The following is a 54,524-nucleotide window of genomic DNA, read 5'->3' as shown; positions in this document are numbered from 1 at the left end:
CGGTGCCTGGAGGCGGTTCAGTTACGGACATGTGAGCGTTGGTGCTGTGGAGAAGGCTCGCCGACCCCCGCAGCTTCTGCCCCCTCTCTTCCGTCGGGGGGCCTCGCACCTTCTCGCGGGTGACCCAGAGGCCTGGGCCTGGCACCCGCCCTCCCCCGGGCCACTGCACCCGGGTTAGCAGCCAGGGCCAGGCACGGCTAGGAGCGAGTCCGGCACTGGGGTGTCCGGGCAGGAGCAGGACCGGCTGCCCTGGGGGGTCTCCCGGCCTGAGGGACAGAGGTCCAGCCTCCTCGGCGGGGCCCGGACACAGAGCACTGAACGTGGAGCTGTCCTGCTCCCGCACTGCTGACCGGCAGGTGACCCCTGCCCCGCCTGTCGGAGCTCTGTCACGTGGCTTCCAACACTATAGCAGGTGCGGGAGGACCCTCGGGGGTCCTGCAGCCGGCACCCGAGCGGCCCATTTGTGCGCAGCCGCGTCTGCCTTCCGTTCCTGCTCGGCCTGGGTCTCCGGCCCACTGTCTCGGGGTCCTGGTTCCCACAACTACTTGCTCCCCCTCTTTCATGTGGTTTCTCCTCTTTACTGCCCACACTTCCACGACCTGACCCCCAACTCTTCCCTGGGTGTCGTCCAGGCCCTCACCTCCCTTCACTGTCGAATCCACCCCACGCAGGCTTTCGTCCCCAGCTCCCGCGGACGCCACGGCCCGTCATCTGTGATGGCCGCGCTCCCAGTCCGGTGGAGCCTCTTCCTCCCCTCCCACGGCCGAGTGCTCCTCATACCCTCCCTGCCCTCCTGCCACCATCCCAGCCTCCTTGGGAGTCCTCCGCTTCCAGACTTTCAATTCTGTTTCTCCCTTTGGAAGGCAGTGAGACAGAGGCAGACAGAGAGCCCCCTGCCGGCTCCCTCCCGAGAGCTTGCAGTGGCCTGGGCAGGGCCAGGCCGCCCACGTGGGTGCAGGAGCCAGGTCCTCGAGCCATTAGCAGGAAGCTGGCACCGGGAAGGGAGCTGGGTTCAAACCCAGGCGCTGCAGCAGGGAGCGGGGAGTCCCGCCCGGCACCCCAGCACCCCCAATCCCACCCTGCAGGATCCTCACGGGGACCCTGCCCGCAGCCGGGCCCTGGGAAGACACACGACCCCCTCCTCTCCTGGTGCCTCCTGTGGGCCACACGCAGGAGTCAGCGTCTGCCATCCGAGGACCTGCGCGAAGCCACCTGGGAAGGAGGGTGGCTGCTTTCTCTCCCGCCGGCACAGGGAAGTTCCCGCCAGAGACCCGGTGGTCCCGTCTGTGGACGTCCACCTAGGCCAGAGGACAGCACTGGGGAGCACGGCGAGGGAGGCTCACGGGACAGCCAGGAGAGAGCCAGGGAGCGCTCACACGAGCCCACAGGAGCCCTCCTCAAAAAGCCCCGCTGATCCCACCGCGAAGCCTCCGCCCAGCAGCCTAATCCAAGCAGATCGCCCAGGAAACCCCGCCTGCAGATACCAGGGCTGCATGCGGTCTGCACCCTCCACCCACGAACCATGAACACAAGACTGTGGGGACCAAGGCGTTGACCCACGGCCTGGGGGACCCCAAACCACCCAAGAAACCAGAAGGAAGAGAACAGGCTGGCACGGCCCACGGGGCCCAGGTATGGGGCAGAGAGAAACAAGCCCCCAGCCAGGGCCTCACTGCGGCACCTGGCCCCACCGCGCCACCCACCTCCGCGCCCAGGAGAAGGCCAGGTGGAGGGCTTGACCACGGCCTGTCCCCGACAGCAGGGGACAGAAGCCTGCCCAGCTCACGGCAGCCGACACCACCTCTGTCACGTTACTGGCTGACTACCAACCCACACGCAGGGACAGCCCTGGGAGGCGGACTTAAAATAAAAACAACAAATTTTAAAAACTGACCAGGAACATGACCACTGCATACCATAGAACGATTTTCTAAACAAAGAAAGGAACATAAACTCGACAAACGAACACAACAAGAGCCACCATCTCTGAGTGGGCGTCAGGTCCCAGAGTCACTCTGTCATTTCAGATCAGTTTGAACAAGAAATTATGAGGCATGCCAAGAGGCAAGGGTGTGGGGCCCCACCCCCCACCCCGACCCCGACCCCACACACAGGACAAAGGCCGGAACAGAAACCACCCCTCAGGCCCCAGATTTTCTAGTTATGGGACAAAAGAACAAAAGGAAACCAAACACCTAAAATTGTGACAACAATGAATCAGTAAGTAGAGTCAAAGTATGCAAAATTTGTTAAAAGAACCCCATGAAAGTTAAAAGTTCAATAACTGGACCAGCACTGTGGCCCAGGGGGTTAAGCCACCGCCTGCAATGCCGGCATCCCATATGGGCACCAGTTCGAGTCCCGGCTGCTCCACTTCCAGTCCAGCTCCCCGCTAATGCACCTGGGAAAGCAGCGGAACATGGCCCCTGCTCACCCACGTGGGAGGCCCTGATGCAGTTCCAGGTTCCTGGCTTTGGCCTGGCCCAGCGCCGGCCATTGTGGCCATTTGGGGAGTGAACCAAAGGATGGAAAATCCCTTACTTGCTTTTTCAAATAAATAAGTAAATATTTTTAAAAATAATTTAAAAGTTCAGTAGTCAAAATGAAAAATGCAGTAGAAGTCTCAGCAGGAGACTGGAGCTGGTGGAGGGACAGCGCACCTCAAGCCAGAACAACAGAAATTGTGCAGGACCACAGGCCGGAGAACAGTACCGGGTGCAAACGAGCAGACCCAGGACAGGCAGGCGACGTCGGCTGCGAGCACACCCGGCGTCGACCTCGGGACGGTGTGTGGTGCTGTTTTAACTAGGCATGGTTTTCAATTCTTTTGGACTAGAATAACCCTATCTTTTAAGTCCATTTTTCCGCAAACTCTTTTTAAAGATTTATTTATTTCTATATTCATTTGAAAGGCAGAGTTACAGAGAGAGAAGGAGAAACAGATTTTCCATCCACTGGTTCACTCCCCAAATGGCTGCAACGGCCAGGAGCCAGGAGTTTCATCCGGGTCTCCCACGTGGGGGCAGGGGCCCAGGCACTTGGGCCATCTTCCACTGCTTTCCCAGGCCACAGCAGAGAGCTGGATCGGAAGTGGAGCAGCCGGGATTCAAACCAGCACCCGCCCATATGGGATGCCGGCATTACAAGTGGCAGCTTAACCTGGCCACAACGCCAGCCCCTCATGAACCTTTGGGGTTCCTGCATACAATACGGTGTCAAAAGGAAAGAAGACGGGGGTGGGCAGAAAAAATGGTTGAAACACAGTGGCCGGGCCGGCACCGCGGCTCACTAGGCTAATCCTCTGCCTGTGGCACCAGCACCCCGGGTTCTAGTCCCAGTTGGGGCGCCGGATTCTGTCCTGGTTGCCCCCCTTCCAGGCCAGCTCTCTGCTGTGGCCAGGGAGTGCAGTGGAGGATGGCCCAGGTGCTTGGGCCCTGCACCCCATGGGAGACCAGGAGAAGCACCTGGCTCCTGGCTTTGGATCAGCGCAGTGTGCCAGCCGTGGCGGCCATTGGAGGGTGAACCAACGGCAAAGGAAGACCTTTCTCTCTGTCTCTGTCTCTCTCTGTCCACTTTGCCTGTCAAAAAATAAAAATAAATTAAAAAAAAACACACACAGTGGCCAAAAACCTCCCACACAGCGACCCACACCTCGGCACAGCCACATCCTGGGAGGTAAAGCCATCTTGGAAGCAGCGACATGACGGCCAGGCAGTGTGCACGGGACACGGGGGCGGGGGGGGGGGGGGGGGTGCTGGGAGAACACGGAACCGAACAGCCAGCAGCACTGACCTCCGGGCCGAAGGGCGCTTGGACACTGCTGGCAGATCCGGGTACGAGAAAGACTGCAGGAAGCCCTGCGAGCCGCGGCGGGGTGGAGCGCCCCGGAGGCCCCGTGTGCGAGCACTGGACAGCTGAGCAGAGCGGCCTCCTGAGTGAACTTCCTCTGAAGACGCCAGAATGCGGACCATAACATGACCCAGAAGGTGTGACGAGCTCTCACGATTCAAATAAGAAGACACCCGACGTGAAAGGCGCACACCTTCTCGGGGAGGAACCACGGGGATGGCTCTGAGCACAGGACCCAGGTCGCCCCACCAGTCGGGAACGAGACACCCGATGGGGGCGCTGCCGCTTCCTGCTAACGCACACTCCAGCTTCCTGCTAACGCACACCCCAGGAAGCAGCCGGCCATGGCTTGAGTGCGTGGGCCCCTGCCCTCCCCTCTGGCAGACACAGGTGGGGTTCCCAGCTCCTGGCTCCGGCCTGGCCCAGCCCCAGCTACTGTGGGCATTCAGGGGCTGAACGAGTGGAGGGAAGGGGTGTGTGTGTGTGTGTGTGCGTGCCCACACGCCTCAGCCGCTGCAGGAATGAGGCAGCAGGTAGGAGCTGTCACCTGTGTTCTCCCTGACCTGCAATGACTGACGGGGCACTGGAAGCAGCTGCAGGCATGAAGCTGGCACTCTGAGAAGCCAGGACTTGGACCGCCCTCCTCTCGACTCCTGCGCAACTGGCTTGGCTTGCGCACTATGTGGTGAGCCCTGTACTTAACAGAGTTAATCATATGTGTATAAAGGTAATTGAAAATAGTAAAAAATGCGAATGGGAATAGGAGAGGGAGGAGGAAGGGGGGGGTACGGTGGGAAGCACCACCACGTTCCTAAAGTTGTGATTATGAAATGTGTGAAGTTTATATTCCTCAAATAAAAGGTTTCTGGGGGGAAAAAGGTAGACCCCTGAGGCCTCAGCTCCCCACTCCTCACTTTGAAAAAAATAGTCCTTCTCAAGGGGCCCCTAAGACACCCGCGTCCTACAGCGGGGAGCTGGGGTTCAAGTCCTCCTTCTGGCCCCAGCGTCCTGCTAAAGTGGACTCTGGGTGGTGGCAGCTGGTGGCCCAAGTAGCTGGGTCCCTGACACCCATGTGGGAGATCTGGGCTCCCAGTTTTGTGTCCCCACTTCCTCACCATTGTGGACATCTGGGGGTTGAGTCAGAAGTTAGGGGTTCAATCTCTCTACCGCCCAAACTTTTTTTTTTAATTTTTAATCCTCTGTCTCTGCCTCTCTGTAACTCTGCATTTCAAATAAACAAATCTTTTTAAAAAATAAAAACTAAAAAACAAATGCTAATACTAATAAAGGAGCCTCGTCTGGTAGCTGCCATACACGGTGGGCCGCCCTAGCCCAGTGCTAGGTGTCAGAGAATTCACCACACGGCGTCCACCCGTGAGCAACGCGCAGGACGACAAATGTGCAGAGCGAGGGCAGCCCTCATGCTGGGGGTGGGGCTTGACGGCAGGTGGACCAGGCAGACGAGGGGTCGAGGCGGCAACCCTATAAATCTACCCAGTTACGATGGATGGGTTCCTCGTGGAAGCACAGACCGACGTGGGGTGGGCTGCCAGGAGCTGCGCGGACCTCATCTTGGCCTCACAGGACCCAGCCCTGCGTGGCCCACATGGGCTGTGCACCCTGCTGGCCCCACCGCGTGCCCACAGAGCCCGCTGCACAGCTGCCGGCACTTCCCTCTGCACACAGCCTCTGCTGCTTCTCCAGGTTTGGCCCTTAAAACCAGGGCTCACCGGCTGAGAGGCACGGCGGGAGAACGAGCCCAACGCCAGGCAGCGCGGACGCCCCCTCCAGGGAGCCTGCCGGGGATGCAGCCATCCCCTGATCTCGGTCTCCACTCCTCTTCCTCACTGCCCTGCACTGCTGGGGACCCGCCCCCTCTCACACAGCCAGAGGCCTGCAGAAGGCCCCACCTTCAGCTTACAGCTCCAAGAAGTTCAGGGCACACTCCTAATGTTCCCGGACAAGGCCGTTTCCAAAGCTGCCCTCTAACGCCCGCATCCCACGGCAGCACCTGGGATCACTCCTGGCTCTGCTTCCTCCTGCTACTGTGGATTCCTGGGTTATCAGATCTCCTCCCATAAATCTCCAATGGGCCCAAACCTACAAGTCAAGCATAAATACTCACTTAATGAACTTCAGCAACTATGCGGCCAGACCAGTTGGCTGAAGCCCTTCCTTCCCCAGGCCCTGCAGAGCTCAGACTGCTATGATTTACTACGGGAAACAGCCCTTCCTCAAAAATCACACTGACACCAGCCGCCGAAGCCGCTACAGGAAAGGTCAGCACCCAGCTGTCAAACCTTTAGATATGACCCTCGGTGCCTCTATTTGCCATAACCATATCTACCCTCAAGGCCCCCTTAGGAGTTATTTGGCAACACCACGGGCCACTTTTTTTGGGCGCACATAGCCTGGAGAAGTGTCGAAAAATAGTTAACAAAGTAGATGCCATCCTTATGATGGGACTTAAATTAAGATATTATGCCAGGGGTCGGCGCTGTGGCGCAGCGGGTTAACGCCCTGGCCTGAAGTGCTGGCATCCCATATGGGCGCCAGTTCAAGTCTCAGCTGCTCCTCGTCCGATCCGGCTCTCTGCTATGGCCTGGGATAGCAGTGGAAGATGGCCTAAGTCCTTGGGCCCCTGCACCCGCATGGGAAACCCAGAGGAAGCTCCTGTCTCCTGGCTTCGGATTGGCGCAGCTCCGGCCGTTACAGCCATCTGGGGAGTGAACCAGCGGATGGAAGACCTCTCTCTCTGTCTCTACCTCTCTCTGTAACTGTCTTTCAAATAAATAAAATAAATATTTAAAAAAATATATTATGCCAATAAGATATGTAACACAGAGCCAGACATAGTGGTCCTACCCCTATCACAATTAGAACTGTCCACACTGGGGCCGGCGCTGTGGTGCAGCGGGTAAAGCCCTGGCCTGAAGCGCCGGCATCCCATATGGGCGCTGTTCTAGTCCTGGCTGCTCCTCTTCCAGTCCAGCTCTCTGCTATGGCCTGGGAAGGCAGTAAAAGATGACCCAGGCCCTTGGGCCCCTGCACCCGCATGGGAGACCTGGAAGAAGCTCCTGGCTCCTGGTTTTGGATCAGTCCAGCTCGGAGCATTGCAGCCATAGCCATTCGGGGAGTGAACCAGTGGTTGAAGACCTCTCTGTCTCTCCCTCTACCTCTCAAATAATAAATATTTTTAAAAATTTCATAAACATTTAGTCATAAGCTTTTTCACCTTTAAGAATACAAACGAATTAAATTATTGGGTGTTCACATCAAGATTACAATTTGGGAAGAAGTTCCTCATGGAAGAAATACAGGAACTTGGATTAAAATGAATGTCAAGAGGGGCCACCACATGCAACGCCGTCAAGCCCTACTGAAGCCCTGGCTCGAGTCCTGCCCACCCATCTCCCCACTTAATGCACCTGGGAAAAGCAGCAGCAAGTGGCCCAAGTCCGTGGGCCCCTGCCACCCACATGGAAGACTGGGATGGCTTCAGCCTGGCTCAACCCCAGCCACTGAGGCCACCTGGGAAGTGGACCAGGGGACGGAAGATCTCATTCCATTGCCCTCTCTCCCTCACCTCTCCCTGTCACTCTTTCAGATAAATACTTTAAAAAAAAATTAACGTAAAGGGATCTGTCACCATGAATTAATTTTCTCCATGACTATCTTATTTTCCCTTTTCTAAAATTCTGGTGTTGGGGGCCGGCGCTGTGGCGTAGTGGACGAAGCCATGGTCTGCGGCACTGGCATCCCACTTGGGCTCCGGCTGGAGTCCTGGCTGCCCCACTTCTGACCCAGTTCAGTGCTGATGCACCTGGGAAAGCAGAGGACGGCCCAGGTGCTTGGGCCTCTGCATCTGCATAGAAGACCTGAAGAAGCTCCTGGCTCCTGGCTTCAGATTGGCCCAGCTCCGGCCACTTCAGCCACTTGGGGAGTCAATCAGTGGATAGAAGATCTGTCTGTCTCTCCTACCACGCTCCTAAAACTCTGCTTTTCAAATAAATAAACAGCTCTTTTAAAAAAATTTAAGGGGAAGCACTGTGGCACAGAGGGTAAAGCCACCACCTGCAGTGCTGGCATCCCATATGGTTCAAGTCCCGGCTGCTCCACTTCCAATCTAGCTCTCTGCTATTGCCTGGGAACTCAGTGGAGGACGGCCCAAGTCCTTGGGCCCCTGCGCCCACACAGGAGACCCAGCTGAAGCTCTGAGCTCTGGCTTCCGTCTGGTCCAGCCCTGGCCATTGAGGCCATCGGCAGAGTGAACCAGTGGCAAGAAGACTCTCTCTCTCTCTCTCTCTCTCTCTGCCTCTTAAACAACTCTGCCTTTCAAATAAATCTTTTTAAAAAAATTTTTAAATAAAAATTCTGGGTTTTAACATCACTTTCACTTCAGGGTTAAGGAAGTAAAGAAATCCCTCCAAAAGAGGGGTTAAGGAAGTAAAGAAATCCCTCCAAAAGAGGGGTGCAAGCAGAGAAGGCCAGCACTGCCCTGTCCAGGACGGCCAGGCCCTGGGCCCGACGCTCCTGCCTGTCGTCAGCAGCACGTTCCGGTGCCCCAGAGCACAGTGGGCGATGCGTCCACCATCACAGCCTGTCCGTGGTGAGGGCCCGCAGGAGGGCCGCCGAAGCTTCAAACAGGAACCGTGAGACGGACGTTAAAGACCCCAACCTGAGCAGAGCATGCCGTGTGCCTGTGTTCACATTCCGCCCCGAACCCCAGAGCTCATACAGCTGCAGTTAACCCAGAAATTTCTCACAGGGAAAACCCTAAGAGAGAACTCAGAAGTAGGGAGGATGAGGACACAGACCCTGGGGCCAGGGGCAGGGCAGACACCTCTAAGAACCTGACACCGGACAGTGAACTGAGCCAGGGTCGGAGACGCGGCCTCGTCGTTGGTGACGAGCAGCAAGAATTCGGCAGGTTTCCTTAATACACGGGGCTGACATCTGAACAGCAGTCAGAAAACAACGCTCAAAATCACCTGAATTAGTCTGCGTTAGTTTACGTAATAATAGACACAGGGAAGAGTAATTTTCTTAGAACAATTTATTAACGGATATGCAATAAAGTAAGTTCCCAAAATCTTTCCAGAAATGACAAAGTAGAAAGCAAGGATTTCTTTTTTGCTTCTCTGGGAAGTTTTTAAATGTAAACACGAAATATTTGAGGAAACAATAAAAAAGTAACAAATAAATCTGTAAATATATTGCTAAAAATCTGATTTCAAATTGGTACATGAGGCTTCAACATAGAAACATGTCAGCTACAAGTGACAGCAGTATCTACACATAAATCAAGAAGCATTTCTGTGACTTCAGCAGTGAAACACAGGTGCAGGACCACCTCAAGTCTACGAAGAAGCCCGTGAAGGGTGTGACGAGCCTGAACTTGAAGACACGGAGGGACGTGAATGGGACGACCCAACCAGCGCAGAAGCCGCTACCCGGGACATAATCGTGTGGACAGCAACACAAGCATGATCTGTAAACATCTGACACGTCTAGGCAGGCACAAGCAGTGAGCACTCCCCACCTGCCGGCCGGGTCAGAGCCGGGTTCCCCCCACGGTGAGCCCGGGGCCACGTGCCTGAGGCCACCGATGCCAGGCACACATACACTGGGACGTGTGAGGCAGGACGAGTGGGGACCACAGCTTCTGGCCTGTTCACTGAGCGCTCACTCTCTCTGGAATCAACCACACGGCGCTGAGCTCCAGCCGGAGGACGCTGCGGTACAGTGACCCACGGGAGCGAGAGGACTCGGCTACCTCCTGGGCGCCTCTCATGTGGTCACTGACAGCCTCACCAGTTCCTCTTTTCACAGATGCCCACCGTACAAGTCTGAGAACAAGCCCTGCGCTTACGCTGAAACATTAACAAGCAATCAAGGTCTGACTCTGGATTCCCGTAACTCTGGGATCACCTTCCTCCCTCCAGCCACATACGAGGCTCCCACCAAGGGCATCCGAGGGATGTGTACAGAGCGTAGGCCTGGGAGAACACTCCATGTCTACAACAACCTTCTGGAGCCGAGAGCGCACGCACTCTCATCGGCCGCGCTCCTGAGCGCAGCATCATTGACTCCCACAGGGCAGCACAGCCTGTCATCATGAACAAAGAAGAGGCCATGTCTTTCCAGAGCAGTAACTGGGTGTTTATTAGCGCGGGTGGTGGGACAGAGACACGGAGCTAAATACAAGCATCCGGAGCTTTCTGGGGCACCTGTGAGTCAGCACCAACAGAGGCACCTGCAGGAGCTCTGAGGCCGTGCAGCCAGTGCTCCTGCGACGACGGCAAGTTGTAAACGGGCACCGATGGTGCTAGTGTCACGAAGCCTCCTACTTCATTCAGAAGGCAACATTTAGCATAGAAAATAGGGTAATGAAGACGTTAATATATTAAACATTTATAAATGCTCAAAATTACAGATATATTACAAAACAATTCTGTGATAATAAAAATTATTTCTGCGAACAAGACCTAAACACAAATTAAACACAGTACAAAAAATATCATTAGCACATATTAGCTGGGAGAGGCGGAAAAGAAAGCCTTAGACCAGAAATCTAACAGCTTCATAACATAAAGTACTCCTAATCAAACTTCACTTACATTTTTAACACTGAAATGTTTTTAAAAATTGAAATTTTCAATAATTCCTTATTTCAAGGCCACTGAGACAGGTTTCACATTGGTAGGCGTCCGCGGTGCGTGGCTCGGAGTCCAGGACACTGGGGCTCCCTCCGAGCACCCGCCTGCCCTGGGGCTTTCCTAACACCACGCCCTGCTGTGCTCCGCTGACACAGGAGCCCGTGTCAACGTCGCGGCGGCCGCGATGCCTTCACCAAGTGACAAGAAGTGGATTTTGTTGCTGATGTGGTCTGGTCTCCAGGGATAGACAGCTCTTGGGAATGGTTGCTAGGACAACGTTGTTGCTAGGATAATTCCAAGGATCACAAGCAAAATAATTACACAAATAATAATGAACATCATTTTCTGCAAGATAAAGAAAAACATTAATTTGCAATGTATCAAAGACATCAGCAACGCCATTTCCCAACAAAACCCTTCTGAGATTGTGGTGGTTTAAAAGACACGCCTGTCATCAGGAAGGGAAGGGAAGTCCGGAGCAATGCCCGCCATCCCAGTTACAAGTTCATGAACTGGGTCATTAAAACCACAGGGAGAGGTACCAGGTGGTTGCCATGTGTTTGTTAACAAAGACCTTCCCTCAATCTTAACAAAATTCCAGAACTGCTGATAACGGGTGTACTGTGTATCTTTTTAAAACTTCCGATCTGTTTCTCATTGGCTGAGAAAATTCGATTGCTCCATTTTCTTTACCTTTTGATGGGACGCACCTTAACTCAGCCTGCCAGCCGCACCCATGGCCCAGAAGCAGGGCGCATGACAGCTTGGCTTTATTTCTAATGAACAAGGTCCCCACACTACAGATGGGAAGCGCCTCCTCAGGAAACCTTGCTGAGGGAGAAGGGAAGGGAGGCGAGGATGAAAGGCACAAGCGCTTTGTAAAAGCAGAGACGCCTCGTTCTCACAGCCACAGGGACCGCAGGAACCCCAGCCACCCCACGAACCCGCAGCCGAGAGCTCAGCGGGCTGTGGAGTGACACCCAGGCCCAGACACCCAGATCTCAGAATGTGGGGGAGTCGTGGTGGGATACCCCTGCCTTCACACGCTGCACCTATTGATGGGGTCTGCATTTCCCGGACAGCCCCAACCACTTCTTCACCCTCCCGGACTCCACAGGGAAGTCCGCACCTTTCTGGAGACATCTTTCTGCCTGGTCTACAGACCTTCCTTCCATCGACCTCCCCCTCCCTTGTATCTCGACAGCCGCCTGTCCGGCTCAGCAGGCTGACCGGAGCCTCCGTGCAGAGCCGACCTGCATCGGACACAGGCCCTGACTGCACCTGTGTGTCCTTGCCACGTGCAGCTCTCGGACGGCTGGGAGGCCCTGGCATTTACGGTGCAGGAGTTCAGCTGTCTTTCCTGCACCCTCAGTACCCTGTGTCTAAAGAGCCATTCCAGCTCCAGCTGACAGACAGATGCATGGACTTCTCTCTCAGCAGAGAGAACCTTGAGAGTCAACACGGTCTTGGGTTCCAGTCATGACTCACTGACCACGGACCAGTGTCTCAGCCTGTCTCCCTACACGTGCAATGGGGCACACACTCGTGCTGCAGGGTTCTGCGGGTTAGGACTGTCTCTTCCAGGCGGCCTTGCACCCTGCCCATCCTCCAGGGCAGGCAGGTACAGCACCAGACTGCAAGTAGGCACTAAACAAGTATCTACTGAAAATGAGAGAATGAATCAACTTTTAAAGCATAATTACAGGGGCCAGCGCTGTGGCGTAGTGGGTAAAGCTGCCACCTGCAGTGCCGGCATCCCATATGGGCACTGGTTCAAGTCCCGGCTGCTCCACTTCCCATCCAGTTCTCTACTGTGGCCTGGGAAAGCAGTGGTTGATGGCCCAAGTCCTTGGGCCCCTGCACCCGTGTGGAAGACCCGGAAGAAGTCTTGGCTCCTGGCTTCAGATCGGCACAGCTCCAGCTGTTGTGGCCAATTGGAGAGTGAACCAGCAGATGGAGAGCTCTCTCTCTCTCTCTCTCTGCCTCTCCTTTCTCTCTGTATAACTCTGACTTTCAAATGAATAAATAAATAAATCTTTTTTTTAAAAAAAAATGCGTAATTACAGCCAACAGCCTCCACTCCCTGTACAGAACAGGAGGCGTGCACTTTGGCCTGTTTCTCTTCCATGGAGAAGCACCTGTGTTTACTCTTCTTGACAGGCAGTAGGGTGAACCCCCAGCCAGGCCCAGGGCAGAAGGCATGTCTACTCCCCATGGGTCAGACCAAGAGGAACCTTCCAAACTAAAAACTCTAATTTTATCCTTACTGTAACCACCTTGAACTAATCGTGTTTATGGTTATTGGGAAAATAAAGAAAATACATACTTAAAGAAGAATTATAAAAGGTACTGAAAAATACCACAACGGTAGTGAAGAGAAATCACATCCGATTTTTCAGCAGAGCTAAGCAGAAAGCATGAAGGAAGACAGACTCTGCCAGTGAAGACAGGACTCTGGGTGCCCTTCACCCTCTACAGAAGGGACTGCCAGTGAAGACAGGACTCTGGGCGCCCTTCACCCTCTACAGAAGGGACTGCCAATGAAGACAGGACTCTGGGCGCCCTTCACCCTCTACAGAAGGGACTGCCAGTGAAGACAGGACTCTGGGCGCCCTTCACCCTCTACAGAAGGGACAGGACAGCCTCCCCGCCCAGAGCTTCCTGCCGCCATCGGTGTTCAATGGGAACTGCAAAAGCTGCTCATCTACTAACCGGGCAGTAAGTGTCACAGGCACTCCCACTGAAGAATCCATCTGAGAGACGAACAGCAGGGACCAGCACTGAGGCACAGCGGGTTAAGCTGCTGTTGTGTTACCAGCACCCCACATCAGAGTGCCAGTTTGAGTCCCAGCTACTCCACTCCCACTTCAGCTCCCTCCTAATGCACCTGGGAAATCACAGGATGCTAGCCCAAGTACCTGGGACCCTAAACACCTATGTACCAAACCTGGAGCTCCCGGCTCCTGGCTTTGGCCTGGCCCAGCCCTGGTTGTTGCATCATTTGGGGAGTGAACCAGCAGATGGAAGATCGATTGACATCTGTCTTTCCCCTGTCCCCCATCAAATAAATAAATCTTAAAAAAAAATAATTGAGGGGCCGGCGCTGTGGCACAGCTGGTTAACACCCTGGCCTAAAGCGCCAGCATCCCATATGGGTGTCGGTTTGAGTCCCAGCTGCTCCTCTTCCCATCCAGCTCTCTGCTGTGGCCTGGGAAAGCAGTAGGGGGTGACCCAAGTCCTTGGGCCCCTGCACCCACGTGGGAGACCAGGAAGAAGCTCCTGGCTCCTGGCTTTGGATTGGCGCAGCTCCAGCCATTGCAGCCAATAGGGGAATGAACCATCGGATGGAAGACCTCTCTCTCTCTGCCTCTCCTTCTATCTGTGTAATGAATAAATCTTTTGAAAAAAATTGAACAGCAGGAGTGAAATTCAACCATATAAGTGATTTCTTTCTGTTATATCTTATTTTAATAAAAAATACCCAGTGACTACCAGTCTGCAGCCACCTGCACAACATCTAAGGGGCTCAGCAGGGACCACCCGCTGCACACCTGGGGGACTGCACACATTCTCATCAGCGATGACACCAACACAGAAATACTGGATGCGCAGACTTAACACACCAGACAGCATTCTAAGAGTTAACGCCAGTAGGATGCTCTACATGCTTAAGAAAACGTGAGGGAAAACACAAAGCTGAGCTAGTGTGTGGCACAGAGGGTTAAGCCACCATCTTGTCACAGGCATCACGCATGAGTGCCAGTCCAAACACAGGCAGCTCCACTTCCGATTCAGCTCCCTGCTAATGTGCTTGGGAAAGCAGGGAAGACGGCCCACGTGCTTGGGCCCCTGCGCCCACGTGGGAGACCCACTTAAGGGTTCCAGGCTCGTGGCTCCTGGCTTCAGCCTGACTCAGCCCTGGCTATTATTTGGGAAGTGAACCAGTGGATGAAAGGTCTCCGTCTCTCCCTCTCTCTCTGTAACAATAAATCCTTCTGAAAAAATGCAAAGTCAATTCAAGTTTGGGAAAAGGTGACACACGATGAACAAAAACAATGATATTTTAATAAACTGAGTTTCTTTTACATTCAGAATCTTGTTAAGAATCAACAGGCATGTCAACTAAATAAACATGGTTTTCATTTTAATAAGGATATTATAATATAAAGATTTGTTTAGTTGAAAGGCAGAGTTACACAAAGGGGGGGGATTTCTATATCACGGGTTTACTCCCCAGATGGCCACAATGATGGGGGCTGGGCCAGGCCAAAGCCAGGAACCCAGAGCACTATGCAGTTCCACAACATGGTGCAGGAGCCCAGGAACTTGGACCGTCTTCCACTGCGTTCTCGGGCATATTAGCAGAGAGCTGGATCCAAAGTGGAGCAGCCAGCTGGGAGACAGTGTGGAGATCCCTCAGAAATCTGAATGTAGATCTACCATATGACCCCGCCACCCACCCCGGGCACCTACCCCAGGGAAATGACATCAGCACATGAAAGAGCTGTCTGCACCTCCATTGTTTACTGCAGCTCCATTCACATTAACTGAGACACGGAATCAACCCAAATGCCCGTCAGCGGAAGACTGGATAAAGAAATTATGAAACATGTACACCACATAGCAATAAAAAAACGAAATCCGGTAATTTGTAACAAAATGGATGAAACTGGAAAATATCATACTTAGCAAAGTCAGTCAGTCCCAAAGGGACAAATATCCTATGTTCTCCCTGATATGTTGCCTGTGATAATCAACAGAGCACCTAAAAGGCAATCTGTAGAAGTGAAATGGACACTGTGAGAAGCAATGACTCGAACAGCCCTTGTGTCTACTATTGAGGAACAGTTTTTTTTTTTTTCATACTATTTGTTGAACTCTTTACTTAACAGAGTTAATCATATGTGTATAAAGTTAATTGAAAATAGATCTTAGTGGGGCCGGAGCTGTGGCACAGCAGGTTAAAGCCCTGGCCTGAAGCGCCAGCATCCCATACGGGCGCTGGTTCAAGACCTGGCTGCTCCACTTCCTAACCAGCTCTCTGCTATGGCCTGGGAAAGCAGTGGCTGATGGCCCAAGTCCTTGGGTCCCTGCACCCACTTGGGAGACCTGGAAGAAGCTCCTGGCTCCTGGGGAGTGAACCATCAGATGGAAGACCTCTCTCTCTGCCTCTCCTTCTATATGTGTAACTCTGACTTTCAAATAATAAATAAAATAAATCTTTAAAAAAAAAAGAAAATAGATCTTAGTAAAAAATAATAGGAATAGGAGAGGGAGGAGGAAAAGGGATGGGGGAGTGGGTGGGAGGTGGATACAGTGGGAAGAACCACCATGTTCCTAAAGTTGTATTTATGAAATGTGTGAAGTTTGTATTCCTTAAATAAAAGGTTTCGGAGGCGGGGGGGGGGGGGGGGGACCAAGAAAATAAAGTGGAGCAGCAGAAACTCGAATTGGTACTCATATGGGATGCCAGCGCTGCAGGCAGTGGTCTAACCTGCTGCACCCAATGCTGGCCCCTGATGATATATTTTTAAAGAAAATCGATGTTGCCAAATAGAAAATTATACAAAAGATTTTAATTACAACCAATGCTTTATATAAGTTAATTTCAAAGCTACAGTTGAAGAGAAACAGTAAGATACTAAGTGCTGGCTCTAACTGACCAGCCCTCACCAGTGTGGGTGGTTCTGACCTCTGGGGAGGGCTGCTGTGTGGCCTGGGAAAGCAGTGGAAGATGACCCAAGGGTCTGGGCCCCTGCCCCCCACTTGGGAGACCTGGATGAAGCTCCTGGTTCCTGGATTCAGCCTGGCCCAGCCCTGGCCGACGTGGCCAACTGGGGCGTGACCCAGCAGACCGCTCTCTCTGTCTCTTTCTTTCTCTGTAGCTCTAACAAATAAATAAATTTAAAAATATTAAAAAATCAAATAAAAACCATGTAAGGCAGCAACTTTGGATTAAAAACAAATGGCCACATGGCCTGTGATCAAGCTCAGTAAGCAGAGCCGCTGACTGGAGACCAGAACCCAGCGTGCGGGGCAACAGGCTCAGGATTGCAACAGCCAGCAGGCAAGTGTTCACAATCTGAATAAATTAAGGTCGGGCAGGCGCAACTAGTGGCTAACAAGTGGATTAGTTGATTAGTTACTTACTGCCACCCTGGCAGAGAGCCATGCACAGTGATGTCATCCGCACCATCATTTGCCAACTGATAAACCAATAACTAGAGCAATTATGGCAACCAGAACCACTGACACAGCAACAATTATCCACTTTTTCTGTCAAAGAAAAGCAAGCTGGTTACATCATGGTTAATGTTGTATCACCGTATAAAAGACATTCTTCATTTAAAATAAAACGATCTGTCAGAACTTACTTTAAAGTCTAACTAACAGGACATCTGCTCGCTGCTGTCTGGGGGGCTCCCGTTCTCAGTGGTTTAACTGAAGGAGGCCGCTCACAATGCAGGCCTCACTGCTGGGGAGCACAGGGCCACAGCACGTGCACCAGACCCACTGCTAAGCGCTGCACCGGGTAGGCACACGGCCTGCTCCGTACACTCAGAGAGCAGTCAGCTACCAGGAGGACATTCCAGCCACACTGTGGGCCTCTCGGGCCACAGCTCCCCTGGGGAACAGCACAGGACACCAGCAGAGGGCGTGATCCACATCCAGCCAGAAGCGATTAGAGCAGTGCGGGGATGAGCGAAGCAAGCTGGCGGTCTTAGTTACCAGGATTCGTTAGAGTGACCTCCCCTGGCCAGGCCACAGTCGGGGGAATGTGCACCCCCAACAGCGGACAAAGCCGCAGCCCCTTCCCTCTTGTAAAAACCATGAACTTTAATCGATGTGTCCACAGGATGACACCTCTAGGTCGTGGAGAAAAGGAATGCAGCTGCCTTCTCTGAGAAATGTGCTTGGACCTTGCTAAGCACTTCACACCTTGTAGCTCAGCGCGGTGAGTATGCTGGGGTAACTCTTACACGTGGGACCACAAGACAGCATGAGAAGCCATGGCATCCACTTCTCACCGTGGACAAGCTCCGAGGCTGAGGCCGCAGCCCACGTACGGCTCCCCACAGTGCACGGGGCACAAGCAGCCCCGCTGTGCACGTGCCCTAGCTCTGCGCTGGCACCACTTCTGAAACATTCCCCTGGGGCTGGCGCTGTGGCACAGTGGGTAAAGCCGCTGCCTTCAGTGCCAGCATCCCACATGGGCGCTGGTTCTAGTCCCAGCTGCTCCACGTCCGATCCAGCTCTCTACTATGGCCTGGGAAAGCAGTGGTCCATGGCCCAAGTCCTTGGGCTCCCGCACCCACGTGGGAGACTCGAAGGAAGCTCCTGGCTCCGGACAGGCGCAGCTCCGACCGTTGTGGCCATCTGGGAGTGAACCAGCGGAAGGAAGACTCTCTCTCTCTCCCTCTCTGCCTCTCCTTCCCTCTCTGTGTAACTCTTTCAAGTAAATAAATAAATCTTTAAAAAAGAAAGAAACACCCCTGCCCTGAGCACTGAGCACTCAGCCTCTGAGGAAGGCACTGAAAACCCAGGTCACTCAGGGAGGTGGGAGCACAGCACCCAGCACCCAGACCACACAGGCGTCCTGCGTCACTGCTCCTCCACACGAGAAGACAGCAAAGGAGAGGGGCCGGCGCCACGGTGCAGCGTGTAAAGCTGCCGCCCACAGTGCTGGCACGCACCTCAGAGTGCGGTTCCAGGCCTGGCTGCTCTGCTTCCAACTCAGCGCCCTGCTAATATACCTGGGAACACAGCCCACGGCTCAGCCCTGCCACCCACGTTCCCGGCTCCTGGCTTCAGCGTGGCCCAGCCCTGGCCATCGCAGCCATCTGAGGAGTGAACCAGGGATAGATCTCTTTCTCCAGTTCTCCACCTCTCTCCATCACTCTCCTCTCAAACAAATAAATCTTAAAAAAAAAAAAAAGTCAGAGGCAATAATAAAAGATCTAAACAAGTAGATTCACTTTTAAATTCTGGCCCCAGTAACAAAAAAAAAAAAAAAAAAAGAAAAAAGAAAAGAAAAGAAAAAAATGCACAAAGAGTCCTTTACCCTTGTGAAACCTCCCTTCCTCTGAGGACCCAAGCGGGTGCTAGGGTGGCGTGAGGCCACAGTCGCAGATCACTCTCTCCTCCAACCAGAGGGTTAGCAATCATCTGAATAAGCAGATGTGGAACCAACAATTTTTAGGAGACTTCCCATCTCATCAGTTTTGCAACTCCCTGCAAATAATGACCCAAGAAACAGAATTCAAAAATTCAATTCCATCCAACCTAGACGAGGAAAACGGCCCTGACTGGTTCGTGAAGGGTTCTGATTACCTGGAATACAAAACGGTCTATAGGCTACAGGACTCTGAAAGCTGTTAGCAAAAAGAACCATTTCAGTTTTAAAACAAACATCATTAAAGGAATTTTTATTTCTTGGAAAATGTTTCAGGAAGACTTACATTACTGCACTGAGGACTGAAATCAAATGAGAAGGAAAAGACACATTAACTTAATTTATTAATTTGATCAAATTTAATTAATGAGGCCCAAACTTACCCTTCTGGCTTTGCTGTGATATTTGATAGCTTTCTTAGTTTCTTCTTTAGCATGTTCTACATAGTCTGCAGCATTCATAACGTTTTTTTCTATGTTGTTGATCATGTCACCCTTAAAACAAAAAGTTTCAAACTTAGAAGATATTTCAAATGACTTTATATATCTTAAGACAGCCACATGACAATGTGTTCACACATGACGTGAGCATGTAAGGTGTATGAAGCTTTTCCACATTCCCAGCAAGGTGAAAGGTGAGAGCACTATGAAGGGGCAACACAAAGCAGCCAACATCCACCGACATTTCAGGAAGGACTGAAGGGACGGGCAACATCTGAGACGGCTTCCACTCGGAGCACAGCACAGATGAGCCAGGCGAAGGCACAGCAGGGGGCTTGGGTTACACCAAGAGTTACCACTGTGGACAAACATACATACAAAGGATGGCATCCTTTCTAGCAGGTGGAAAACGGCGACTTCTTTACAATAGCACTAAACTAAGTATAGCTTCTGTCTTGCACTAGGTTGGATAAATCAATGAACAAGAATGTAAATGGAGGTGAATCCAGCAAAATGTTAGGGAAGAAACATGTACCTGTCCTCTGGCCAGCAGCAGACGGGATCTGCAGCAGGGGCAGCACAGCATTGAAAAAGGAGGACACTCAGCTCACTCAAAGTTCAGACTCTCACTGACCAGCAAGTGACCACCTGCCGTGGGCCTCAGGCAGGTGCCCACGTGGCAGCACTGACTGCTCACAAAGCTAAGCACACAGCGGCTTTCTACCGAACAGGATGGTGAGAACTTCAGGTGCAGTGACATCCTTAGCAAGCACAGCCTCCTCCTCTGACTGTCTAACTGGTCTCCTCTGGACCACGTCCTGAAATAAGACACTTTGGGCACCTGGTGACCACGTCCTAGATCACAAATGCAGTCAGCAAGGAGTGAAGCTGAGCCACCCTGCCCCTGGGTGCACGTTAGCTTCTCTAGCAAATCCACGGTTCCTCGAAATAAACAGTGTCCAACAGGTCAGGAAGCGGGGACAGAGCCCCGAGGTGGCAGTCACAGGAACACTGTTCCACAGTCAGGAAGCGGGGACAGAGCCCCGAGGTGGCAGTCACAGGAACAGTGTTCCAGTCAGGAAGCGGGACAGAGCCCCGAGGTGGCAGTCACAGGAACAGTGTTCCACAGGTCAGGAAGCAGGACAGAGCCCCGAGGTGGCAGTCACAGGAACAGTGTTCCAGGTCAGGAAGCGGGACAGAGCCCCGAGGTGGCAGTCACAGGAACAGTGTTCCACAGTCAGGAAGAGGGGACAGAGCCCCGAGGTGGCAGTCACAGGGACAGTGTTCCACAGGTCAGGAAGCAGGACAGAGCCCCGAGGTGGCAGTCACAGGAACAGTGTTCCAGGTCAGGAAGCGGGACAGAGCCCCGAGGTGGCAGTCACAGGAACAGTGTTCCACAGTCAGGAAGCGGGGACAGAGCCCCGAGGTGGCAGTCACAGGAACAGTGTTCCACAGGTCAGGAAGCGGGACAGAGCCCCGAGGTGGCAGTCACCGGAACAGTGTTCCACAGTCAGGAAGAGGGGACAGAGCCCCGAGGTGGCAGTCACAGGAACAGTGTTCCAGGTCAGGAAGCGGGACAGAGCCCCGAGGTGGCAGTCACAGGAACAGTGTTCCACAGTCAGGAAGCGGGACAGAGCCCCGAGGTGGCAGTCACAGGAACACTGTTCCAGGTCAGGAAGCGGGACAGAGCCCCGAGGTGGCAGTCACAGGAACAGTGTTCCACAGTCAGGAAGCGGGACAGAGCCCCGAGGTGGCAGTCACAGGAACAGTGTTCTAGGTCAGGAAGCGGGACAGAGCCCCGAGGTGGCAGTCACAGGAACAGTGTTCCACAGTCAGGAAGCGGGACAGAGCCCCGAGGTGGCAGTCACAGGAACAGTGTTCCACAGTCAGGAAGCGGGACAGAGCCCCGAGGTGGCAGTCACAGGAACAGTGTTCCACAGTCAGGAAGCAGGACAGAGCCCCGAGGTGGCAGTCACAGGAACAAGCCCATCACACGGAGCCCTGGCAGAGGGCAACTCCAGCCAAACTGGCCCTGAACCCCTCCCATGAGGACCACCGATCAGGCGCCTGCCCTTCCTCTGGTGGTCAGCAGGGTGCCTGCTCCCCTCAGGGTACTCAGAAACAGGGGAGGACACAGCTGGGACTCACAGGAGCACACCCAGAAGTCTCACGGAAACGGGCCATCAGGTGCTTTACACGAACTGTGTTCTCACTAAAAATTGCACTCTTTCTTTAGTCTGCCCAAAGGGCCCTTCCCTGCCACCTGGCACTCCCGCCTGCGCCTCTGCACAGACTGAGACATGATGTAATCACATAAGCTGTGACTTGTGGGAGGGGCCATTTCCCCTCTGGGGCTTACGGTTTTACAGATTCTGCCAAGTCACTACAACAGCCATCCTTGTAGAAAACTTGAAAATACAGCTATTTAGAGGATAAAATTAAAATCCCCACCGTCCCACTGTGGGCATGCTGTTCATGTTTTCTCTGTGAAGCCTGCTTTATGTGGCCAAGTTCATGTTTTACATTGTGTGCGTGTGTGTGTGTGTGTGCGTGTGTGTGTGGGTACACGTACCTGTTTCTGTATATACGTATGGGTAAACCATAAGAGTCTGCATCTCCCTTTGACTACTGTAGCAGAAACATTTGCTGTCTCGTTAGCAATCCCCCGAACAAGCATGGTGCTGCTGCGGCTGCGGACAGGCTGCCCACGCCCACAGCTTCACTGTTCGGAGCTCAAGCTGCTCCTAGCACTCCCACACTACATACAACACTGCAATTCACTGCTGAATTGTGGGACTAGATCCAAAACCACGATGGCTGCAGAGCGTGGGGTCACACACAAGATGCACAGCAGGGTCTGTTTTAGAGCGGGGAGCCCGCGTGCGCCACCACCTGTGTCTCGACGAACATGGCCATGTCCATGAACATCTCGTGCAGCTCCCGGATGCTGCTCTCCAGCTTCATGATGTCTTTGTGGCGCGACTCAATCTCATTGAGAGCTTGTCTAGTGATCTGTGAGTCTGAAATGATCTTTGGAAAACAGGAAAGAGAACTCGTTAGCTGAGGCTGGTCCAGAAGCTGAAGGAAGCCGCGTTTAGCAAGGAGCCCACAGCACTGCGTGCACTCACGTCGGAGATGAAGACGGAAGGCTTCCCGCTCTCCAGCATCTCCTCCAGCTCCTCACTGGTCGTAGTCCTCCCAGCTGAGACAACAGGCAAAGGCTCCACTCAGGGGCGGCCTCTGGCTACGAGACCACAGGGCCCCACGACGGAGCACCTGGTTCTACACCCGGCCCCAGCCTGACCCCAGCTTCCCGCTGATGCAGACGCTGGGAGACAGCAGGCATGGTCCATCACATGGGAAATCTGAGTGGAGGTCGTGGCCCCAAGCCTCAGGACCCCAACAGCTGAGTGAACTCCCAGACAGGAGGACTTTCCCTCTGTCGCTCTGCTTCTGTCTCCCTCCCTCTCAAAGAAATCATTAAAAAAAATACCTCCACTCAGAATATGGAGTCACTAAAAACCAATGACTTGCTCAATGATAAGTAAACAACTAAAATCTAACAGTCATTAACATTTTTCAACTGTATTTTTGTGTTCCTTCAAATTTGACAGGTGAGAGAAAAGGAGCCGAGACTCAGAAGCAGATAACCTTACAACTGGGGTGAAGGAATCTGACTTTGGTGTTAATGACGGAATCATGAACTCGGGAATCAGGAACTCGGGAATCGGGAACCCAGGAATCAGGAACCCAGGAATCAGGAACCCGGGAATCAGGAACCCAGGCTCTGGCAGTTTTCCTGAGAGTTCACTTCCGGCTTCCACAAAGGGGCACTGTGCTGAACACAGCACCTGTGACATGGACAGGCAGAATCAGAAGTGGCCACCTTCCAGACACAGCAGGACAGGCTGAAGGACAAGGAATGCACAGAAATGCACTGCCCCGACTCCCCATTTTCTGAGAGACGTAAATAATAACCAATAAAGTTTGACTTATTTGGGGCCGGCACTGTGGCGCAGCAGGTTAAAACCCTGGTCTGCAGCACTGGCATCCCATTTAGGAATCGGTTCAAGTCCCAGCTACTCCACTTCGGATCCAGCTCTCTGCTGTGGCCTGGGAAAGCCGTAGGGGATGGCCCAGGTCCCTGGGCCTCTGCACCCTTGTGGGAAACCCAGAGGAAGCTCCTGGCTTCAAATCAGCTCAACTCCAGCCGCTGTGGCCATTTGGGGGGTGGACCAACGGATGGAAGACCTCTCTCTCTGTGTCTACCTCTCTCTTTAACTGTCAAATGAATAAAATAAGTATTTTTTTAAAAAAAGTTTGACTGATTCAAGAACAGAAACCTATGAAAAGTTGAAAGTAGAGATGCAATTCCTTTTATGAAGTTAAAGTACTCTGAAGGCAGACTCTGGGGGGAGGGGCAGAAAACAATTCTTCAGACAGAAGCCCACGCACTCACTTATCTCCAGCTGACGCTGTATACGGCCTTTGCTGCGCTCCCGAAACAGAGTCTGTGCTTCGTTATACTCCGTCATGACTTCCACAAACTTTCGAGACAGCACTGAATGCTAATAACACAGAAAACAACTACATGAATATGTAAACAGGCAGTTCTACTAAAAGTGATCGATAAGACCAATACGCTTTGGAAAGTGAGAGTGAGAAAGTGAGAAGTGAGAATAACAGCGGTGTACTGCAACAGAATCGGTGCAAGATCGGACCTGCACTCCCTTCCTCACGTTCAACAGCCCCACTCTACTCTTCATCTCTCCCACACAGAGAAGAGAAAACATGAATAAGAGAGGTCAACAGACCACAGCTCAGATTTTAGTAACCAAGACTTTACTAGGCGTGGAAACAGAGCAGGCTGTCCACAGGGCTTACATGTGTGGCCCAGCTACAGGCGTGGAAGCCAAGCAGGCTATCCACAGGGCTTACATGTGTGGCCCAGCTACAGGCGTGGAAACTGAGCAGGCTGTCCACAGGGCTTACATGCGTGGCCCAGCTACAGGCGTGGAAGCCAAGCAGGCTGTCCACAGGGCCCGTCTGCCTGAACACTGGTAAAGAGGGCCAAGTGCTATGGGCTCCTCTTGGCTGCTCCATAAACTTACGATGAGAATCTTCCCAAAAGTGCTGAGAATAAACAGGTCAGTAAGAATGCGAGAGTAGAAGGTGAAGTATCTATCCATGGGCATGATCACAGTATCAATGAGGTTGTCAAGCAAACCTGGGTTCTTCGTATCCGAAGATCCACAGAAGTTCGGTTCCCACTCTCATCCTGATCAAAACTTTGTTCAATGGCTAGAAACATACAGGAAAGAGTTATCTTTTCAATTTAAAAACCAACGTTTTTCAAGTCAAACCTCAAATTGCTTTTCTTTCTTATCTTGGAAGCATATCTCTTCAAAAAATTAATGTTAAAGCCTAGGTGACCTTTTAAACTAATCCACTAAAAAGACATTCCATCGGCCGGTGCTGTGGCTCACTAGGCTAATCCTCTGCCTGTGGCGCCAGCACACCAGGTTCTAGTCCCGATCGGGGCTCCGGATTCTGTCCCGGTTGCTCCTCTTCCAGGCTAGCTCTCTGCTGTGGCCTGGGAATGCAGTGGAGGATGGCCCAAGTGCTTGGGCCCTACACCCACATGGGAGACCAGGAGAAGCATCTGGCTCCTGGCTTTGGATCAGAGCGGTGCACCAGCCACAGCGGCCATTGGAGGGTGAACCAACGGTAAAGGAAGACCTTTCTCTCTGTCTCTCTCTCACTGTCCACTTTGCCTGTCAAAAACAAACAAACAAAAAAAGACTATCCATCAAGAGAAAAGTGTTTCACTGCTCCTGATGGCTGTGTGTGTGTGCACACATATGTAGGTATACATGCAAACATAGTTACCCATGGGGAGCAGAAATGGAAAGGTAACCCACGAACTTTAGCAAAAAAAAAAAAGGCATCAGTGGGAAAGGCAAAATAAGGTGGGGACAGGGACAGAAAGAAGCTAGACTTCTTTGAATATGTTTTATTTTATAGATTTGTGTGACACAGATAATTCACATAACTATAACACAAAATTAAGTTTTTAAAAAAGTAATCCTTAAAAGTCAAAAGAAAAATGAAATAAGGAAATCTAACAGTAGGTCTATTTAACAGCAAAATCACACAGAGAACCACCACTGAACGTGACTTTAAAACAAAACAATCTGTACAACCCAGTGGGAAACACCTACAGACATTTTAAGTAACCCACACTTGACGGTAAGTGTTGGTATAGTTATTTTGGATCTGGTGTGTTTTTAGGGCAAAAAGAATGAATATTAGGAAAGCTAGGATTTCAGGCATGGCTAGAAGGAGGGAAAAATGCAATTCCTCTCAGTTAAGCAAAAACCCTGCCTTAGTTCTCTAATTTGAAGAACTGCAATAAAAAATCATCGTTTATTTTATCACTCAAAAAAAAAAAAATGAAGAGAGTTCTAGCTCTGTCCATTGAAGGAAAAAAGACCCAGACCTGCACCGCGCCATATTCCCAGCATGCCACACTCGGCTCTAATCGTCCTTCTCAGCTAAGGGAGCAGCCTCCTGAGAAAGCAGCTGGCCCAGACGTGGGGCAGGAAACGCAGGAATGGGCGAGGGTCACCTGGCCATGCCAACAGGGCATCGACAGGACTCAGGCGGCAGCACCCTGCTCAGAGTCGGGAACATGAGTTTTAAGGTTAACTGCAGCAAGGCAAACACACCAGGTATGTTTGCGTCCACACACCCACCAAGAGGAACAACAGAAAGTCTCAATGGTTAGCTAACAGCCCACAGAAACCACACGGAAGAATCTAGCACTAATCCTGTCTCTCCCGTGGAATCTGTAACTCAGACAGCCCACACAGTGAAGACAAAAGTCTCTTCATAAAGAACTATTCCTGGGGTGGGCATCTGGCCTAGAGGTTAAGATGCCTACAGTCCGCATCAGAGTCTTTGGGTTCAATTCCCAGCCCTAGCTCCTGAGTTCAGCTTCCTACAGTGCAGACCCTAGGAGGCAGCAGGGAGGAGCAGATAACGCCACAAGCACTTGGGCCCCTGCCATCCACCTGGGAGACCCAGATGGAGTTCCAAGCTCCTGGCTTTAGCCTTGCCTAGCCCTGGCCATTGCACTCATTTGGGTTATGAACCAGTGGATGGATGAAAATTGTCTGTCTGTCTGTCTGTCTCTCTCTCTCTCTCTCTCTGTAACTCTTTCGAGTAAATAAAATAAATTTTTAAACAAATAAATTAAAAATAATAAAAACGAAACCAAAGGCAACAGGTAACAGCTCAAGTTGTTGGGTCTCAGCCACCCACGTGGGAGACCCGGACTGAGCTCCAGGCTTCCAGCCCCAGCCCCAGCCCCAGCCGTTGTGGGCACCTGAGCACTAAGACAACAAAGAGGAGCTCCCTCTCTGTCTGCCTCTCTCCCCCTCTGCTTCTCTAATTGATTTATTAATTGTTTAAAATAAGGAACTATCCCAGCTACTAAACCAAGAGGGAATAGTAAAGTCAGGATATCACTGCTTCGGACTCCTAATAAATGTATGGATCTTGGAATGATCATTAGTCACTGATAATACAATGAAATAGAATGTTACATCTTAATGCAACCATTTACATTTTAAAAAAAAACTATTTGATAGGTTGATTGATGGAGAGAGACCAATCTTCAATCCACTGATTCATACCCCAAATGCCTGCAATAGCCAAGGCTAGGCCAGGCTGAAGCCAGGAGCCAAGAACTCCACCTTGTCTCCCACCTCTAGTCTCCCACCCAAGAATCTGGGTCATCACCTGCTGTCTCCCAGGAGCATTAGCAGGAAACTGAGTTAGAAGCACAGAGTAGGGATGCAAGCATACCACACCACTGCCCCAACCATCAACATCTCAATGTAGCCGTCAACACACAGATCTGCAGTCAGATCTTGCATCCTAACATTGCGCCCACAAAGCCACCTGAATCTGATCAAGCTTGAAGAACTAATGACAAGCACAGCAGCAGGGACAGACACCGTGAGGCGGCACACAAGCAGCAGCACACGCTGAGACGAACGCCTGCTTTCCTCAACCAAGAAGAAAGGGCTGGACAAGACGGAGGGAAACCTGACCCAAAAGAGCCATCCACCAACCACAGTGCAGAGCCCTGATTCGGGGCCCAGTTCAAGCACAGGGTCAGCAGCAGCGTCAAACTACTGGAGACCAAATAACTGCCATGGGCTGGAGTGGGACGTAGCTGAGGAAGCCCAGGGTCCGCCATCTGCCTCCCAGTGCCCAGGGGACCGCACGGCCCAGCGGTCGGCCCAGGAAGCAGCTGTCTGCTTCTGAGAGTCCAGCTTTTCCATAATGAAATCTACAAAGACTGTTCTTGATTTCAATGACATTCTGTAAAAAGTAAATATAATTTGTCTTTAGCTTATCAAGAAAGTTGGAAAGAACTCATCAACTAAGGGAGTCATTCAAGAACTTGGCAGTTCACTTTCAAGGCAAATTCCCCTTCTCAAGTATCTGCAGTTAGCCCACCATATCATCATGTAATAGTATAATGATTGTAAGCAAACAATCTTATTGGATATAAATTAAGACTTTCAAATATATGCAAGTAATTTTTAAAGAAAATGGAAAAGAAAAACTGTAAAGAAAAAAATAACAATTACTCATATTCCCATGATCAATAAACTTCACACTTACATTTTAATTTGGCTCGAATTTTATTAGCAGTTTTCTTGATTTCTTTGTTCAGATCTTCAAGCTCTTCTTTTATTTCTTTAAAAATGTAACATAAGGTATCTCAGCTATGACATCCAACATAAATAATATTCAATAAATTTAAATGAAACAGCACTCTTAGTACATTTAAGTCTATTTTTCTTTCTCTGTAAGAAAAGCTTTTGGGGCTGGCGTTGTGGCACCTGCAGTGCCAGCATCCCACATGGGCGCTGGTTCAAGTCCCAGCTGCTCCACTTCTGATCCAGCTCCCTGCTAATGGCCTGGGAAAGCAGTGGAGGCTGACCCAAATGTTTGGGCCCCTACCACCCACATGGGAGACACAGATGAAGCTCCTGGCTGCTGGATTTGGCCTGGCCCCACACTGGCCGTTGCAGCTATTTGCGTAGTAAACCAGTGGATGGAAGATTTCTGTCTCTCCCTCTTTCTCTCTCAAAATAAATAAATAAATCTCTAAAAAAGAATACTTTGTACATTCTAAATATAAATTCTTAAACAAATATATATTTAAAAAAAAAAAAACACTCTTGGGGCCAACACTGTGGCGTTGTGGGCTAAGCCTCCACCTGCAGCACCAACATCCCATATGGGCGCCAGTTCTAGTTCCGGCTGCTCTCCTTCTAATCCAACTCTCTGCTATGGTCTAGAAAAGCAGTAGAAAATGGCCCAAGTGCTTGGGCCCCTGCATCCACATAGGAGGCTGGGAAGAAGCTCTTGGCTCCAGCTCAGCTCTGGCCATTGCAGCCATTTGTGGAGTGAACCAGCAGATGGAAGACCTTTCTGTCTGTCTGTCTCTCTGTAATTTTACCTCTCAAATAAGTAAATAAAATCTAAAAATAAAAAAAAAAAAAACACCACAAACTCTTGGTGGTACCAGGGCCCTCCAAAGTGCATGAGGCAGATTCAGCAGAAGCACCCAGTCAGAAACATAGCTGGGTTGGGGTCCAGGCACTGGATTTAACTTGACCTATAGGAGCACCCAGTCAGAAACGTAGCTGGAGTGGGGTCAGGGCACCAGATTTAACTTGACCTCCTCATGATGACAGCACACACCAAAGTCTGAGAATAGCTGGTTTATGTCAACTATTTGATGAAATAGTTTACCAGACCCACAGCTAACACCCAGGTCTGAAAAAGTGAAGCAAAGATTCAGTCATCTTTTGTTGGGGGGGAGGGGGTGTCCCTCCCATGTGTCTGGTTTTTCATTCTGCTGTCACTGTCTGACCAAGGCATATACATTTGTCCTGGGTACCTACTGTGTGCTGTAGGCCCCAAATGCTGGTGCTGTCGCTCAACCTTGTTACTGCCAGCTAAGGAGCCACCCTCATCCTCAGGGATCCTGGCACTGCAGAGCCAGATCAGGTACCATTATTCTCCAGAGGTGAAAGGTCATGCACCAGTAACAATCCCACAATTCCATAAACATTTTCTGAGTACTGTGCATGCACGTTAGACTTGTGTCATCTAGGGAAGGTATAAAGATCACCAAGGATTCTCAGTTTGCTAAGAGATCAGAAACAAGCATGACAGCCAATGAAAAACAAACACATCAGGCAATCAATCAAGAGGGCATGCTCTAGAATGGCACCCTGCAGGGGAGCCATTTGACTCAGGAGGAAACAGGTAGCAGCTTTGCTGACATGCTGGGTATCTAAATCTCCAAGACAATACAGCTCCACCTGTTTGCATTTTAGCTGTCACATTCACAAGCATTCTTTGACTACAAGGAAACAGCTGAAATTTGTTGTTTAGTGTAGTCATGCATTCTGTATTTCAATATGTAAACTGTTTCCATTTATATCTCCTTCACAGCAGTTTGGCCATTTCACTTTTTTTTTTTTTTTTTTTTTTTTTTTTTGCAGAGTTATTTTTATTTATTTGAAAGGCACAGCTACAGGGCTCTGGTGTAGTGGGTAAAGCTGCCACCTGCGGCACAGGCATCCCACATGGGCAGCAGGTTCCAGATCCCACTGCTCCAGCTCTCTGCTATGGCCTGCGGAGGCGGTAGAAGATGGCCCAAATGCTTGGGCCCCTGCACCAGCATAGAAGACCCAGAAGAAGCTCCTGGTTCCTGGCTTCAGATCAGCTCAGCTCTGGCCGTTGCGGCCATTTGGGGAGTGAACCAGCAGATGGAAGACCTCTCTCTCTCTCTCACTGTCTGTAACTCTAGCTTCAAATAAATAAAAATTTTTAAAAAAAGAAGAAGAGGCCGGCGCCGCGGCTCACTAGGCTAATCCTCCGCCTAAGGCGCCAGCACTCAAGGTTCTAGTCCTGGTCCGGGCGCCAGATTCTGTCCTGGTTGCCTCTCTTCCAGGCCAGCTCTCTGCTGTGGCCCAGGAGTGCAGTGGAGGATGGCCCAAGTGCTTGGGCCCTGCACCCGCATGGGAGACCAGGAGGAAGCACCTGGCTCCTGGCTTCGATCAGCACAGCACGCCAGTCGTAGCAGCCATTTGGGGGTGAACCAACGGAAAAAGGAAGACCTTTCTCTGTCTCTCTCTCTCTAACTCTGCAAGAAAGACAGACAGACAGACAGACAGAAAGAAAGAAAGAAAGAAAGAAGAAAAGAAAAGAAAGGCACAGCTACAGAGAGAGATCTTCCTTCTGCTAGTTCACTCCCCAAATGGCTGCAACAGTTGGGGCTGCGACAGGCCGAAGCCAGGAGCCAGGAGCTTCCTCCAGGTGTCCCACACGAGTGCAGGGGCCCAGGCACTCGGGCCATCTTCTACTGCTTTCCCATATGGGATGCTGTGCAAGTCAAGATGAAGAAAATGAGAGTTTTTACCACAACTGCAGCTCTGCCACTGACTTAAAACCTTCAACCTAGGTATCTGAAAAGAACGTTTAACAGCGCAAGTCCTTTGGTCTAGCATACACATTCCCGGGGATCCAGGGCAAGGAGACAACGGGACAGGTACGCAAAGTCATAGGTGTATGAGGCTGCTAGATGACAGCAGCTTATGGCTCAGAAAGCTCCGGACACTCAGGACACAGCGTCACAGGGAGGCACTCCCAGGCCTCAGGGTGAAACAGTAGACTGGGCAGGCGAGCTGGCTGCGGGGTCAAAACTGCCTGGTGTCTGCTCAGCAATCAAGGGTCTGGAGACTTTACACCAACTGCTTAACCTAAACTCAACATCCACTGCTCTAAAATCGATTAAATGACATTATCAGCTTCACATGTTTATCTCAAAGAAAGATGCCGTCTGGTGGGAGGAGCTTGGAGGAATGGAGCCCAACTTCCCCTCCCCGACCAGACCGGAGTCAGGGCCCCTCCTCTCCTTAGAAACAGGGGCTGGGAGGGGACAGAAACCCCCACAGTCATTACCCTGGGCACATTTTCCCAGGACCCACTACTGGAAGACAAGAGTAACTGTAATAATTTGCTGTCTAAAGACCAAGTAGAGGTGCCGGCACAGTAGTGCAGCGGGTTAACGCCCTGGCCTGAAGCACCAGCATCCCAAATGGGCACCAATTCGAGACCTGGCTGCTCCACTTCCGATCCAGCTCTCTGCTGTGGCCTGGGAAAGCAGCAGAAGATGGCCCAAGTCCTTGGCCCTTGCACCCATGTGGGAGACCCGGAAGAAGCTCCTGGCTTCGGATTGGCACAGCTCCAGCCGTTTCAGCCATTTGGGGTGTGAACCATCAGATGGAAGACCTCTCTCTCTCTCTCTCTCTCTGCCTCTCTTCTCTCCGTGTGGCTCTGACTTGCAAATAAATAAGTAAATCTTAAAAAAATAAAAATAATAAAAAATAAAGACCAAGTAATAAGAATTGGACATTGCTTCTGAAATTCTGGTTCACATTCTGTCACAAAACAAAACACAAAAGGCAAACATTTAGTCGGAGCCCAGAAGGGAATACTGTGAAATATTTACAGCTCTAAACTTATCCAAACAATAGTTGTATCTACTATTACTGGCAGCAAAAATATCTTGGAGGTAAATTACTCAAAAGAAAAATGCACTGATACTTACTCAAATTCAATTAATTCAGTTTCCCTAAGAATTCAGCAAGATGGTAACAGATGTTACACAGAAAGTTCTGGGTAAATGAACGTGAGACACTAAGCAAAGTTTTCTCATTGCGGTTTCTTAGCGTCTTTATTATTCTAAGGATATTGCAGGATGAGCACCCCGGGTCTGAAATCCGAAACGCCCCGTCTCCAACGCCCCTCAGGCGAGGAAACGCGGCTCCTGTGGCCTCTGCAGACATTCGCTACTCCCTGTTCTCAACAGACACTGGCACTCGCCCACTCCACAGAAGCCTATCCTTCCTACCTGGGAAACCCACGCAGCCTGACCTCATCTTTAAGCGGCCCAGGCAATTCCCTACTGACTGCTCCCCGCCTCCAGCTTTGTCTTTGCTGTCTGACTGGCATCACAACAGGCTGCCTGGGGAGCTCTTCTGGACAGACTCAGGAGTCCAACGCTGGCTGAACACCAGAGGCTGCAGAGCTTCAGAAGCCGCAGCGCCCCCTGCCCCCGCCCACGCCGTGTCCAGAACCCCAGGCGTTTTTCACAAGTTCCCAGCCCCGCCTGAAGTACAGCCAGGTGGGCAGACAGCAAGAGAGAGGCACACAGGCCGACAAGTGTTTGCAGGAGCAGCAACGTACTTCCTTCGGGGTTTGGAGCAGAAAGAATGATGCTGTGGTCCTTCTTCACGGCCTCCACGTCCTGCGCTATCTTTGCGATGCTGTTTCTAATCTCTTCAACCTAGGAGAGACACACACAGTCAGACGCTGTGGCAGCTCCAACGGCACTCCCATCTTCCAAGGCCTCGGAAGAGAAGGACAAAGGAGGGACAATCACCACATAAAGAAATACAAGCTTTTCAGTTCCTACACCATGATCATTTAATTTAAAAATAAAGGAAAAGTTACCTAATAATATTAGTGCCTTTCATGCTGTGGTGTAGCAGGTAAAGCCACCGCCTGCAGTGTCAGCATATCATATGGGCACCAGTTCAAGTCCCGGCTGCTCCTCTGCCAATCCAGCTCTCTGCTGTGGCCTGGGAAAGCAGTAGAAGATGGCCCAAGTGCTTGGGCCCTGCACCCCCGTGGGAGACCCAGAAGAAGCTCCTGGCTCCTGGCTTCGGATCAGCCCAGCTCTGGCTGTTGCAGCCATCTGGGGAGTGAACCCCAGGATGGAAGACCCCCTTCTCTTTCCCTCTGCCTCTCTGTAACTCTGCCTTTCAAATAAATAAATAAATCTTAAAAAAGATATATATATTAGTGTCTTTCAGAGCATGGGAACACCAACCAACACTAACAAAATCCACTAGGCTGTAAAGATTTCCACTAGCGGGTCAGTGCCGTGGCTCAATAGGCTAATTCTGTGCCTGTGGCACCGGCACTCTAGGTTCTAGGCCCGGCTGGGGCGCCGGATTCTGTCCCAGTTGCTCCTCTTCCAGGCCAGCTCTCTGCTGTGGCCCAGGAGTACAGTGGAGGATGGCCCAGGTGCTTGGGCCCTGCACCCCATGGGAGACCAGGAGAAACACTTGGCTCCTGCCTTCGGATCGGCGCGGTGCGCCGGCCGCAGCAGCCATTGGAGGGTGAACCAACGGCAAAAGGAAGACCTTTCTCTCTGTCTCTCTCACTGTCCACTCTGCCTGTCAAAAAAAAAAAAAATTTCTACTAGCAAGTCCCAAGTATCCCCCAGACGGAGCCAACTAGCAGCACATTCCATGCAAACTGCAGTCAGCTCACCCCACAGGACATGCCCACAGTAACGAGCTCATGGGCTCACATGGCCAGTCCCTCAGATGCCTTATCTTTGACCTCGATAAGGTCTAAACTATTCGGGCCCGACGCTGTGGCGTAGCCAGCAGAGCCGCTGCCTGCAGTGCTGGCATCTCATGTGGATGCTGGTTCTATTCCCAGCTTCTATTCCCACTTCCGGTCCAGCTCTCTGCTATGGCCTGGGAAAGCAGTAGAGGATGGTCCGAGTTCTTGAGCCCCTGCTCCTGGCCCCTGGCTTCAGATCAGTGCCACTCCAGCCATTGTGGCCACCTGGGGCATGAACCAACGAACAGATGATCGATCGATTCTCTCTCTCTCTCTCTCTCTCTCTGCCTCTCCTTCTCTCTCTATGTAACTCTGACTTTCAAATAAAGAAATAAATCTTTGAATATATATATATATATAAACTATTCAATATTTTCTCAAAATACAATGTTCTCATCAGCTGATGTATCCAGATTGATTGAGGCCCCACAGGATGTCCATGAACGTTGCTTTCTACATGGCAAAAGGAATTTGCAGATGCGACTAGAACAGCCTCTGGAGGAGGAGAGATTACCCAGCAGGCCTCCGCTGCAGCTTGGGCTCAGCAACGTGGTCGCCGAAGCAAGGGGCTGCGCTGCTGACTCCCTCCCCTTCCGCAGTTTACCACAGCAACACCAGACTCACTGCACTGTGCTCCACAGCCACACCCTATTCCTGCAGCCTGTGATGGCCACTTTCCAGGGCAAAAGGGACTTTGCAAATGGGGTTAAGTGCTGGGTCTTGAGATGGGAGATTACGTGGACGACGTGGACGGCCTGGGCGGCCACAAGGGAACCAGAGGCATTCTTACAGAGCACGAGAAGTGCTCATGAGAACACAGGCTGCAGGGATGTGCTGTGAGGACGGAGGACAGGGTCTCCAGGCACGAGTTCCTCAGAGCTGAGAAGGGAGAGGACACAGCCCTGCATTTTCCCGTATGCACACTGGTGGCCTGCAGAACGCTAAGACAGTAACCAAGTGCTGTCTCAGGGCACCAGCTCTGTGGTAATCTGTTATAGCAGCAACAGGAAACATGTTAACAAACACATTTTTATTATGAGCAAGTATTTTCCAGGGCCTGGTGTTGTGATCCAGCGGGTGAAGCTGCCACCTGCAATGCCAATATCCCATGTGAGTGCCGATTTGAGTCCCAGCTGCTCTACTTCCACAGCCCCCTGCTAATGCACCCGGGAAAGCAGCAGAAGATGGCCCACATGCTTGGGCCCCTGCACCCATGTGGGACACCCAGATGGAGTTCCTGGCTCCTGGTTTTGACTTGGATCAGCCCTAGCTGTTGCAACCATTTAGGGAATGAACCAGCAGACAGAAGATCTCTGTCTCTCCTTCTAACTCTGCCTTTCAAATAAAAAAATACATTTTTTAAAAAGTATTTTCCAAAAACACTTGGTGAAATAGGAGCACTGGTACACATTTTTTGGTACCTGTAATTTCTAACTTAATAGAAGGGAAACTGATTTTCATATGAGACTTCAAAATGTTGAATGAGAGGTGGGCATTTAGCGCAGCAGTTACGACACTGCAACCCATATCAGAGTCCCTGGGTTCGAGTCCCAGTTCCACTTCTAATTCTAGTTTCCTGTTAATGCATACCCAAGGAAGCAGCAGGTGATGGCTCGAGTACTTGGGTCCCTGCCCCTTACATTGGAGACGCCGATGAAGTTCCAGGTTCCTGACTTCAAACTGTCCCAGTCCCAGCTGATGAGGGCATCTGGGAGTGAATTAGCAGATGGGAGGCCGGCACAGTGGCTTAGCAGGTAAAGCTGCCTCCTGCAGTGCCAGAATCCCACACGGGCGCCAGTTCGAGTCCTGGCTGCTCCACTTCCAAACCAGCTCTCTGCTTTGGCCTAGGAAAGCAGTAGAAGATGGCCCAAGACCTTGGGCCCCTGTACCCACATGGGAGACCCGTAAGAAGCTCCTGACTCCTGGCTTTGGATTAGCACAGCTCTGGCCATTGTGGCCAACTACAGAGTGAACCAGCAGATGGAAGACCTCTCTCTCTCTCTCTCTCTCTCCTTCTCTCCCTGTGTAACTCTGACTTTCAAGTAAATAAACAGATCTTTAAAAAAAAAAATTAGCAGATGGAAGAGCACTGTCTCTTTCTGCCTTTCAAATAAATAATGAATAAATATTTTAAACGTTGGAAGAAAAGGGAAATTAAAAGTTAAATTTATTTTGGTGCAAAAACAGCTATCGCAACGATGTCTTTGTGTGCTTAGCAGTTGCTTCTGAAGCTCCAAGGATACATCCCTGAGACAGTGGGAACAGCAGACAGCACCTCAGAATCACCAAGAAAACAGTCCTGACTGCAGGAGCCTCTTGAAAAGGTCGGGGGGGGGGGGGGGGCAGCGCTGTGGTGCAGCGGGTTAAAGCCCTGGCCTGAAGCGCCGGCATCCCATATGGCCCCGGTTCTAGTCCTGGCTGCTCCTCTTCCAGTCCAGCTCTCTGCTGTGGCCTGGGAAAGCAATAGAAGATGGCCCAAGTCCTCGGACCCCTGCACCTGCGTGGGAGACCAGGAAGAATCTCCATTCAAGACCCAGCTGCTCCACTTCCGATCCAGCTCCCTGCTAATGGCCTGGGAAAGCAGAAGATGGCCCAAGTGCTTGGGTCCCTACACTCACTTGGGAGACCTGGAAGAAGATCCAGGTTCCTAACTTCAGTCAGATCAGCCCAGCCCTGGCCATTGTGGCATCTGGGGAGTGAACCAGCAGATGGAAGTCTGTCTGTCTCTCTCTTTCTCTCTTTCCCCCTTCCTTTATTTCGTAGCTCTGCCTTTCAAATAAAATAAATAAATCTTAAAAAACAAAAAAGGCCATTCTGTGACTACTCTTTAGAGGCCAACTCTAGTCTTTAAACACTGGTTGATCTAGGGGCTGGCTCTGTGACGTAGTGGGCTAATCCTCCGCCTGTGGCACCGGCATCCCATATGGGTACTAGTTCTTATCCCAGCTCCTGGCTTCAGATTGGCCCAGCTCCAGCCATTGTGGCCATTTGTGGAGCAAAGCATCCGGTGGAAGACCTTTCTCTCTCTCTCCTGCTCTATTAACTCTGCCTCTCAAATAAATAAATAAATCTTAACACACACACACACACACACACACACACACACAGGTTGATCTGGTACAAAATCCACATCTCTGTGAAATTCAAGATCTGAAGGCCATTTCTGAAAAATGACTTTGTATTAACAAACATCATTTCCTTCTCTATTCATCTAAGAGTCATTTCAAAAAATAGCTGTTTTGTTTTTTTTTTTTTTTTTAAGCAAATGAAAGCTTGAACTGCAGTTAGAATCCAAACAAGGCTGATCACTCTCAACCCTTCCTAAATCAAGTGTGGCCTATCTTTGTGTGTCCCTGAGACCCCAGCTGCAGAGGCAGAGTAGGCCCACATCAACCAGGGCTCAGCCAAATGGAAATCAGGGAACTGGTACATGTCACTCTCTACCAAATATAACAACAGTAGTCAGCGCCAGGAGATACTTTAAAATGAGAAATGCATGTTAATAACACTTTGCACGGAGGAGTTCAGTGCCAAGTAAAAGGGATGCATCCAGACTGTAATAACTGGACAAAGTGGGCAGGGAGACTAAAACATTAAAGAGTCTCATTTCCAAGAAGTGAAAACAGGAAATCCAGTAACTGAAGTTTTGATACTACTTTCAGTAAATTTTCTAATGATTTAATCTCAAGGTTTTCCCATTAGATAAAATAAGGAACAAACTCTTAGAAACCAATGAGAAGGCTCATGCTAGGGATTTAAGAAATTCTAGCTGAATCTGAAAAAACTGGTAACGTTAAAACATTTTTATTAGCATCATATCCATGCACTTACAGGTTGGCTGTGCCTGTCAGCTGGTTTAGAACCCAATTGAAAGTATGCAACAACATTCAGCCTAATCAAAACCAATGCCACAATGAAGCTTTCACCGTTAACTGCACACATTTCTCTACTTCATGTTCGACAAAATTCAAGTATTTGTGACTCAATTTCTTTTCTTTTTTTAAGATTTATTTACTTATTTGAAAGGCAGAGTTACAGAGAGGGAGGGAGAGAGGGAGGGAAGGAGAGAGGGAGAGAGAGAGGTCTTCTATCTGCAGGGCCGATGCGAAGCCAGGAGCCTGGAGTTTCATCTAGGTCTCCCACATGGGTGCAGGGACCCAAGCACTTGGGCCATCTTCTACTGCTTTCCCAGGTGCATTAGCAGGAAGTTGGATTGGAAGTGGAGCAGCTGGGATTTGAACCAGCATCCATATGAGATGCCAGCACTACAGGCAGAGGTTTAACCTACTATAACACAGCATCATCAGTCCTGTGATGCAATTTCAAAAACTGTGACGTACCAATAAGCACGGGTAAGCCTCAGAGCAGCCAGCAGGGGACAAGAGGGAGGGGAAAGGCAGTAAGGAGGCACCAGGCGCACCTCTGAGGGACACAGGTCCAGGCGTGGGCCGTGGGCTCCACCTCAAGTACAGGCCAAACTGACCGATGGCACTGGCTGAGCAGAACACCCACGGTCGTATAGCTGAACATCACCACGTCTCAGATCTCAGTCACTAGTTCACCTGTGACTTGCTGCACAGAAGATCCCAGAAGTGCCACACGAGCTTCGTGTCTCAGCGACTGCCCACAGGGATCCCCTCCAGCCGTGCAGCCAGGCGCCCAGCAACACCTCCACTGCCTGACTCCACCTCCGAAGGACCAGGCCCCAGGCCTGAGAAGCCATGGGTCACGTGGTGAGCACATTTACAAAGCCGCCAAGGAGTGTGGAAGGTTGGAGGAAGTGTTATCTGGTACCAGCTGGGGACAAGTCGCTGACAGACACGGCCACAGACAACGCACATCCCAAGACCTCCTCATCTGGGGAGGGGCTTCCAAGCCACACCAATCCCTCCTGGGCCATTATCAGGCACAGTGAGTTGACACTTTCCTCAATGCTAATATTTTGATAGAGCTTGCATAATTCAAACAGCAATGTTAAAAATAGATTCATCTCAATATCATTTCAAGTAGGGCAAATGCACGTCACACTGATCTAACACATTTAAAGAATGAAATACATGATTGGGTTTCACTAAACGCTCTTACCTGATGGAAGAAATCGTCCATAAAATGGTCCTTTTCAACAACAATCGTGTCTCCATCATCATCTTTCCGACACTAAAATGGAAACATTTTAATGTAAGAGATAAATTTTCAAGATTTTCATTCAGGCACAAAAATGAATGAAAAATAAAAGCAATTCAGTACCCAAGATTTCAACTGACTAAAGCACCAAACCGCAACAAACCAGCAGAGCCCCATATCTAGAACAATTTAATTCTCCATCAGTCTCAACACAAGTGATCACAGCCAAAGCTGAGGGGAAGCGGGGAGCCTCCTACCAACCCTACTCTAGATCGACCTGCAAGAACGGAAGTGCCTAGTGCATGTGTTCTGTAAAGATCACAAATATTGACACTACTAATTTTTATTGAAGTGTGTAACTTCCAAATGCTCATTTCTCCAAAGTAACTCCCCATCTTGGGTCGTGTTTAATAATCAACGAATGCTCTAAGAAAAGACACACTGAAGGCTGGTATAAAACTGAGAAGGAAGCAACTGTAGCCATCGGAGCAAGAGCCAGAATGATGACACTGTTATTAGAAATCAGTTCAGTGCAACATCAAAGGATACAGAACTGGGAGACACTCAGACCCACAGCTCTCACCCTGTAGCTGCATCACAATCTCCAAGAGGGCTGATCAAGCAGGGACAAGAGGGGCCTGCCCCACTGACTGACTCGGCTGGCCTCCACGTTCATCTTAGTGCAGCTGATGCTCGGGGACCCACCTGAAAACCATCCATCTGGGCGAAGTCAGCTCACAGGAAAGTCTACACTAGGAAGAGCCTTCTGCCCACAGCTACAGAGGACAGGAGATGTACTGTAAGCTAGGGCCCTGACACCCACGTTGCAGCATGTATTGAAAGCCCGGGCAGCACACACACAGCAAGGTGTACCTGCCAGCAGGCACGGGGCGGTCCTGCTCCGAGTCCTGTCCCCAGGACATGCCACATGCATCACCGTGCAGACCCTGAGGCAGTGAAGGATGTCAGGAATTTTCATAATCCTCAGAAAACTGGACAGTCTCTGCCCAACCAAAGTCTGAAGTACAGCTTCACTGATCCACGACCAGGAAAATATTATAAGCATTCCACTAAAACTTAACTAAGAAAAACCTGCAAAATGTGATAAATATGTTAAAAAGTACAGTAAACCCTTCCTCTGTCCAATGCAGGATCCAAAGGCAAAATCAATGTAGCCTAAAAAAATCAATAAAAGGGGCCGGCACCACGGCACAGTAGGTTAAACCTCCACCTGTGGTGCCAGCATCCCATATGGGCGCCGGTTCTGGTCCCGGCTGCTCCTCTTCCAATCTGGCTCTCTGCTATGGCCAGGGAAGGCAGTGGAAGATGGCCCAACTCCTTGGGCCCCTGCACCACATGGGAGACTGGGAAGAAGCCCCTGGCTCCTGGCTCCGGATCAGCGCAGCTCCGGCCAATGCGGCCATTTGGGGAGTGAACCAACGACAGAAGACCTTTCTCTCTGTTTCCCCCTCTCACTGTCTGTAACTCTCAAATAAATAAAATCTTTTAAAAAAATAATAACCTCTTCACAATTAGGGGTTACTTTTTGTTTAAGGATTTATTTATTTGAAAGTCAGAGTTACAAAGAGAGAGAAGGAGAAGCAGAGAGAGAGAGAGAGAGAGAGAGGTCCTCCATCCACTGGTTTACTCCCCAATTGGTCGCAATGGCCAGTACTGCGCCAATCCAAAGCCAGGGGCCAGGTGCTTCTTCTAGGTCTCCCACATGGGTGCAGGGGTCCAAGGACTTGGGCCATCTTTTACTGCTTTCCCAGGCCATAGCAGAGAGTTGGATCAAAAGTGGAGCAGCCGGACTAGAACCAGCGCCCATGTGGGATGCCGGCATTGCTAGGCGGCAGCTTTACCAGCTATGCCGCAGCGCCATCCCCAGGGGTTACTTTCACTGTCCCTTCCTTCAGGATGGCCTTGTGTGTGTAGAAAGGACAGACACCTGCAGCTGTAATATAGAGCTAATACAGGGGCTCCTTACAAGGGACTCTAAGGAATCCTTCAGCATGGAGTAGAGTCCTAACATTTGGGAGCCCAGGCAGAAATCTACCTCTGTGAGACCACCTCAGACACCCACGGAGCCGCGGACAGGGAGCTGACAGACAGCCTCAGCTGAGACAGTTCTGTGGGCAGTGTAAGTACCCTTTCTCAGGCCATCTCTTTTTTTTTTTAAGATTAATTTATTTTAAAGGCAGAGTTACAGAGAGATAGAGGACAGAGAGAAAGAGAGAGAGAGAGAGATCCTCCATCTGCTGGTTCATTCCTCACATGGCCACAACAGCCAGGGCTGGGCCAGGCCAAAGCCAGAAGCCTGGGGCTTCATCCGGTCTCCCATGTGAGTGCAGGGGCCCAAGGACTTAGGCCATCTTCTACTGCTTTCCTAGGCACACTGGAAGGAAGCTGGATTGGAAGTGGAACAGCCAGGTCTTGAACCCATACCCCTACGGAATGACAGCACCACAGGGAGTGGCTTAACTGCTATACCACAATGCCAGGTCCAGGCCATGCCTTGAGTCACACTGAGTCAACACCCTGCTCTCACCAACACCCACTGCCAAGAAAGGCACCTGGAATTAAGGCACACTGGGGCTGAAAGGCTTACATATGCTATGCTAACAGGTCAGCAAAACAGCTCAGAGACCCCCACCCCCGTGGATGCGGAAGTCCGAACTCCCAGCAGCTCAGGGAGTGCACTGCGTCTGGAAGCAGGGCTGTCACAGATGCCACTGGCTAAGATGACATCATTCTGTAAAAGAAGGGTTCCTAATCCACTATGACTGCATCCTTACTGGAGACAGACTCGAGACAGGGAAGACGGCCTTGTGCTGAGGCCACAGGGCTCGGCTGAAGCGCCTGCAAGTCAAGGTGTGCTCAGCTCTGCAGGTCGCTGTCAGAAACTAGAGGAGGGAAAAGACTCCCCATGGCTCCCAGGGGGTTAACACCTCAATTTCAGACCTCTGGCCCCAACCTGTGGGAGAATAAATTCCCACTGTTTTAAACCATCCCATGTACTACGGCTGTAGCCCAAAGACACTACCGCAAAAAGCAGGGAGGGACGCACGCTAGCCCCACCCTTCCTTAAAACACGCTAGCTGACCGCGGCGTTTCCTTTCATCCTTGCAGCCGGAGATCTGGATTCCACCGCCTCCCCAGCAGCCCACCGGGCGGCCAGCACCTCTGCCTCCATGCAATGGAGACCATACTTGCTGCCCCTTAGGAAGCAGGGTGTAAAATCAGCTATCTGCCAGTGTAGTGCAGGGGCGATAAACCAGCCAAGGCCCTAACACCACTGCAGCACACGCTCCCAAAGTGCCAACCCGCCCACTCAGAAGCAGCAGAAACTAACACCGGTGCATCCGCAGACCCTGCCGTGCCTCCCCCAGGACCCCACGCCACTCCTAGGAGCTGTTAATGGGGACTGAGTGCTGGGGCCCAGGGCTGCGGGACGCACTTCAGGTGCATTAAGGGAGCTAATCCTAACTGCCAGCATGTGTCCTCTCTCACACACACATTACAACACCAGCCCAAAGGCTAAGGACAGCCCCCCCAGTCTCAGGGAAGGTGGTATTGCTAGTATTTTGAAACCAGGTCTGTCTGACCTCAAAAACTCCCCCATCCTAACAACGCATCAGACCGACTCAGAAAACACTAGCAGCTGTCCTCTTGTCCCAGACAGGGTCAGTGGGCAACTTAACGTACTTCGCGGGGCTGGCATTGCGGCAGAGCAGGTAAAGCTGCTGCTGCGGTCCCGACATCCCATGTGGACACAGGTCTGAGTCCCAGCCGTTCCATTTCCAGTCCAGCTCCCTGCTAATGGCCTGGGAAAAGCAGTGGAAGATGGCCCAAGTGCTTGCGCCCCTATCACCCTTGTGGGAGACCCAGAGGAGGCTCCTGGTTCCTGGCCCGTCTGGGGAGTGAACTAGGAGATGGAAAATCTCTCTGACTCTGACTTTCAAATAAATAATCTTTTAAAAAATAATAAAATACTTAGAGAGCAAGCATGTGGCACAGCAGTTAAGTCACTGCTTGGTACATCTGCATTCCATATTGGAGTGCTGGACGGAGTTCCAGCTAATCCGATTCCAAACCAATTTCCTGCTAAGGCATTCCCTGGCAGGCAGCAGGTGATGGCTCAAGTACCTGGGTTCCTGCCACCTATGTGGGAGACCCAGATTAAGTTCTGGGCTCTTGACTTCTGCCCGGCCCAGCCCGGCTGAAATGTTGCCAGCATTTGGGAAGTGAGCCAGCACGTGGGAGATTTCTGTCTCCCTGCCTTTCAAATTAAATGAAAATAGTCAATTTTTTAAAATGAAATACTTCACACCCATGTGCTACTAATTTTTACTATCATCACCCTGCCAATGAGGCTCCAAGACACAGTGCAGGGTGCAAGGTGTCGGGCGTGTAACAAATCTTCCCAGGCAGACGAATCAATTAATTCACAAGCTTTTATTGGGATTCCACTCCCAGGCAAGGTTCCCTGGTCCCAACAGAGCCGGGGGCCAGGGAAGTCTCGAGTCACAGATTGGGAGAGCTCCTTTTATAGATTCAGGGCGTGGGGGTTAAAGGTTGAGGCGGGTCTGACCCTCATTGGTTGACCTTTAGGCACCTGCAGGGACCTTGACAAGGACTTTTCTTCCCAGGAAGTGCAGGTAGAGACTCTCCATTCCTGGAAGTGTAGGCCTTCCCTCCTTGCGGATCCCAAAGCTACCACAGGGCTGCCCAACGTCACCCACAGGGCGCAGCAGGAAAAGGCGGCCTTGTGGCTCTGGCTCTAGGAGCCCTGTTCTGAACCTACTCCTCTGAGACGGGCCTGCTGCCCGGCAGAGGCTGCCTCTGAGGACAGGTGTTTGGCCCAGCAGTTAAGATGCCCATGTCTCATACTGGAGTACCTGGGTTTAATACACAGCTTTGCTCCTGACTCCAACTTCCTGCCAATTCACGCCCTGGAAGGCAATGGTGTTAACTCAAGTAACTGGGTTCCTACCTCCCACATGGGAGACTTGAATGAAGTTCGTAGCTCCCTGCTTCAGCCTCCTGCCCTATTTCAGGCACTGGGAAACAAACCAGCACATGCGAGTTCACTCACTCACTTGCTCTCCTGCCTTTCCATTTCTTCCTTTCTCTCCCCTTCTTTATCTGCCTCGCAAATAAAATTTTTTTTAAATGCTTTAATAGTGATTAAGGGGGCCAGCACCATGGCACAGCAGATAAAGCTGCCGCCTGCAGTGCTGGCATCCCGTATGGGCGCTGGTTCAAGTCCTGATTGCTCCTCTTCCAGTCCAGCTCTCTGCTGTGGCCTGGGAAAGCAGTAGAAGATGGCCCAAGTGCTTGGGCCCTGCACCCACGTGGGAGACCCACAAGAAGCTCCTGGCTCCTGGCTTCAGATCGGTGCAGCTCCGGCTGTTGTGGTCATCTGGGGAATAAACCAGCAGATAGAAGGCCTCTCTCTCTCTCTCTGCCTCTCTTAATTCTGCCTTTAAAATAAGTAAATTAATGTTTGAAAAAAAAAATAGTAGTTAAGATCCCTCCCTTGGGCCCTGCAGACCAAACCTACCTCCAAGCTGCTCAGCCTTCCGTCGGTAGGCCACACCCATAGCACTATCACTTCTACAGGCTCTGCCTCCTACGGCACCTCCACTCCCAAGTGCCTCCAGCTTGCTCCCTTCCTCCCTGACTCCCAAAGGCTCACCATTTAGACACCACCAGCTGAGCATGGGGATTTCAGTTCCCATGGTTATCTGTCCTGACTTTTCAGCTGAGACGTCTCCACAGAAAACGAAACATCACCAGTGAATTCAGCCCACAAGCATCGGGGAGGGAGAACGACCATCCACCTGCGATTGCACTTCAGGCCCAGGGTCCGCAGGCATGGGGAATGAACCGTTCACCTGCTTGCCAACACACGGCTCTCACTGGGAATCTCACATATCACCACTCTGAAAGTAACTCTAGGATAAAGGAAGACTAGCTTTTGTTTTCCTTTGTGTCACGAAAACTGCAAACATGCATGCAAGCAGAAGGAATAATATCAGGATTCCTCAGTGTCACCCATCACCCAGGCTCAACAATGACCAACCCAGAGCCTGTCTTGTGCCAGGTGGACATGCCCCTACTTCCCACTCCTGTGCCCTGAAGTCATCTTGAGGCAAATCCCACATGGCCAGTGCTACCATGTGTCTGTGTGTATAAAATGCAGCAAAGCCCAAACCACCTAACCTGTTGTGCCTGCGTTAAAGCTCAGGAGGGCTGGTCTCCAACATGACTTTCCCTGAGGAAAGTGGACCATGTTCTGGTAACTGTCCCATTTTTACAACTGCACTCCACAGTGGTACAGAATAAACAACCGGGCGGGGCTTGCATTATGGCATAACAGATAAAGCCTGCAGGGCCAGCATCCCGTATGGGCGCTGGTTAGAGTCCTGGCTGCTCCACTTCCAACCCAGCTCTCTGCTGTGGCCTCGGAAAGCAGGAGAAGATGGCCCGAGTAGTTGGGCCCCTGCACCTGTGTGGGAGACCTGGAAGAAGCTCCTGGCTCCTGACTTCAGACTGGCCCAGCTCTGACTGTTGCAGCCATTTGAGGAGTGAACCAGTGGATGGAAGACCTCTCTCTCTCTCTCTCTTTCAAATAAATGAATAAATCTTTAAAAATAAATAAACAATAGAATATCAACCCTCCCTGATTCTGAAATTCATACCACATACCATTCTTGTTCACAAAGCCATTCACTTGCCAGTAAATAATTTGTTTCCATACTGGAGACGAGCAAAGAGCCATACAACTTGGATATACTTTCTCTGCTGTCATTACTTCTACCTAGAATTTTCAAAATCATTAAAGATTAAAAACAAACACACAAACGGTATCTTTGGCTGTCTGCCTAAGAGAGGTACACTATTCCTGTCATCAAGGAAGGCCCACTTTCAATCTTCCATGATGAGAAAGTACAATATCTGCTCAAAAGCCAGATTCATGACAGTATATTACTGTCAACAGCAAAACTATCATAGCAGACATTTACTGAAAGCACTGGAAATACCGTTCAACATGACACACTCAGTTTCCCAAGAGTCTAAGCACAGGATAATGCTCAAGAATGAACATTTTATTTCTGTTGACTTTGCTACTGTTTAATAACAGTATAATAAAGACACAATTATCCTTATACAAATACTATGATCAAGAGAAGGCAGCAAGGGGCCAGTGTGACACTGTCACCTATGACATCAGTACCCCATATAAAAGTGTATTCCAGGGGCCGGTGTTGTGGCCTTGTGGGAAAAGCTGCTGTCTGCAGTGCCAGTATTCCATATGGGCGCTGGTTCAAGTCCTAGCTGCTCCTCTTCTGATCCAGCTCTCTGCTGTGGCCTGGGAAAGCAGCAGAAGGCGGCCCAACACCTTGGGCACCTGCACCCGCTTGAGAGACCTGGAAGACACTCCTGGCTCCTGGCTTTGGACTGGCCCAGCTCTGGCCATTTAGGGAATGAACCAGCACATGGAAGACCTCTCTCTCTCACTCTCCCCCTCTCTGCCTCTGCCTCTCTGTAACTATTCCAAACAAATAGTTACTAAAGTTGCTAATGTGCCTAAGAAGGCAGAAGATGGCTCAATTATCTGGGCCACCAAATGCCCAGATGGGGGGCCAAGCTCTTGGCTTTGGCCTGGCCTAACCCTGGGTGCTATAGGCATTTGGGGGAGTGAACCAGCAGATATGCGCGCTCTCTCTTTCTACTTTTAAATAAATAAAAATAAAATAAGCATTTTAAAAAATATAAGCAGCAAGTAACATTTGGGCTCTGCGGCTATTTAACATATACAAATAATTTATCATGGAAATGCTCATCACTCAGAATTCAATGAAAGCTGAATTACTACAAATGGGTAGAATCCACCGTTGGATGGAACACATACTCTTGCTTTGCACACTGTTCTCTACGCACATATACTAAAGACCTTCCATACAAGTAATCATCATAGGGAAATGAATTATTTCCTTGAAATATGTACAGTGACTGCAGTACCTTTGTTGCTAGAATACATTTTTTAGAAAAAAATGTTACATTTTTCAAAACTTTGTATTTTTACTACATACTTGTCTCCATTATTAATATTACTCAAATTCTGTTTGAGAGATACAAAGACTTTTTTTTAAATTTATTTATGTATTTGAAAGTCAGAGTTACACAGAGAGAGGAGAGGCAGAGAGAGAGAGAGAGGTCTTCCATCCAATGGTTCACTCCCCAATTGGCCACAATGGCCAGAGCTGCACCAATCCAAAGCCAGGAGCCAGGAGCTTCTTCTGGGTCTCCCACATGGATGCAGGGGCCCAAGCACTTGGGCCATCTTCTACTGCTTTCCCAGGCCACAGCAGAGAGCTCGATCACAAGTGGAGCAGTCAGGTCTCGAACCGGCGCCCATATGGGGTGCCAGCGCTTCAGACAGGGCGTTAATCTGCTGTGCCACAGCACCGGCCCCTACAAAGACTTTAAATATTATTCTGTCTTAATGCTTCTGTAATTTGATTTCTTTTTTCTTTTAATGACAGGCTTAGCGATTTCTCCACGCTGAGTTACACAGGTAGCTCATGTTAGGTTAAACCACATCATACAATTCAGGCCACACATCTGCAAAGCGTTCCGTTCCACGGGCACGCCGCACGGCACTCAGCCATGCCCCTCCAGTGTACCAACAGCACGTGGCAACCTCTTGAACAGCTCCCTCACGCGCTGGGACTGTTCTCTGGGACACACACACACACCCAGCCAGGCAGAGAACGGCTGAGAGCCATGCAGTAAGAGCACCTTCAGCTTCACTGAGTCACACCAACTGTTCTCCAAACAAGTTGTAATACATTGGACGCCCAACAGTCGATGTTCGCATGTGGACAGTGCTGGGCTACTTGCCAGAGTGGCCCCTCACAGGGCCAGTCTCATCATCTCCCCAGGAATCAGGATCAGAGTGGAGATGGTGGGTGCCGTGACAGCTTGAAATGAGAGGGCATGTTTAATGATCATTATTTATCTCCATCTTATTTGAAAGACAGAGAGACAAAGAGACCAAGAGAGATCTTCCCTCTGCTGCTTCACTTCCCAAGTGCCCGCAACAGCCAAGGGCTGGGCTAGGCCAAAGCCAGGAGCCTAGAACTCAATCCAGATCTCCTGCATGGGTGGCAGCATTCCCACTACTTGACCCATCATATGCTGCCTCCCAGGGTGCCTTCAGCAAGAAGCAGAGGGGGCAGGACATGAACCAGGCATTCTAATATGGGATATAGCATCTTAACCACTGTGCCAAATGGTGACTCCAACAGGAGAGCATTTCCACTTGAGAGCTGGGATGGCCAACTGCCCCCAGTCACAGACACCAAGACACCCACACAAGCAGGCTCCTCCCGAGCTCTCCAGCCTCACCCACCTCTCGCCTCCTGACAGTCAAGCTAGCCTTCTTTGTCCCTGACATCACCCTGCCCCAGCTCAAGGCCTCTGCACCTCTGTGCCCTCTGCCTAGGTCTCATCCTTAGGCTAGTCCATGGCTGGCTCCTTCTTACTTAGATCTCAGCTCCTGATTGGCCTATCTAGTAGCCGCCATTTACATCCACTCACCTTGTTCTACTCCCTTCACAGCAAAAAAAACACAAAAGATATTTTACTACTCATTTGCTTAGCTGTTTATTGTCCATTTTCCCCACTCCAAGTCTCACAGGGACAAGGACTCCTTTTTCTCACAACTCGTGTATCATGACTTAAAAAGCGCCTGGCACAGAGCAAGCCATTCAGTAAAGATCTGTTGAATGAACTGCTAACAAAGAGGGCAAGCAGAGATAAGGGGTAGAGTGGAGACATCACAGACAGAAACCAGGACAGACACACATGTGCATGGACGCACGCACGTGCACGCACACGAGTTGGATGCAGTGAGAAATGTGCATGACAGGGCAGGGCAGCCTCAGCTGTTCACTCTGTCCTTTTTCCATTCTTCCAGAGGCTGACCCGACCTCCTGCCCCTAAGTCCAGGAGCCAGTAAGCCTCTGTCTGTTCTAGCTAACGAGCTTCTCTGCCTTACAACAGGAAGGGCCTTGAAGACAAAATTGCACTGGCATCTCTGTCTTATCATGGGCACCTTCAGGCACTCTGGGTTGGTCCCTCTGCAGAATCTGAGCATTACAGCACGAGTCTGCCCTGACAAAAGAATAGAGAACAACAGGATTGCATCTGTGTCCAGCACGCCGAGACCAGAGTGTTAGCCACGTCGAGGACACGAGAGCAGAGGAGGCCAGGAAGACTTCCTGGTGCAGATGCATGTGTGCGGCAGACAGAGAAAGGGGAGGGAGCAGCCCAGAGGCTGGGAGGGTGGGACAGCACCCGCAGGGCACCAGAGAAGAGCACGTCAGGAAGCGCAGGTGACAGGAACACAGCATCCATGCTGAAGGGAAAACTCGCCCATGGATCAGTCACCTCTTAGATTTCTTCAGCCTTAACATTAGATCACACTGGGGCCGGCGCCATGGCTCAACAGGTCAACCCTCCGCCTGTGGTGCTGGGAGCCCATATGGGCACCAGTTCTAGTCCTGACAGCTCCTCTTCCAGTCCAGCTCTCTGCTGTGGCCTGGGATAGCAGTGGAAGATGGCCCAAGCGCTCGGGCCCCTGCACCCACGTGGGAGACCCAGAAGAAGCTCCTGGCTCCTGGCTTCAGATCGGTGCAGCTCCAACCAGATGGAAGACCTCTCTCTCTATCTCTACTTCTCTCTGTAACTCTTTCAAATAAATAACATAAATCTTGAAAGAAAGAAAGAAAGAGAGAAAGAGAGAAAGAGAGAAAGAGAGAAAAAAAGAAATCAGGGTTTGGCACTGTGGTGCAGCAGGTTAAGTCACCACCTGCAATGCCGGCATCCCACATGACCACCAGTTAAGTCCCAGCTGCTGCACTTCTGATCCAGCTCCCTGCTAACGTGTGTGAGAAAGCAGTGGAAGATGGCCCAAGTGCTGGGGCCCCTGCTTCCCATGTGCAAGACCCAGGTGAATCTCCTGGCTTCAGCCTGACCCAGCCCTGACTGTTACGGCCATCAGGGGAGTCAACCAGTGATAGAAGATCTCTGTCTCTCCATCTCTCTTTCAAATAAATAAATTAATTAAATAAATAAATCTTTTTAAAAAAATCTTATTTCCAATTCATCATCTTGAAACCATGGACAAAAAATAATTTTCTGGGGTGGGCACTGTGGTGCAGCAGGTTAAGTGGCTGCTTATGATGCCTGCACCCCAAATCTGTCCTAGTTCAAGTCCTGGCTCCTCCAGTTTTTTTGGTTTTGTTTTTGTGTTTTTGTTTGTTTGTTTGTTTTTGTTTTTGTTTTTTTTTGACAGGCAGAGCGGACAGGGGGAGAGAGAGAGACAGACAGAAAGGTCTTCCTTTGCCGTTGGTTCACCCTCCAATGGCCACCGCGGCCGGCACGCTGCTGCCGGCACATCATGCTGATCCAAAGCCAGGAGCCAGGTGCTTCTCCTGGTCTCCCATGGGGTGCAGGACCCAAGCACTTGGGCCATCCTCCACTGCACTCCTGGGCCACAGCAGAGAGCTGGCCTGGAAGAGGGGCAACCGGGACAGAATCCGGCACCCCGACCGGGACTAGAACCTGGTGTGCCAGCGCCGCAAGGCGGAGGATTAGCCTATTGAGCCACGGCACCAGCCGCTCCTCCAGTTTTGATTCAACTTGCTCCCAGTGTGCCTGGGAAATAGCAGATGATGGCCCAAGTGTCTGGATTCCTGACACTCAGATGGAGTTCCTGGTTCCTGGCATTGGCCTAATCTGGCCAGCCCAGCTGTTGCAGGCATGTGAGGAGTGAACCAGTAGATGGAAGATCTCTGTCACTCGGCCCTTCAAATCAATTAATTTATATATATATACATATATATATATATGGAGAGAGAGAGAAGCAAACAATTCCCACAGTTGGAATCTGTAGTTCTTCTATGCTTTACTATAAAAAAACACATTCTTTTGTGACCACACTTTTTAAAAAGTCATCAGGGCCATTATCCTGCGGAGTGACTGTCCCACTTGGATTTCCTCACACACTGAATGCACGCCCTATGCCTCTGCACGCCTCCTCCCCCAGCTACATGCATTCTCCCCACACACTCCGTTCACTGCTCTGTCTCTGTACCCAGCAGGTTACCTAGCACAGCCCTGGCACTCAGGTAGCTGCTGAATGGGTGAGTCTTCTATTTTTTACAAGTCAAAAACAGTACCCTTCTGCATTTACAGTCTAGGAGATCTCGGGAAAGCCATTTAAACTTCTGTGTCCAAATGATTAACTGCTCAAAGACAGAATCATTGCTTAGAAGAGAAGCTAAATTTGTCAATAAAAATTGTACTGGACAAAGCAATTTTAAGTCCTTCCAAAGCAGCTATCAGTGGTACATTTTTCCCCAGGATGAAGCAGTGACAGCTGACAATGGGAATTTTTTGGAGGCCTCACACATGTCTTGTTACTGGACTTTGTAATGAGGCATTTTAACTACCAAATTAAATAGTAAACTTTACCTATCAAAAACACCAGCCGTTTAGAGACATGGTTGTGAACTGCCATTTAAGCACTTCAAGAACTACTTGAAAATGATGAATTTCCTGGGGAAAAAAAAACTTAAAACTTGTTATCTGGATATTAAAAGTTTTTCAATTCTTTATTTATTTATTTATTTGAGAGGCAGAGTTACAGACAATGAGAGGGAGAGACAGAGAGGGAGGTCTTCCATCCACTGGTTCACTCCCCAATTGGCCGCAACAGCCAGAGCTGTGCTGATCTGAAGCCAGGAGCCAGGAGCTTCTTACGGGTCTCCCATGTGGGTGCAGGGACCCAAGGACTTGGGCCATCTTCAACTGCTTTCCCAGGCCACAGCAGAGAGCTGGATTGGAAGAGGAGCAGCCAGGACTAGAATCGGCACCCATATGGGATGCCGGCGCCGCAGGCAGAGGATTAACCTATTTCGCCATGGCACCGGCCCCCGTTGTTCAATTTTTAAGTACGTCAAATTCAATTCTGACTTACTACACCATCCTAGAAAGAAGGCTGTCTTTCAGAACCTCCTGGAAACAGAAGCTGATGACTATCAATGACACAGCACTGCCCCCCCACCCAGAGCACCACATGTCAGATTTCCCTCCCACAACTCCACCCAGGAGGCAGATGACCATCGTTTGCCTCAGACTGGACATCTGCAGAAGCAGACACTTTACGAACTTGCTCTCCAGTTGCTCAGTCCCTCCTCTAAAGCAGGACTGGCGCTAACACTGCAGGGCAAGAGACTTGCAGCTCTCACTAACACTGCTAGAAAGGCTGGGCCGCACAGGAACTGAAGTGTGAGGACAGCCTACTTCCCGCCATCCAAGCCAGGGAAGCGGCATGTTCACAGAACATGCACAGGCATACATGTAGGCACAGGCATACATGTAGACACGCACATACACAGTGCACGGCCGGACCTTCCCTGTTCCTGTATTACATAAACACGTCTATCTTTCGCTCCAACAATCAAAGCTCTCAAATGATGTTGAGCATTTCTTCATTTAACACGCGTGTGAGCTGCCCCTCGCGCCACGGGGGACACCGGACAACAGTGATGCGCGAGCCACATGGGCCATTAGCTGCGTGGACACGTCCGCTCCTCAGAGGAAGGAAGCCAGCACAGGCCCACCAGGCGCTCCGGCTTCCTTTCAGCGTGGGCAAACGCCCACGACCCTGAGGAGCAGTTCCTCCCCGACCCCAGACACAGGACGTGAGGGGCCCCCTCGGTTCTGCCCCGCACGGCACACCACCGCCTCGTCCTGGAAGCCGAGGAGACGGGTTAATGCCGCGGGCGTGCTCCACCGCGAGAGAAGAGGCTGCATCTGCGTATGGAAAGACCGCAAGCACCGGCACGAATCAGCGCGTGTATCGGGAAGGAAGGCAAGGGAGCCCGACCAAGAACCTCTGGACCTTTGCGCTTTGCACAAACACCCTGTCCGGCCCCGGGTCAGGCCCGGCACCGCCCAGTCCCCATGTCCCCGCACTCGGGGGACCTAGGAGAGCACGCGGCGCTCGCTGCCAGCTGGGAGTGGAGACAGCGCCCGCCCGACCGCGCGGCGCTGGCTCCCGAGGGGGCGCCTACACTCCCGCGGGCTTCACGGTGCCGTATCAGGGGCGCCCCGAGGGCTGGCCCAGCCCTTTCTGGTGCGCCCAGGGCGCGGCGCACTGCGAGGCTGCGGCCCCAACAGACCCTGCGCTCTGGGCCAACTGTTTACACCACACTTCGCGTCCCACATGTCGGGGAGGCACGGTACACGCGGGGAGGCCACGGAGACCCCGGCCCACGCCGCCCGGAGCCGCAGCCCAGGACGCTGCGAGGTCCCGCCCCGGGGTTCTCACCGCAGCCTGCCCTGCCCCACCGGAGCCCCGCCACAGTGGTCCCTGCCCTAGGACACTCCGGGGACCCGGCCTCTGCAGCCTCGGCTCCAGGACCCCCGAGGTCCTCCCGGGGTCCCCGCCACAGCGGTCCCGGCCCCAGGACCCCCAGCAGCCTCAGCTCCAAGACCCCCGAGATCCTGCCCGGGTTCCCCGCCACAGCAGCCCCCGCCCCAGGACCCCCCCCTCAGCAGCCCCCGCCCCAGGACCCCCCTTCAGCAGCCCCCGCCCCAGGACCCCCGAGGTCCTGCCCGAGGTCCCCGCCCCAGCAGCCCCCTCCCCAGGACCCCCAGGGACCCCCCTCAGCAGCCCCCGCCCTAGGACCCCCCAGGGACCCCCCCTCAGCAGCCCCCGCCCCAGGACCCCCGAGGTCCTGCCCGAGGTCCCCGCCCCAGCAGCCCCCTCCCCAGGACCCCCCAAGGGACCCCCCCTCAGCAGCCCTGGCCCCAGGACCCCCCTTCAGCAGCCCCCGCCCCAGGACCCCCGAGGTCCTCCCGGGTCCCCGCCCCAGCAGCCCCCGCCCCAGGACCCCCCTTCAGCAGCCCCCGCCCCAGGACCCCCGAGGTCCTGCCCGGGGTCCCCGCCCCAGCAGCCCCCGCCCCAGGACCTCCCAGGGACCCCCCCTCAGCAGCCCCCGCCCCAGGACACCCCAGGGACCCCCCTCAGCAGCCCCCGCCCCAGGACCACCGAGGTCCTCCCGGGTCCCCGCCCCAGCAGCCCCCGCCCCAGGACAATTCCGAGCCGCTAGCCCTGGACGCCCGAGGCCCCGCCCCGGTCAGAACCGCTACCCGCCGCTCACCGCCGTCAGGTCGGGCAGCCGGTCCCGCATCCCCGCCGGCCAGGCGGCGCGCCCCGCCGCTTAGGCCTGCCCGTGCCGCCTCCGGCCGGGCCGCGGGGCGCCCAGCTCGCCGCGTCACCGCCTCAGCGAGCCGCGGCCCCAGCTTAGCGCCCGCCGCCCTCCCCTGGGGCCGGCGCTGCCAAGGCAACGGCGACCGGCGTTCTGCGCATGCGCGGCCCGCGCCCTCTCCCAGCCACCCACGCGGCGAGCCTTCCCGCGAGAACCCGGAGCGCCGGGGCGTGGCCCAAGGGGCGTGGCGGCCGGAGAGTGGGCGGGGTCTTGGCGGAGAGGGCGGGGTCTGATCTGGGCAGCTCTTCGTTTTTGCGCTTGCGCGCTCCTTTTACGGAAAAACCGTCAGCCATTCATGGAAAGCGGCAGGCTCAGCAGGGCTCTGGGCGCGAGCTGGTGCGGCTCCGGAGAGCACGCACGGCAGAGCGCACGAGCTTTGGGCGCGAACGCAGGGGCGTGTGCGGAAGGGCTG

The 54,524-nt window shown here is 51.7% G+C and overlaps 1 protein-coding gene across 9 annotated transcripts; it reads right to left on the bottom strand.

The window, feature by feature from the left end:
- Positions 1-8,887: 8,887 nt before the first annotated feature.
- Positions 8,888-54,209, bottom strand: STX2 (syntaxin 2). Of its 9 annotated transcripts, none has more exons than XM_051837633.2 (11): positions 54,005-54,207; positions 38,721-38,792; positions 32,466-32,565; positions 27,819-27,893; positions 24,349-24,422; positions 23,581-23,689; positions 22,250-22,323; positions 22,014-22,151; positions 19,065-19,175; positions 16,659-16,784; positions 10,715-10,853 (listed from the first exon to the last, which is right to left on the bottom strand). In XM_051837633.2, the coding sequence occupies exons 1-10, from the start codon at positions 54,032-54,034 to the stop codon at positions 16,704-16,706; spliced, it is 864 nt and encodes a 287-aa protein (XP_051693593.2). In that variant the 5' UTR covers positions 54,035-54,207; the 3' UTR covers positions 10,715-10,853; positions 16,659-16,703. The 9 variants fall into 9 exon arrangements, with proteins under 9 accessions (XP_051693591.1, XP_051693594.1, XP_051693596.1 ...); XM_070066279.1 differs by lacking the exon at positions 10,715-10,853 and adding an exon at positions 11,645-15,095; XM_051837631.2 differs by lacking the exon at positions 16,659-16,784 and having other exon boundaries at positions 8,888-10,792.
- Between the last annotated feature and the right edge of the window lie 315 nt (positions 54,210-54,524).

Source organism: Oryctolagus cuniculus, chromosome 21 (genome assembly GCF_964237555.1).
Source record: "Oryctolagus cuniculus chromosome 21, mOryCun1.1, whole genome shotgun sequence".
Lineage (NCBI taxonomy): Eukaryota > Metazoa > Chordata > Mammalia > Lagomorpha > Leporidae > Oryctolagus > Oryctolagus cuniculus.
Note: the sequence above shows the minus strand (reverse complement) of the source record. Positions and strands in the feature narration are given on the sequence as shown.

What these genes read in the sequence shown, in the direction of transcription:
- STX2 (XM_051837631.2), bottom strand. Translation starts at nt 54,034, where the DNA reads ATGCGGGACCGGCTGCCCGACCTGACGGCG. An exon ending in TGGACGATTTCTTCCATCAG is followed by an intron (nt 32,566 to 38,720) that starts GTAAGAGCGTTT and finishes TGTCTCTCCTAG; the next exon opens with GTTGAAGAGATTAGAAACAG. An exon ending in TGCTCCAAACCCCGAAGGAA is followed by an intron (nt 27,894 to 32,465) that starts GTACGTTGCTGC and finishes ACATTTTTAAAG; the next exon opens with AAATAAAAGAAGAGCTTGAA.